The following is a 70,480-nucleotide window of genomic DNA, read 5'->3' on the forward strand; positions in this document are numbered from 1 at the left end:
TTATACAAATTTTAGCAGTCCAGGAAACACGCTTCTTAGATGAGAATGTAGTTGATACACAACATTATAGAATTTATAAAGGGAAACCAGCAGTGAGAAAAATGCAAAACATGCCGATGTTTGGAACAGCATTTTATGTAAACAAAAAATCGTACACAGTGCAACAGAATTTAGATCAAATTCGGAAAGAATATCCATGTCAACAATAACGTGCAAGAATAAAAGTTACATCCTCATAAACTGTCATGCACCTATAAATGAAGACAATAAAAGAAATGTGGAGAAAATAAATGAATTCTGGGATCTTTTAGAATCTGAAATTTTTATCATACCTAAAAAGAACGTTAAAATACTTCTTGGTGGCTTCAACGGGCAAATTTGGAGAGAAAATAAATTTAGGGCTATTGTAGGTGAATATCCAGCACACTCAAGAAGAAACAGAAATGATGAAAGATGGATCAATGTATGTAAAATGTTCCAGTAAAAACTCATGTCCACATATATCCGCAAACTACCAAGAAAAGCCAACACTTGGAGACATCAAAATCCAAACGTAGCAAAAATTTCAACTGGAGCACGTAGCCATATCTAAAACGAATATCACGGAAATTATGAATGTTAAAACAGTCAGAAATTAGGAATTCGACTCAAATCATTATCGCTCTAAGATCAAAATAAAATTTCCCCCATCTAAAACGAAAGAGGCCCCCAAGGAAGTGATAAAATACAACACCACCACAGCTAATACTACAAAAGAAAATATAGAAAAATTTATAGAAGAAACTGTGACAAGTAAAGTAGGTGATTGGCATGAACTCCAGATGCAAATAACTCAAGCAACATAGAAAAATTTAGAATTGGCCAAGAATAAAAAGAAAACATGGTGGAATGAGGAGCGTGAAGAAGCACTAATAGAAAGCGCTCAAAACTAGAGAAAATAGACAAATTCCAAGGAAGAGAAAGACCTTGAACAGTTCAAACAACAAAGAAAAGAAACATCAAAAATAATCCAGAAAATCAAAAGAAACTTTTAAAATTCTCACCTTATTGAAATAGAAGAAAATTCTATCAAAAATAATACTAGAAATTTTTACCAAAGTTTTAAACACATACTTCAAGGATATCAGGCACAAAGTATTTGTTTCAAAGATGAAAATTGCAAAATGGGATTAAATAACAAAGAAAATTGTGAAATTTCAGCAAAATGTTTTGAGAAGCTCTTACACTGTCCAGTTCCAACAGATGAATTAGAATTTCCAGCGATACCTCAAAATCTAGAGGAAGATTTCCCACCAACAGAGTTAGAAATTCATAAAGCAATCATAACACTCGAAAACAATAAAGCAATTGGTGAAGACTCCATTACAGCAGAATTATTGAAGTGGTCAGATCCAAAAACCATAAAGGATCTACAGCAGCTTTTGAGAACATTTGGAAAACTGAAAAGATTCCAATTGCACGGAAAAATCATTAATCCACTCGCTACATAAGAAAGGAGACAAACAAAATGTCATTAATGGCAGAGGAGTGTCATTTCTGCCAGTGGTATACAAAAAATTATCAAAAATTCTCCTGAACAGAGTGGTAGATACTTTAGACAAGCAACTGGGAGAATATCAGGGTTGTTTTCGAAAGGGAAGATCCTGTACAGAACAAATTTTTAACTTCAAGTCAATAATTCGCCATAAAATATTAACCAGCAAACCAATAATACTGTAACTTATTGATTTAAAGAAAGTATTTCATTGTATGGACAGAGAAAAAATAGATAAGGTCATTAGAGAATGTGGTATTAAATCAAAATTAGCAAATATAAATCAGTTTAACACTAACAGGTACAACATCTAAAGTCAAATTTACGGGAGAAGTACCTCAGCCATTTCAAATAAAAACTGGTGTGATAAAAGGTGGTGGTTTTGTACCTTTGCTGTTTAATTGTGTTCTAAAGAAAATTGTAAGGATCTGGAATCCAGAGCTAAAAAATCACAAAACTGAACCAATAATCCTAGGAAGGAAAACAAATGGAATTAAGGTAAACTGCTTGGTTTCTGCGGATGATTTTGCAATACTTTCAGAAATCCTGACAGAAGCAGTTATTCAGATAAACCTTTCGTGAAGAAAAGCAAACAGAACTGGTCTCAAAATTTCAGCTGAAAAGACAAAATTCATGACAAATGTAAAAAATTCGCAAAAATTCATAGAAACACAGATAGGAAAAACAGAACAACTAAATAAATTTAAATATTTTGGAGAGACTATGCAACAGAATGGAGTAGGAAACTATGTAATAGATGTAAGAATTACCAAAATGAGAAGAGCATATCGTTTGACAAAAATATTTACAACAAGAAATCTATATCTAGAAAAACAAAACTAAAACACTACATCACAGTGGTACAAGCAGAATGTTTATATGGATCTAAATGCGTAACGATGAACTGTAAGATGGACAGACTAAAGGTACTGGAAAGAAGGATTATTAGAAAAATAATGGGTGCAATAAATTCTGCAGACGGTTGGAAAATAAGAAGTAATGAGGAGATCTACAAAAATATAGAGAAAATATCTGAAGTAATGGCCAAACGAAGATGAACCCTATTCGGACACCTCTACCGAGTGGATGGAAATAGACTAACAAAACAAATGCTCCTTTATTTCTGGAAGAAGAAGTTGACAATAGCATGGATTACAGAAGTAAGAAAAGATCTAGAAAGGAACAATGTCAAAGAATCAAAAATAGCAGAAAGAAACCATTTTAAAAATAAAATACTAAATTTGGAAGGCTTTCAAAGCAGAAGAAATAAAAAATCGGGAACAACATGGACATGAGAAAGGAAGAGACGTCATGGGGAGAAAATGAGGAAATACTGGAAAAATAGGAAACAACAGCAAAGGAAGAAGAGGAAATGAAGTTGTTAAAGTGATCCTAGTTGGCCAATACGACTGCAAAAAAAAAAAAAAAAAAAAATTAAATGTGAACAAATAATGCTAGAGGTCGAAAAATACACGATCAGTTAAAATTGTAGTGTAAGCACGTGTTGTAACGATCATATGTTCTATGCAGATAGCATGTTTCACATATTTAGTTAGTGATATGAAAAAAATTGAAAAGAAATTCTGCCCCTCATTGTATACCTACGATATACACTAATGAGACAAAACATTGTGACCACCTGCTTAATAACTTGTTTCTCCGTCTTTGAATCGAAATACCTCACTTATTCTGCGTATCAGGAGTCAGACAGTTGGTAGGCTTGTGGATGTATGTGGCATTAGATGTCTACTTACAAGTCATGTAATTCACCTAAATAACAGGCCGCTGATTTGCTTAAGCGGTGATGCCTCCAGATAGTGATCCAGATGGGTTCCATAGAACTTTCATCAGGCGAATTTGGTCGCCGAAACATCAACGTCAGTTCACTATAGTGCTCCTCAAGCCACTGTTGCACGGTTCTTACTCCGAGTCATGGAAAATCACACTGCTGAAAAATGAATTCGCCGTCGAGGAAGGTATCAAGCATGTATCCCTCGGAAGGACATCCGACAGTTCTGTCAATCAATGACAAGTCGAATAACTGCTTACGTAAGGGCCAGATGTCGACCGATGTGCTATTGACTTGCTCAGTTCGTGAAGCTCTTTCTTTTGAACAAATCAAAATTTTAGAGATTTTTCTTTTTCGAATGTCTCAGATTTTGTTCGTATATTTTACGCATCCTTGCTAAGCGACTAAAGGAAGGTAAACAAATTTCTGGCGCCCAATGCCAATATTTTGTGAATATGAGCCTGTTAATTTGCTACAGTTTGATTTGCTACATTTCAGTGAGTAATTTTTGTAAAGGTGTAAAACTTGGCAAAATTGTTTAACAGTGAATAAAGTATTGAAAATTGTGGGCTAGAATTGCACGTATCTTCCACTGGTCGTTTGCCGAAGCTATACATAAAATATGAGCGCTCGATCATTTGACGTAGGGCGCCAATTTCTATTAAATCTTCTGACTAGCCCTGCGGGACAAGTTCACATTTCGTCTCCTATTGACTGGTGGTTTGGGAGTCGAGTTAAACTGTCGGACACGCTAAAACTACCTGGGTGAGACAGAGGAAGGTAACAGTATACCAATTCTAATAGGACCATACCTAATAAAAAGCACTGTGGTCTTCAAAACAACCCGTGGGTAGAGTTCAGCTTCTTTTTATTCTAATCTGCTCGCCTGAGAATATCGTACCCACTTCCTCAACAGATTAACCAAACAGATGTTTAAAGACCTTTAGCAGTGGATGTCAGTAAGAAGGCAGATACAACAGGCCAAGTGATATTTTGAAAAAATAAGATAAAAGTACAGACTAAGGTGGTTGTGAAATAAAAGTGTTACAGATGTTGACAACTCGAAGGATAAAAGAAAAGAAAATATGTTCAGTTTGGCCCAGGAGATAAAAAAGTAACTCAGAGAAAGGAGAAGGAAATAGTAAAGGTAAAATTAAGAAAACAACTGAATTGAAGAATTAAGACGGGACGTGGATCTGAGTATGTCTTAACGATGTAACACTAAAAATATCCATGACACGAAATTTTTTCGAGCTCATCTCGTCGACGGGATGCCGATGTTTTCCAACGTGATGTTCCAAGATACATGTACCAGTTTTTTTATCTGCGTTTAGTCTTCAAGCACTTGTCTTGCATCTGGAACTAGTCAATCAAATGGGAAAGCGGCACTGAGAATAAAAGGTCTGGAAAAATGTTAATTAAGCGACTCTTTACAGTTATCTGCCGCGATAAAAGCTACACGCTACATATCACAAACTAGATAACTGTTGTTTAGATCTGACGAGATATAAACGCATACCTCAAAATAATTTCCCACGTTATGTGACCTTGCAGCAGGAAAAGAAAAGATATGCTGATTTACGGCTGTCTGACCATTGCGTCGTAGATAACGACTGCAGTGAGGAAATCTCCGTCAGCGCTTTCTCTTGCGTATACTGTACTTAAGATAGGGAAGTTGAGATACAGTTTAAGGACAAGTGGCCTATCTCTTCATGTAGCCAGTCACTTGCGAGTACTGACGCTGAGTGTACCGGAGGTTCCGTCAGCATGAGCGCCACATCAGCACTCTCTCGAGACGAATGCCGCAAGATCGTCCAGAAGCAGTTGCAGCGTGACGATTTCGAACTGATGTCGTTTACAATGTCTCCACTGAGCTCTCAGATGAAGGGGCTCATGGGCGATCACCTGAAGCTGCGTGTATCGGTATTAGTAGGGGATAAGGAAAACCGAGACACCGAGAGCACCGAGCTACAGTTCTTCCTCAAGGCGGTGCCTGTAGGTGACGACTACAGGAGGAAATTCGCAGCGTCCGGTGTGACGTACCAGAAGGAGGTACTGTTCTACAGCGAACTCCAGCGCGACGTGCAGAAACACCTGCGCTGCTCCGACTACGAGTCGTCCACGTACTTTGGCACCGTCCCCCAGTGTTACTACTTGCGGCCAGATTTACTGGTGCTGGAGGACCTCGTGTTGGCGGGCTTTCGCGTGCTGGATTCCAAGGAACCGCTGGACTTGGAGCACTGCAAGTGTGTGCTGAAGGCGCTGGCTCGGTTCCACGCGGCCTCCCTCGTGTATGAGGAGCGCGAGGGACGGCGACTCGCTGACGCCCACCCCCTGCTTCTGGAGGAGTCCTTCTACAGGAAGGAGCGGGGCTTCAGCCATTACGAAGCACAGGCCGAAAGCCGCCGCGTTACACATGTTCTACTGGACCTCATACCTCACTTCGCTCCAGGCACGGCTCACAATGAGGAACTACACCGTTTCGTTAACCCAGTCATGGAAGATGTCTACGAACTACTCAAGCCGTCAGACAAGTAAGTTATGGTGAGAAAGGCAGCATTCTTTTCTGGCCTGTAACACTTTCTCCCATCTAGTTGTATTCAAAATAATCATTTAAAAAATGGTTCAAACGGCTCTGAGCACTATGGGACTTAACTTCTGAGGTCATCAGTCCCATAGAACTTAGAACTACTTAAGCCTAGCTAACCTAAGGACATCACACACGTCCATGCCCCAGGCAGGATTCGAACTTGCGACCGTAGCGGTTGCGCGTCTACAGAATGTAGCTCCTAGAACCGCTGGACCACCCCGGCCGGCCCAAAATATTCATTTAGTGGTTAGAAATTAATCATGGCGCCGGACGGTGTGGCCGAGCGGTTCTAGGCGCTTCAGTCTCGAATCGCGCGACCGCTACGGTCACAGGTTCGAATCCTGCCTCGCGCATGGGTGTGTGTGATGTCCTTAGGTTAGTTGGGTTCAGGTAGTTCTAAGTTCTAGGGGACTGATGACCTTAGATGTTAATTTGAAATGTATTTAGTTGGGTAGGAAGAAGTTACATACAGCTAAACAAATATACAGTTACGATTGTGTGTTTATTACGAAAAAAAAATGGTTCGAATGGCTCTGAGAACTATGGGACTTAACTTCTGAGGTCATCAGTCCCCTAGAACTTAGAACTACTTAAACCCAACTAACCTAAGGACATCACACACATCCATGCCCGAGGCAGGATTCGAACCTGCGACCGTAGCGGTCGCGCGGCTGCAGACTGTAGCGCCTAGAACCTATTACGAATCTCACCCTCATGTTTCGATCTTTTGATGTAGTTGGCAACATTTTACGTTCGCATGTCATAGATATTATAGGCAAAGAAAACGACGCACCAAGAAGAAATTATCAGAATGGGACGGAAATCACTAAATGTGATGTACCTTTGTAGACAGACAAATAATTACAATTTCGGAAAAATTGGATCATTTCTTCACCAGGAAGATCTTCACAAATAGAGCAAGTCAGTAACACGTTATTCCACTTCTGACTCCAGCTTAGGGATGCCGAGCCAAATCATGTCCAATTGGCGCGTTACATCATCAAAATCCCGATCTGCTTCAAACGTTCTCAACTGGGGAGAGATCCAGTGACCTTGCTGGCCAAGGTATAGTTTGACAAGCACGAAGACAACCAGGCGAAAGTTTCGCCGTGTGCAGTGGGCATTATCTTGCTGAAATGTTAACCTAGGATAGCTTGCCATGACGGGCAAGAAAACGTGGCGACGGTCAGGTTGCTATCCCACCGCTGTTTGAGGCATCTCTATACACTTCTTCGGCATGGAATGTCATTGACTGGAGTATAAATGTCTTTAGTGATGAGTCTCACTTCGAACTGAGCCCAAAGATCAGAGAATACGTGCCTGGAGGCCCCCGGACAGTGGTAGGATAGTAATCCTATTGTTGTCCGCAATGTGGCTCGAAAACCAGGGGTGACTGTCTGGTTACTTTCATATCAGGGCCCCTTTGGTTGTCATCTGTGGCACTCTTACAGCGCAGCGGTACGTCGACGATATTCACCACTGAAGACGTTTCTACTTCAGTCAATGATATGCCAGGCAGAAAACGTTTCTGGAGACGCTTCAGACAGTCTCGTATACCAAACCGACTGTCGTCCCATTTTCTTACCTTTCATGGTAAGCACTCCTGGGTTAACATGTCAGCAAGATAAAGCCCTGAAAGCCCACGGCGAGAGTTTCTACTGCTTGTCTTTATGTTTGCGAAATCCTACCTTAGCCAGCATGGTCGCTTGACCTCTCCCCAGTTGAGAACGTTGAGAGCATTATGGGAATGGCGCTCGAATCATCTCGGGATTTTGAAGATCTAACGCGTCAGTTGGACAGAGTTTCGCATGATATCCTTAGGAGAACATTCAACAACCCTATCAGTCAACGCCAATCCGAATAATTGCTGCTCAAGGGCCAGATATGGGCCAACGCATTATTGAGTTGCTCAGTTTGTGAAGTTCCTCCTCTTGAAGAAACCATCCAGTTTTTCTGAAATTGTTGTCAATTGTTTGTCTGTACATGTACACCAAATTTACCGATTTCCGTTCGATTCGGAGAATTCCTTCGTGGTATGTTGGCTTTTTTTCTTAGAGTGTATAATGTCCATGGCTTTAATAAGTTTTTACAAGCAAGTCACAATTTAGAAGCCAATTTCAACCTGATAATAGTTCAGTTTGTACTCACACTCGTCACTGACTTTACAACATCAGTTTCGTTCCAGTTGTTGTCATTCTTGTATAGTTTCCACGAAATTCATTGAATTTTTAATCAAATATCGTTTCAGGCAAATGTAATTTCTCAGCCTATGAGTATATCCTAGCCACTATACTATTACACTACTTCCCCTTAATCCTTTAATTGATATATTCCTTTTATCGTACTTCTACTTCTTACCTGATTTTATTACACTTTTGACAATCACACAATTCTGTATAGCTCCTCCTTTCTATCTCCACTTTCAACACATTTTCTTGCCCGACTGTCGCCACCTAGCGTCTGATTCGTATTGGTTACGTGAAAAGCACCGTTCACTCAGCTCGACAATATCGCATTGCTGAGACGCCAGTATTTGGGACTGCAGATTCGAAATGTCACGAGTTTTGATGATGTGTTTCCTGACAATGGATTGGTCGAAGCACGGCACCAACGGCTTGTAAATTATTTTGATGAACATCCAGAAAATAACCTGAAACTAGATACTAGCAATCTTCATTCCACTTGCTAATATTTCAGCTTTTAACGGTGCTATAAGCGCGCGATCTTAAGGTTTCTCAATACCAGTCAAAGACGTCCGTACACAACCATCGCAGGTTCGTATTTCCGGTTGGAGATAACATCGCAATGCACTCTACTCGCATAGCTCGACACACACTGTTGGCGAAAGATTTGTAGCTAATGATCGCTGAGGGAACTCTGCGATTTCTGATATAGCCTTATTTACATCCGGAGAGGACTGCGAAACGAACCAACGGCTGCTAGAACCCCAGCGCCCCTGCTCCTGTTCTCAAAACGGTCTCCTCTGTGCATAATAAATTACTAATACCTTCCCCATTTGGGATCGTAACGCCTCTATAATTACCCCTATCGTAAATTTAAACTTAAGAACTTTTCACATTAATTTTAGTTTTGTATCTTACTAATTATCGGTCTTCAGATTTTTGCGGTGGAACCTTGAGTGAGCTGTATCCTCGCAAACTCCATTAAGTGTACTGCAATCTGGTATCTCGTCATTATTTTCTATAACCAATATAGTACAGTATTTTCTACACGCTACCTTCCATCTGTCTACAGGAATCTACTAAGATTTTCTGTGTTACAGTTTAAAATTTACATTTCTTCTAAAATTTCTGAGAGTGTTAAAGATAACGTTACCAAATCTTCTACATTCAAATTTTACGTCAAAACACATATTTTCTAAAACTTTGTGCTTGGTTTTTTTCAACCTCCCTGACTGTCATATTATGGAAAATAGCGATTTTTGTCGAAGTTATTAGTTAGATTTTGATCAAACATAGTATTCCTTGCATAAACATCATTTTACGTTGTTCTATGAATTAATTAAAATATTTAATATTTTGGGTGGCGCAAGTACACGAAGAAGTTGGATTTGACTTGACACTGGGACTGGTAGAAACGTAACGCTGATCTCTCTCTCGCGTTAACTTGCCACTGTTACAAGGCAGCGAAAGCACTTTCTTTCCCACGAATGCACAGCATATTACATCCGTCTTCTCGGAGAACTTGTCATCGCAGTGGATATGGCAGCCTAAGATGGCCCCTGTAACACCGTCTTTATAACTTTTGAGAAGTAGAATATTTCTCAATTTTGGAATCGATAAATTAAACAGAAGGCTCAAATAATTCGTTGGTACAGCAAAACTTACAGAATGACAACAATGTGTCGCTCAGGCTGTCATAAATTGGATTAAAATATCGTTTTATTTTTAATTTTCCACTTTTGTACCATTTCTTCCGTGTAACCATTTTAAGCGTCTAAAATATGTGCCAGACGTAACATAGTTGCTGTTTTATATTTTTGTTTTATATATGTTACATCTGGTAGTTGCGTAAAACTATCTTTATATAGTTTGTGTTGTTTCGACGGGCGATGTACTTGACAACAATCTTATGGAAATGGAAGAGGATGTAGATGAAGATGAAATGGGAGATACGATACTGCGTGAAGAGTTTGACAGAGCACTGAAAGACCTGAGTCGAAACAAGGCTCCGTAAGTAGACAACATTCCATTAGAACTACTGACGGCCTTGGGAGAGCCAGTCCCGACAAAACTCTACCATATGGTGAGCAAGATGTATGAGACAGGCGAAATACCCTCAGACTTCAAGAAGAATATAGTGATTCCAATCCCAAAGAAAGCAGGTGTTGACAGATGTGAAAATTACCGAATTATCAGTTTAATAAGTCACAGTTGCAAAATACTAACGCGAGTTCAATACAGACGAATCGAAAAACTAGTAGAAGCCGACCTTGGGGAAGATCAGTTTGGATTCTGTAGAAATGTTGGAACACGTGAGGCAATACTGACCCTACGACTTATCTTAGAAGCTAGATTAAGGAAGGGCAAACCTACGTTTCTAGCATTTGTAGACTTAGAGAAAGCTTTTGACAGTGTTGACTGGAATATTCTCTTTCAAATTCTGAAGGTGGCAGGGGTAAAATACAGGGAGCGAAAGGCTATTTACAATTTGTACAGAAACCAGATGGCAGTTATAAGAGTCGAGGGGCATGAAAGGGAAGCAGTGGTTGGGAAGGGAGTGAGACAGGGTTGTAGCCTCTCCCCGATGTTATTCAATCTATATATTGAGCAAGCAGTAAAGGAAACAAAAGAAAAATTTGGAGTAGGTATTAAAATCCAGGGAGAAGAAATAAAAACTTTGAGGTTCGCCGATGACATTGTAATTCTGTCAGAGACAGCAAAGGACTTGGAAGAGCAGTTGAGTGGAATGGACAGTGTCTTGAAAGGAGGATATAAGATGGACATGAACAAAAGAAAAACGAGGATAATGGAATGTAGTCGAATTAAGTCAGGTGATGGTGAGGGAATTAGATTAGGAAATGAGACACTTAAAGGAGTTTTGCCATTTGGGGAGCAAAATAACTTATGATACTCGTAGTAGAGAGGATATAAAATGTAGACTGGCAATGGCAAGGAAAGCGTTTCTGAAGAAGAGAAATTTGTTAACATCAAGTATAGATTTAAGTGTCAGGAAGTCGTTTCTGAAAGTATTTGTATGGAGTGTAGCCATGTATGGAAGTGAAACATGGACAATAAATAGGATGGACAAGAAAGGAACAGAAGCTTTCGTAATGTGGTGCTACAGAAGAATGTTGACGATTAGGTGGGTAGAGCACGTAACTAATGAGGGGGTATTGAATAGGATTGGGGAGAAGAGAAGTTTGTGGCACAACTTGACTAGAAGAGAGGATCGCTTGGTAGGACATGCACTAAGGCATCAAGGGATCACAAATTTAGCATTGGAGGGCAGTGTGGAGGGTAAAAATCGTAGAGGGAGACTAAGAGATGAATACACTAAGCAGATTCAGAAGGATGTAGGTTGCAGTAGGTACTGGGAGATGAAGGAGCTTGCACATGATAGATTAGCATGGAGAGCTGCATCAAACCAGTCTCAGGACTGAAGAACACAACAACAACAACAACTAATGTTCTCCTCACATTTGTCTTTTAACTATGTCACATCTGTATAAATTTCAGAAAGTTGAAATTGGCTGCACGGCCGAACTGTGCATAGTGGAGAGTCATAAATAAACGGATATTTTAGACCAGATAGTGACTAAAGAAAAATTTTGCGCTGGGAATGTCACATTGCCACTCAGAAACTACGCCCCCCCCCCCCCCCCCCCCGATAGAAGTCCGTGCGTGAGAAGTGTGCATATGAGATAAGTAGGAAGTGACTATCGTATGCAAGAGTTGCCACTTCCCGATCTCTCGAACACCACTGCTGCAGCGGCTGAAACTGGCAACTGTGACACTCCTCCCCACCAACTGTGAGGTTAGGTCCGTGATAACATTTCTGAACGCACATAACGTAACTGCGATCGGAACTCATCTGTCTGTCTGAGACGCCTTGATCAAGTAAATGCTGTGTTACTATACTTGGAGTCACGAACGATGGCGGTCGAGTTTAGGTTTATTCTGCACATTTACGTCATGCATTCTCCGACAGCCAGTGAGCGTTCACAAGTGTTCTGAGCACTTTACTGTGAATGCCGTAGCTAATGCGAGCATTATACATAATCGTAGCGCGTTGTTTAACGAATTTCTATTCCACTTGTTACAAGTTTGCTTCGCTGATGGTGGTGGGTAAGTGATAAAATCTGCATAAACAAGCGAGGGACATAATTTGCAGAAAATACGCTTTCTTTACACGGAAAGCACGACCATGCGCGTACCGCTACTGTCGCCTGGAATCGCCAACAATGCAATCCCCCATGCGTGTCTCGACACGCGCGAAACGCCATCGTTAGTGGATCGGACTAAAGGGGTTCCGAAGTCAGTCGACCATCATTGACGACGAACGCCTTTAGCCTTCAATTGTCGTCATAAGGCTTTTTTTTAAGAGAAATTCACTACGGCACAATTAAATAGCTATCTGCGCAGATTAAGTTCCTTGTGAAGTAAGCAGATTTTAGTGACAGTCCTTATATTAACAAATTGTGTTTAATTTACAAATCAGTTTAAGGTGTAAGACAATTTTTACAAATGAAGATTGGATAACAAAGTTGTAATTTTCAGAAGTATCACCCACCCCCGACAATAAAATTAGCAAAACTGTCATTCTCGATATTATTTAGATTATTTTCATGATGTGGAGAAGACACTGGAAATGTATTTCAACGCGTCTCTTTGAAGGTAAGGTTCATTCAAATCTTCCAAAAGCAATACACAACTATTCGGGTATATCTTGTGTCAGCGACAAATTATTTCCATTGAGAGTGCCACATATTTCCCGATACACACATGTCGAGTTTAATTTTAAATGCGCTTTCACTCAATACTTTCTTGACTAACCAACGTTGTACGAGACAGCACTAATTTTGTCCACACTGAGACTGTGCCTCCCCTTAAAAAAAAGCTCCCATCGCGACATCACTTGCCTTCTGTCTCAATTCGTCCTGTGCGTCCACATATCGTAACGAAAATGGGTCCCTCTATTTTTTATCAGTGCAACTGTCTGTATTTCTAAAAATTTGAGGAAGTTAACTGCACAATTAAAGCTAAATTGAATAAATCATTGCTGCAGCAATCACTGAGGAAACCACTCACTTATGTCATCAGGAAAGCATAAAAATATAAAAACAATTAGAAAAACCTCTCACAATTTGTATATTTCACACCCGCCTTTTTCGAAACGGTAGCCTATGTTACATGAAACGTCGAACAAGTTAACTCGTCGACTGAGAAACGCCAACATTCGGTGTGTTAAGCATTACTACTACCGTAAAGTAATTGTTGGTTTTAAACACTCCGTGCTCTCACAGCGTTCCACCAATGGGAAAGGCGCTCTTCTACCCTGACTGCCTGGAACTATAATCCCCTCATCATAAGAATAAACCTGATGTAAACAAACACAAACGCGATGATTGGTCAGAAGCCGTAGCATACGTATGCTGCTGTTGTTACGCTCTTGGAAGTAGGTCGTACTCGTGCATTAGATATCTTATTACTAAGTTACGTTAAATGAAACTTTAAGATATTCAAATGCTTTTCTTAATCACGCTTTAGCTACGTAGTTTTTTTCAAAAATCGTGTACAGTCAGAGCCTCTGCATCGTTGTGCCCAGATTGTCGCGCAGTTGATGCGTAGTACGAAAATGGCTGAGGCTGCTTTCTGTTCCCTAGTGAAACACTCGCGTGGAACACGGTTAAAAAGTGCCGAAAAATAGGCTGTTCTTAAAGTTTTTCACATATTTACAGAGACAGTCGTCTTTGAAGTTTTCTCTGCGTTGTATGTAATGCAGTTGGAATACAAACACTATATTTAACATGTAGCGCAATAGGCTGCGTAATGGAATGTGAACTGTAGGCGGTTTTTCGAACATGGGTTCATATATCATCGGCACCATTTTGTCGTTCAATTTGAAATATCTACATCTCGTAACTATAAAACTCATCATCATCATTTTTATGAATAGTGCGCGTCTTCTTGTTTCTAATTTCTTGCTGGACGCGATATTCTTGTTTCTGAAGCAAATTCTTAATTATCGATGTTCTATGAAAGACTGTTCATAAAGTTGTTTAAATTAAGCAAACATGACAATTTATTTTTAAGGTAAAAATGAAAAACCGAATCTTCTTTATTTGGACTATGTCTATCATTTTATACCACAGTGGTAGAAAAGTATCGTAGAAACATGAAAAACAATCATTTTCACAGCATCGAGCACATCATACAAATGCAGCATTTTTACATTTGCTACTGCACCATTCCCGGTTCCCGGGTTCGATTCCCGGCGGGGTCAGGGATTTTCTCTGCCTCATGATGACTGGGTGTTGTGTGATGTACTTAGGTTAGTTAGGTTTAAGTAGTTCTAAGTTCTAGGGGACTGATGACCATAGATGTTAAGTCCCATAGTGCTCAGAGCCATCTTACTGCACCATTACAATATGAACCCAACAGAACTGATCTGGAAGCAAGCTGCGGGATTTGGTCCGAGAAGTAAAAACATCGTTAAGCTGCCAGACGTACTGAACTAACGCACGAAGCGTATTCACACGTCAGTGTTGGCGGAATATAAAACGGCTGGTCTTAAAAGAAGAGAAAATGCTGCTCCTGGTTGGCTTCGTGGATTCTGTCGTTGATAGGCTCGTTATCAACGTAGCTGGTGACACTTTCAGAATAGAAATAAATTTCTCGGATTCGGATAAGGAAGTAGCTGAGAGATTACCAGATGATTGTAAATAATACCTTCGGTGGCTTTAATATTTAGCTATACGGTTAAATCCTTCAATACTCTCTTACGTTACACGCAACTTATGCAGAAATAGTAGCCTGACGTTAAGGCAGGCATTTTTATTGTTCTTGTTTTTAATTACAATGGTACGTTATCTAAAAACGATAATGTGTTGCAGTGTTCGTCTGGTCGCTAAAAAGCGTATTGTGGGAGATTTGCAGTGTAGTATTTCATTCTGCTTAAAAACTAAATGACATTCGAAGCTGTATTGCTCCTCTGCTCGTCTCTTTTTACGTGTGAACTGCACCTGGTCACGCCACTGCAGGCTAGCTGTACCAGCTGACCGGCCACTGTCGTCCAAGTTGCGCGTGTAACGCACAGAACAAAACGTACCCTTATTATCGTACTAGTAGTCTAGACAGCATGGTTGCAGTCCCACGTGAAACGGAAATCGAATGAGGTTCGAGCAATCGCGGAAGAATACATAGTTCAATGTTTACATCAGGTTTATTCTTATGATGAACGGATTATAGCCATCGTAACGGCGGACACTGCAGTGAGCGAAGAATTCCCAAATAATCGGTATTATGTTTAACTATTTCTATGTTGACTCAACCAAAAATTCATAAAGATATTACATATTTAGAAGAAATGCTATAAGAAGTAGATATAAAATAGTATTAGGCAAAGGCGAGATGAAAATGGGATTTATGTAGTTATTTTCTACTGATGTACGACATCTGTAAATTCAATAAGAATATTTTCAGGTCTAAAAATGCAACACTGAGCGTGGAAAGCGATAAATACTAATTGCTTAGTCATTATGAGCAGAATGAATCATGACCAACATCAGTTATCAAAGCAAGTGATGCTGTAAATCTACGATTAAGTTACATGTGAGATTGATGGAAACATTGACATCTCCGACATCCAAGGAAAAGCACATTTGTTGAGGCAATTGTTTCACAGTACATTATGAAGTGAAAGCCTTCTAATCATCTGCATTTCAGAGTCACTTATCTGTACCAGATAAGACAAAGGGAAACATTCCCAACCATTTGTATTTCGGAGTCACTTATCTGTACCAGATAAGACGAAGTCTCCCAACGATGGCGGCTGTTAGATAATGAGAATGATTATGCAACATGCTCAGTACTTGGAACTGTAGCTCTGATCGTCCTCCTCAAGGGAGTACATTTAGGTTGCCTCAGCAATGCGTACACTGGTTAGCCACATTTCCTGGGTTCTCGACAAAGTAGTATCCTGACAAATCTCCCTAAAATCTTATATAATCCGTAAGAGGCTCATTTGTAATGGTTAGAAATTAGCCGAAAGAAGCTCTTTCATAGACCTTGTTTATCGTTGCCAACTTTCTTTCTGTTCGGAATAATACTGCAGTTTAGTCGAAGTCGCAATCAAATTTTGGCACGTGGAATAAAATATGTACGTCGTATTCATCCTTCACTGAACATTGAACACCTGACAATAAGACTATTTTGACAATGTGGTACTTATAAAACTACTGGGCATTGGAACTACCTATGTTTACAGTCTGTCATCTACAGATGCGTAATTCTCAACGAACATGTAAAATACAACACAAGAGACGGTTAACCCGCACACGAACAATGGGCATGCGGGCCGAATCACTTTCCGTCTCCTGGCTCATTTTTTTTTTTTTTTTTTTTTGGAAACAAACTTTTTCAACTTTGTACTCGATACTTAAATCTTGTCTATTTTTCCCTTTCAAAGAGCATAATGTTGGTTTTATTTGCTTGTTTTCATGCTTGCAACACTCCGTGGTCATTAAGTTTCTCATAAGAATTGCCCCTCCTTCAACGTGAATGAGGCTCAAATAATTTAATAAAACGCAATCTGTCTTCAGTTACGGTTCTTCAGATACGCATACTGATGTACCACTTTGGAACATATTCTCGTTTAATATCTTAAGTACGTCATTAATACCCATTGTTGAACTTTCTCCTTACTGAACTGCAGTTGAATCCCCTAAATAACATTTAGTTTCCGCCAGATTAGGCAGATACGGACTGAAACGCACACATTCATGTACAGTGTTGTTATACTAGGTTGTGGAGACCTAGTAATATCACGTATCACAAAACACGTAATCAAAATGCCGGAACAGCTCCCCTGGCGAAGATCTCCTGGCGTCTTACCTTCTCTGATATGAAAATAATTTACTAATGCAAAGTGTGGATCGCGTCTGAATACTTGCTATGAACAGAAGTGGTGCTGGTCGGATTAGGCACGAAAATATTAATTTGAGATACTTTTGCACGAAGTTTTGTGCAAGGCCTCATGGTTGCTCGCTTCTACTGTCTTGCAAAATTGGCACTAAGTTAAAGAAGTTTATGAAAGTAACCAATTTCAGATAAAGATATTAGATATCCATTGACTTCATACTTACTATTGCACCTCAAGAACAAATTTTTAAAAAGTTTTAAAAATTTTTAAATGTCAAACCGATATAGGGTATTTGAATACGCGCTACACTCAGTACAGTCACCCAAAATACAGTTTTTTAACGTTTGTTTGAAAAGCATGAAAGATGAAAAACCTATTTGGCGAATGAAATATGTACACGCTACACTCGATAGCGAATGAAATGTAGCTCATAAACAGAACGAAGCCTGTGCCACTGAATCGTGTCCGCGAATACCACTATGCCATGGCATTCAATATCTGGGCCTGAGAAATATCGACATGTCAACAAAGCTCGTCACACATTTCGTCATAGAAGTTCCATGAGAGGAGGTATACAATTAACTTAAGCACTACACAAATACAAACCAGTTGGTGATTTATATATTGCTCTCTCTCTCTCTCTCTCTCTCTCTCTCTCTCTCTCTCTCTCTGTCTCGACATGTTTAAAAGCAGCCACTTCCAGCAGCACATCTTTAGAACTATTAAGAAAAGTACGCGTTCTCACTAACACCGTAGCTCCCTATTAACTCAGACCATACTTGCCCTAAAAATCACCAGCAGGGAAACTACCGTAGTAGACGTCACAGAGAAAGTCGACCAGTTGGTTAAGAGATAACAGCAAAAGCTACTCCTGAGTAAAAGAAAAGCAAAAACCGAATCTACACAAGGTGGCAAGCGTGCAAACATAACAACTTTCAATGCTTCGTTAAAAATAATTCATTATCATTACCATTATTACAGACAATTCAAATAAAATCGATCTTTTTAACTAGGAGATAAACATACTATTAAATCTACATGCGTTCAGCAATATAAAGAATGCTATTCAGGTCCTAGTCATATATTTACCAATCAGGAAGTAAGCACAGACCTAAGATGCTCACTGTATTACTGTCTTACACTAAGAAAAAATAGAAATAAAAATACTGACAGTTACGAGTACAGTAGACATGTTCACAATATCAAAATCCACGTTATTGCTGACATTTTGCAAACTTTTCTTTCTGTGATCCAGTTCCTATTCCTAGAGACCAGACAGATTCCCCGGCTTCAGATCCCTGTGGGGCTAGACGTGGTGACGTCAGGAAAATATTTTTCTTTGGTGTCAGTCAGGGTAAGGAATTGTCCACAACTGCCCTACGCGTTGACAAGAATTGCACTCTGCAGCATAAACCAAGATAATAAACTGTAGGTCCTAAAGTGTTGTGCAGTTTATGAAGTGTTATTGTTGTTTCGTCTACTGCATTTTCGTAAACTATCTAAGAGGTCCACACATTTTAGTCACATGTTTTGCTAATTTAACTTAAGAAAATATCATACATAATAACATCACCAGTGTCAGCTGAAGTCCGTTATTGGATAAAATTCTCCTATAGACATTTGCATACAGCTTGATATTTAGGAGGAGAGCCTGTGTAAAATACAGTAGCACCTGTGCAAAACCACATTTTCGTCATGGGCATTGGGCGAGTACACCCCGTTGTCTCGGAGGAGTGGCCGACAAAGTTGCCTGTCGTCTGCCAACTTTCGCTCATCAAGAGTACTCGTTGCTGTCTGTTCCGTGGATGGTACGGCGCTGCAGTCTTCGTGTACCACAGGTGCAGCGAAGGTTGTTCACAATCATGCAAGAGTGATTATACGCAGTGCCAATGAATTTATGTTGGACGAGGCGAACGAGGAAACAAAACTTGCGTTAAAAACCGAGAGGATTGCAGGAATGACTACCTATTCCAATCGCACTATGAAAAGAATAAAGAAGGAAAGAAAAAATGTACCTGCAATTATTACTACCTAAACCCTTTTGGTGTATTGATTCATTATAATGTTTTCGGGTCCACAGAGCAGTCATACGGCCAGGATGATTGTGATCTGGCTGCGGATCTGACAAGGAAATAATAATTGCTGTAAAGGCGTCTCAAGCCTTCACTACTTGTCAAAGACAAGGAAAAAGATGAAAACTGTTTTTTTGTGAATGTCATGGAATTGAAATATAAGTTGCATGTGACCCCTGCATGTTCTTTATTTACACTAGCAACCTGTTCCAGCTCTGCATTGTTAGCTGGACGACTTGTACGGCTTTGTGGTAATTTTGTTTATGGGCCACTGAATAGAGTTATGATTAAAATTCTCAAAACTGGTACGAAGCACTGTTTGCTGTGCAGCATCAGAATAAAGCACCCGTTGCCTTGCAACCGGCATTGTCTGCAATACAACAGTGCTAGAAAGCACTCTCTGCCACACAGTGTTGGTGTGAAGCACGTTCCGGCTCATTATTCAAATTGTACTGCTTTTATAAAACACAATACTGACTTTCTATAGTTCTTTTCATGGACTACCAATGGGAATTTTGTTATTGTCGCTTAAAGCGTTTTGAAACTAATAATTTATATAGAAATAAGGTATATCTACATCTTCCATTGATTGTAGCTGAGGTGCTAACAGACTAAGTTTTAAAAGTGGTTACTTGTCACATTTTCTTCTTTCATATGCTGCCTTTTCCTGTTGCGTAGATGCATTAATACTGATTTTACTCAAGTGGTCACCGTGAAATAATTTGCGACCTTTGAGTTCACGCTATGGCGGCTTCCTCATACCACACACGGCTTTGCGACAGCTGCTTGCCCGCTGAAATCCACACACAGCAACCTTTAGTTTACTTGCCGTCTTTGTTAGAACCATAGAAGATCGTGTGTTGTCTCGCTCTTGGGTGACAGCCCTGACACGTTACGTTCCCCCGACGATGGCCGCCGTTAGCCGGGCTCGGATCGCACAGCGTAGTCCGTCAAATCTGCGGAATTTTATAGTTGTTTTTACCAATCGTTTGATAGATCCTTACTTGTTGGGCCGCACTGGTACTTGCTTTGGGCCGAACGTGGCCCTCGGCTCTCGGTTTGGACATCCCTGGTCTTCAACGAGTAAATGGTTACTCATAAAGCAGCGTCCTAAAGTAAAGATGACTGAATTTAGAACTTCAGGCTCTAGGAAGAGTAACCAATTGTTCTGCCATTGGTTGTAACTTCACACATAGTAACTCTTCATATGAAACGAAGTCTTCCTTTCCAAATGAAAAGCAAAACGCTACTAGGCGGAAAGCCTGGAACTTGACTTTGAAGAAGAAGAAACCAGCTCATGGTAAGCAATCGACTACTTCAAAAAATCCTCCCGTTTGTAGTCGTCATTTCATCATTTGTTATTCCCCACAAGAGAACCTGACAACCCAAGACATGACACCCAATTATCGATCTGGAGGTTGCTGCAAATGATATTACTGTGGGATGCAAAAAAAAGTTAAAGGAGATGCAGTAGTAAAGAAGCACGTACAGAGAACTACACCCATGTACTTCTTTATGAACCTCAAACATCCACAGCAATTACCCACAAGGAGTACAGTAATTGAAATCCTTTTAATAGTTGTAACTGTTTTGTAATTTAAAAGGTAACCGTGAGGCTAAGGATCAAACAAATTTATAGTGGCTACGGGTGGATGAACAGTGCATGACAGTGTGTTGTGTAACAACTGGTTTTAGTGTTCGAACTGAGTTAATAAGTCCTAGCACATTTCAAGGTTACATGTCTATAACAGAATAATAAAAAAACTTCACTGCCACAGCTGGTGTAAAATTAACGCTGTTTCATATTTTACTTTCATTGTTACCTTGTGTTCACCCAAACTGCAATCAAGCAAAGAGTGTATGCTTCTCCTCTTTTTAATCAAAGTGAATTCAGGAATAAGTTTTGCTACTCTTGTTGCGTTTTTTAACCGTCATAGGACAACAATTTCCACTAGTTTCAAATTTATACGACTTGTATTTTAAAACTAAGTAGAGGATATACAGCAGTATGTCAGATTCATTTAAAAACATTTTGAAAATAGTACTTGTATAACAGACTACAGCGAAATTAACTGTGAGTGGCACACAGCTGTAATCTCTCTACAGGTAAGAAAACTTTCCCAGTAAAGTTAGTCGTTGCTATCACATCAGGATTTTTTTTCTCCATTTCAAAATTTTACTGTGGTAGGGTCAATTTTACTTATATAATCGTTAATTGTGAAGCTCTGAAGTATGTGGAACCACGTGATGTTATGTGCGATAATGGTTTCCCTTACATTAAAAGCTGCCTACATGAAAATAAGGCTATAATGATGGTACCACCATTTGCATATAACGCGTATGTTTCTGAAGAAGAAGTTGAAATGACTTATACCATAGCTTCTGTCCATATTCATGTGGTAAGAGCTAAAAAAACAAGCTTAAAAACATGGTTATTCTTTTGATTATCTACACCTTTCTTCATAGTGGAGCACCTGAAGTTTAACGAGTCTAATTCTACATTCTGGAAGCCAACACAAATTAGGCTAGTAGCGTCATGTGGCATACCCAAGACACGAAATGGAGTACAGCTGAGCTACAGTCTGGAACCGCGCGACCGCTACGGTCGCTGGTTCGAATCCAGCCTCGGGCATGGATGTGTGTGATGTCCTTAGGTAAGTTAGGTTTAAGTAGTTCTACGTTCTAGGGGACTGATGACCTTAGAAGTTAAGTCCCATAGTGCTCAGAGCCATTTGAATAGAGCTGATCCCTCGGTATATCATCCATGAAGTTTTCCGCTCGTGCTCCTAGAGGCGCTCACAGTCACAAATATAGCTTCTTTTTCTTTTTCGTTATTTCATTCCCCTGCCCCATCCGCCGCTCTTCAGCCGAGGGATATTACAAGAATTAAAAACAATGACACTACACGAAACATATAATATGGCGATAAAAGGGTAATATAACTACATGGTAATGGGGGAGACAATGGAGGCTAAAAATATGCTGACATGGAAATGTTCATTGTGGGACACAGTTAAAAAGGGTCCACATAAAGATAAAAACATCTTTTATTAAGTGTGTAGCACTTAAAACACATTGGAGTCACAAGCACAAGATAAAAGTAGGTCTCCGTATTAAAATCCACATCAAAATATTGCACTAGGCGTAGCACACATCACAAAGATTATAACTGTAAAAGAAAACAGAAGGCAGCTGCTGAGGGAAGGGAGGCCTGGGAGGAGGGAAGAGAATTGAGAGGAGGGAGCAGTGGGAAGGTGTGGCTGGAGAGGGTGGGATGAAAAAATGGGGTTGGGTGGCGCACCAAGGGGCAGGAGTTGGGTGGGGTGGGAGAGGCAAAGCAAGCTAGGAGGGAGTAAAAACACATGAAAGGGGTTCGCCGGTAAGGTAGTATGTGTAGGAATAGGAAAAACGGCGCACAGGGAGGGAAGGGAGGGAACAGGAAACCCTGTGGAGGGGGGGGGGGGGAAGGTGGGGTTACAGTTGCATATACATATTAAGATCCATAGTAGATTCCTCGTCCTACATGTAAGTAAATACAAATAAAAAATATAGATGCTCCATTTGCGTGTAAAGTTAGAATGATTCAACTCAGCTCTTAAATCACTGTTCATCTTTGATGATATGTTCTTCATGTAATTACCTTACCTTCTGATGAAGTCTGATGACGAAACCTTGTCAGGGTATATGGAAGACCTATGCAACCGGTTGGCTGATTTTTACATATTTTTCAGATTCAACCGTTATTTACGTCCCGGCAGATATGTATTGAGGGGTAGATACGGCAGTGCAGTTCTAGGCGCTTCAGTCTGGAACACATGACCACTATGGTCGCAGGTTCGAATCCTGCCTCGGGCATGGATGTGTGTGATGTCCTTAGGTTAGTTAGGTTTAAGTAGTTCTAAGCTCTAGGGGACTGATGACCACAGATGTTAAGTCCCATAGTGCTCAGAGCCATTTGAACCACTTTTTTGGGTAGATACCATGGCAATGGTCATCATCTGAGAGGGGTAGGTGTTGGAAGATTTGATATAAAGGAGGTGAGGATGTGGAGATGGAGAGAGATGGGGACACAGCAGTAAATTCGTGGCAACAGGTGGGGAATAGAAAGGTTAGGAGACACCAGGAAGTGAGGGGGAACAAGTCTGCAGATGACATATAGGGTTCGGATGCATTCTAGGAAAAGGAGAATATGTGGGAGGGGTGATCCTTCAGATCAACCCTACCAAAACCCAACCAATCACCATAGCCTGTACAACACCTCCTTCTGGGTCCATGATTTCTACATCGCAATCGCCATCTATTACTGTCCTATCCAATTTACTTCTACCTTGAAATATATTAGATTTCCCATCTCCTTGCCAGCCAATGCAGAGCCCACAATAGATCTGCCTCCTGAAACTCTTGTCTGGCCGAACATGGGGATTGGATCCTTCCACCATACTTCATACCTACATATCCTCGGTCCATCCCATCCTTTGTTATGTCAGTGTCACCTGGATCTCCGCCCTTCCTAAAGTCTATAAAGCCCTCCAAATTCTTGACTGTCATGCACTCCTCCTCGTTTTCTGTACCCGCATCCCATCCCCCACGAGGATCCTCTATGACCTCATCTCATTCCCACCTCCTTTACACTCTCTGCTGACGCTATTCCCTTCACTCCCTAGTGTCTTCTTCCCTCTCCACCTCTACCAATATGTCTCACCCTCTCTGATCTCCACACCCTCTTCCCCTCCCCCACAGAAAATTTCAGCATCTCCCCATCCCAGATGATGAGCTTCAGCCTATATCTCTGACATCTATTTGTTCTAAAATTTTAAAACATGTTTTTTGCTCGCGTATCATGCAACTTCTGGAAACCCAGAATATACTCTGTAGGAATCAATATGGATTCCAGAAACAACGATCGTGAGAGACCCAACTCGCTTTATTTGTTCATGAGACCTGGAGAATATTAGACACAGGCTCCCAGGTAGATGCCATTTTCCTTGACTTCTGGAAGGCGTTCGATACAGTTCACCACTGTCGCCTGATAAACAAAGTACGAGCCTACAGAATATCAGATCAGCTGTGTGGCTTGATTGAAGAGTTTTTAGCAAACAGAACAAAGCGTGTTGTTCTCAATGGAGAGACGCCTAAAGACGTTAAAGTAACCTCTGGCGATCCATAGGGGAGTGTTATGGGACCGTTGCTTTTCACACTATATATAAATGACCTAGTAGATAATGTCGGAAGTTTCATGTGGCTTTTTGCGGATGATGCTGAAGTATACAGAGAAGTTGCAGCATTAGAAAATTGCAGCGAAATGCAGAAAGATCTGTAGCGGATAGGCTCTTGGCGGAGGGATTGGCAACTGACCCTTAACATAGACAAATGTAATGTATTGCGAATACATAGAAAGAAGGATACTTTATTGTATGATTATATTATAGTGGAACAAACACTGGAAGCAGTTACTTTTGAAAAATATCTGGGAGTATGCATATGGGTACGATTTGAAGTGGAATGATCATATAAAATTTATTGTTTGTAAGGTGAGTGCCAGGTTGAGAGTCATTGGGAGGGTCCTTAGAAAATGGAGTCCATCAACAAAGGAGGTGGCTTACAAAACACTCGTTCAACCTATACTTGAGTATTGCTCATCTGTGTGGGATCCATACCAGGTCGAGTTGACAGAGGAGATAGAGAAGATCCAAAGAAGAGCTGCGCGTTTCGTCACAGGGTTATTTGGTAAGCGTTACGGAGATGTCTAGCAAACTCAAGTGGCAGACTTTGCAAGACAGGCGCTCTGCATCGTTTTGTAACTTGCTGTCCAGCTTTCGAGAGGGTGCGTTTCTGGATGAGGTATCGCATATATTGCTTCCCCCTGCTTATACCTCCCTAGGAGATTACGAATGTAAATTTAGAGACATTCGAGCGCGCACGGAGGCTTTCCAGCAGTCATTCTTCCCGCAAACCATACACGAGTGGAACAGGAAAAGGGGGTAATGACAGTGGCAGGTAAAGTGCCCTCCGCCACACACCGTTGGGTTGCTTGCGGAGTACAAATGTAAATGTAGATGCATATATTTATCCGTCTTCCAACTCTGACTCTCCTCTTCTTCTCCCTTCCTTCCTAGGGCTCCCTGTCCTTTCCCTTCCCATCTGTTGTTTCCTGCCTCCTCCCCCCTGTCTGTCTCACTCCTCCTTTCCCAGCGTTTTCGCTCCTTCCTGAATGACCATCTTCCCCACCTCCCCATGTCCCATCCCTTGGTGTGTTACTGTCTCCCCCCTTCTGCCCCTACCTTCGCCCCCTCCCCTCCCTTCTCTTTCCCACATCTCTGGTCTCCCATCCCTTAGCATTTGCTTCCAGTGTTACACCAGTTTCTATCCGTCGTGGAATGGTGCTCACCATATGTATTACGTAAGTGCAGTATGTTTCAAGTGTCGTCGTCACATGTGGCTTTCACACTGCGAATGATGTTTTCTACCATGCTCTTAGTGCTGCCAGTGTTTTTGTACTACGTCTTGTCGACTGTGATTTTCCTTATATGTGGATTCCATGCCAATGTGCCTTGTTAAACTACTCCTTTTTGTGTATTTCAACCCCAATTGTTTCCCCTTATCATTTGTCCACGTCAGCTTTTATCCCCATATTATTTGTTTTTAACGTTTCCCCTTGGCTAGTTTATACACTCTTGGCTGAAGAGCAGCGAATTGTGCCGCTGCCAGCCTATCGCTGCCCACATTGGGCAGTGGTATGAAATAACAATAAAGAAAAACTAATTTGACGATGCCTTCTATTCTACTGAAGTCTAATGATTTTTAACACTTTTGTCACTTGATAATGGCGTAAGGCCGAAACCTAGATTGGGGGATTAAAACCTGCTGTAAGTCAAATGTCGGTTATATCTTTCACAAAGTCTAATCAAATTGCGTGGCTATGGGGTATCGTCTCGGTTGTGCGACTGTATTCGTGATTTTCTATCAGAAAAGTCAATGTTCGTAGTAACTGTCGGAAACCCGCAGATTAAAACGGAAATAATATCTGGTGTTCCCCAAGTAAGTGTTGTGGGTCCTCTGCTGTTCCTCATCTGTATAAACGATTTAGGAGACAATCATAGATTGTTTACCGTCTTGTATAGTCGTCAGATGATCAAAAGCAATTGCAAAATGGTTTAGCCAGGATATCTGTATGGTGCGCAAAGTGGAAATTGACTCCAAATAATGAAAAGTGTTAAGTGATCAATATGAGTACTAAAAGCAACCCCTACATTTCGGATATACGTTAAATCACACAAACCCAATGGCTGTCAATTCAGCTAACTACTTAGGGATTACAATTACGAATAACTTAAACTGGAATGATCATTTAGGTAATGTTGCGGGGAAAGCAAACCAAAGACTGTGATTTATTGGCAGCACACTTCGAAAATGCAACATGTCTACTAAGGAGACCGCTTGCACTGCTCTTCTCCGTCCTCTTCTAGAGTACTGCTGTGCGGTATGGGGTCCACATCACTTAGGATTGACAGATATACAGAGGGCATCGGAAAAGTCCAAAGAAGGGCAGCTCGTTTTGTATTATCGCGAAATAGGGGAGAGAGTCCACAGATATGATATGTGACGGCAATAATTATAACAAAAGTGTTTTTCATTGCTGTAGGACCTTTTCATAAAATATTAGTCATTAACTTTGTGACTTACATAAGTTGAAATCATGATCATACTAAAATAAGAGAAATCAGAGCTCGAACGGAAAGATTTTCCTGTTCGTTATTCCCGAGCGCTTTACGAGAGTGGAACGATAGAGAAATAACTTAAAAGTGATGCGATGAACCCTCTGGCACTTAACTGTGAATTCCAGAGTAATCACGTAGATGTAGATGTAGATTAGCGAAGGATAAGTTCTTTCTCCTTCTTCCGCGTCTTCCCGAAGTGGTAAAGCGTTGGGAAGAGTATGGAGCTATGTTTTCTCCCTACTTCTTTATCCTCTTTATCGAGCGACTGGAATAGTCAGCGGTTCCTGCATCTATCTCAAGCTCAGTTTTTAATGAGATCTTTGCTTATTTGTTTGTTTCTTCGGACACAAATTCTGTGGAACTGCATACAATCACGCGCGCCTAGTTACGAAGTGCTTTCCCTGCACTTATGGTTCACAGATGCTCTGTTTCCCTGCCACGTAGTAACGAGACAGCATGGAGAACGCTCGAAGTGTGCAAGTTGCCGGGCTACATTCAACTGAGGCAGCCATCCTTTTGGGCAACTGGATGGAATAATCGAGCGCTCATGACATAAATGCGTTTATGCCCTTATTTTGCAAAATCTCTGCGCATAAAAAGACACTATTTCTGTCGCTAAAATGGTTCTCTTAATGATTGCGTATTTTAATAACCTACTTGAAGAAAAAAAGTGATTCAAATTCTGAATAAACATACGAATGTTAGTAGTATGGCGACTACATGTCCTAAAAAGAATTCAGGCTCCTTGTTAAGGCATTTGTGGTTTTGCTATGCAGGTACCGGAACGTACTGTGCCACAGAGACCTGTGGTTAAACAACATGCTGTTCGCGGAAGACGCCAAGGGAGAGCTGTCGGTGCGGTTCGTGGACTTCCAGACGCTGCACCTGGAGCCTCCAGCACACGACGTCTTGCTCTTCCTCCATCTGAACACGACGCGTGAACTGCGGCAGACCCACGGGCGGAAGCTGCTGGAGCTGTACCACCAGTCACTGGCCGACGTACTTCGTCAGCACGACCTCAACGTAGACTCCGTCCTTCCCCTGCACATCTTCCTGCAGTCCTGCGACGACTCCAAGCCTGTGGCAATTATTATCACCATCTACATTTTGCAAGCTCTCTTGCTGCCTCTACAACAGGTACAGATTATTCTTACTACTGAGCTACTGCACATACTTAAATCATGGGTATTCAACAAGAAAACGGAGTTAAGAAAACTCCGTCCACAGGCCCTGTAGGGCTCATCCGTTCCGACAGGTTGCCCTGTCATCCTCTGATAATTGCGTCATTGCATCCAGTTAACATGGGTGTAGGATCAGCACACAGCTCTCTTGGCCGTTGTCACTTTTCGTGACCTGGACCCGCCACTACACGATCAGGTAGTTCGTCAATTAACATCACGAGACTGACTGCACCCCAGTGCAGTTCTCGCACTCAGGAAAATCCCTGGTAGTACCGGAAACAGAGCCTGGTAGTCAGTCGCTTTCACCACTCAGCTGTCAATGGGGATACTCCTAAATCTTTCATGTCGTCATCACTGTGCGTGAGGCACTCAGCGTTCTGGCCCTTTAAGTTGCGTGCCTTAGGCTAGGATTACCACCATCCTCATCGTCATGAGTAAAACTGCCTACCACGTTCGCTGTGTGTGCCTCTGTAGCTACACACTGGGCCAGAGTTTATTAACCATTGGTAGCATCCCATCATATAGAGGATAGGGTCTTCAATTGGGAAAAAAGAATATGATAAAAGAGTTCACTCAGCTGGAGGAGTTCGAAGTAGAGCACAAATTTTCCCGGGTGTCTAGTAGTAGATGTTGCAACACCTCCACTCGACATTACTCCCAAAACCATAGTGATGTGAAGTGGTTGCAACAGTCTGACATTTCGTGTGGGCGTTGCAGTTAGACTTGCACACATCGCTAAAGTTCTGTCCACTTTTCTTACGTCTTCTATACCTGTGTCCCTCTCACAGAAGATCCCACATGGTCATAGCCTTCCTCAATTCACACTGTTGCTTAGAGCGACGCTCAACCGCAGAACTGGTGCTACCCCTCTGTGCCACGCCGTTCTCGAATCCTAGCCGGGAAACACAACTCTTCCTTTTAAGGGTGTGCTGTAGGCAGCCAACTGGAGACGAGAAAATGTATTTCTCTGTCGTTTCATGTGATCACCCACGCACACAGCACTTGATCCCGACACAATATGCATTTCTAAGTTCGGTTTCAGCCATGTTGCACCAAATTACTTTTTCTGCAACGGTCAGTTAGCCATACATATCACTATCTACGGTTAAATTTTATTATTTTCAAATTGAATATTGTGCCCTTTCACCAAGTTACCTTCCATAAAATTGCTCTCCAAGGTTCAAAATGGTTCAAATGGCTCTGTGCACTATGGGACTTAACTTCTGAGGTCAACAGTCCCCTAGAACATAGAACTCCTTAAACCTAACTAACCTAAGGACATCACACATATCCATGCCCGAGGCAGGATTCGAAGCTGCGACCGTAGCGATCGCGCGGTTCCAGACTGCAGCGCCTAGAACCGCCACCCCGGCCGGCTGCTCTTCAAGAGCTATGAGCTCTTTGTGACACTAATATCATGAACACTAGTCACAGATCTTATGCATGGCAAACGTGACAGTTGGTGGCATTTGCGTCTCCAGAACAATGGTTGTAATTAAACGTGTAGTTATCTACATCTACATCCATACTCCGCAAGCCACCTGACGGTGTGTGGAGGAGGGTACCCTGAGTACCTCTATCGGTTCTCCCTTCTATTCCATTCTCTTATTGTTCGTGGAAAGAAGGATTGTCGATATTCCTCTGTGTGGGCTCTAATATCTCTGATTTTATCCTCATGGTCTCTTCGCGAGATATACGTAGGAGGGAGCGATATACTGCTTGACTCCTCGGTGAAGGTATGTTCTCGAAACTTCAACATAAGCTCGTACCGAGCTACTGAGCGTCTCTCCTGCAAAGTCTTCCACTGGAGTTTATCTATCATCTCCGTAACGCTTTCGAGATTACTAAATGATCCTGTAACGAAGAGCGCTGTTCTCCGTTGGATCTTCTCTATCTCTTCTATCAACCCTATCTGGTACGGATCCCACACTGCTGAGCAGTATTCAAGCAGTGGACGAAGACCTGTAACCTACTTCCTTTGTTTTCGTAATGCATTTCCTTAGGATTCTTCCACGGAATCGCAGTCTGGCACCTGCTTTACCGACGATCAACTTTATATGATCATTCCATTTTAAATCACTCCTAATGCGTACTCCCAGATAATTTATGGAATTAACTGCTTCCAGTTGCGGACCTGCTATTTTGTAGCTAAATTATAAGGGATCTATCTTTCTATGTATTCGCAGCACATTACACTTGTCTACATTGAGATTCAATTGCCATTCCCTGCACCATGCGTCAATTCGCTGCAGATCCTCCTGCATTTCAGTACAATTTTCCATTGTTACAACCTTTTGATGAACCACAGCATCATCCGCAAAAAACCTCAGTGAACTTCCGATGTCATCCACAAGGTCATTTGTGTATATTGTGAATAGTAACGGTCCTACGACACTCCCCTGCGGCACATCTGAAATCACTCTTACTTCGGAAGACTCCTCTCCATTGAGAATGACATGCTGCGTTCTGTTATCTAGGAACTCTTCAATCCAGTCACACAATTGGTCTGATAGTCCATATGCTCTTATTTTGTTCATTAAACGACAGTGGGGAACTGTGTCAAATGCCTTGCGGAAGTCAAGAAACACGGCATCTACCTGTGAACCCGTGTCTATGGCACTCTGAGTCCCGTGGACGAATAGCGCGAGCTGGGTTTTACACGACCGTCTTTTTCGAAACCCATGCTGATTCCTACAGAGTAGATTTCTAGTCTCCAGACCAGTCATTATACTCGAACATAATACGTGTTCCAAAATTCTACAACTGATCGACGTTAGAGATATAGGTCTATAGTTCTGCACATCTGTTCGACGTCTCTTCTTGAAAACGGGGATGGCCTGTGCCTTTTTCCAATCCTTTGGAACGCTTCGCTCTTTTAGCGACCTATGGTACACCGCTGCAAGAAGGGCGGCAAGTTCCTTCGCGTACTCTGTGTAAAATCGAACTGGTATCCCATCATGTCCAGCGGCCTTTCCTCTTTTGAGCGATTTTAATTGTTTCTCTATCCCTCTGTCATCTATTTCGATATCTACCACTTTGTCATCTGAGCGACAATCTAGAGAAGGAACTACAGTGCAGGCTTCCTCTGTGAAACAGCTTTGGAAAAAGACATTTAGTATTTCACTCTTTAGTCTGTCATCCTCTGTTTTAGTACCATTTTGGTCACAGAGTGTCTGGACATTTTGTTTTAATCCACCTACCGCTTTGACATAAGACCAAAATTTCATAGGATTTTCTGCCAAGTCAGTACATAGAACTTTACTTTCGAATTCATTGAACGCCTCTCGCATAGCCCTCCTCACACAACATTTCGCTTCGCGTAATTTTTATTTGTCTGCAAGGCTTTGGCTATGTTTATGTTTGCTGTGAAGTTCCCTTTGCTTCCGCAGCAGTTTTCTAACTTGGTTGTCGTAGCACGGTGGCTCTTTTCCATCTCTTACGATCTAGCTTGGCACATACTCATCTAACGCATATTGTACGATGGTTTTGAACTTTGTCCACTGATCCTCAACACTATCTGTAGTTGAGAAAAAACTTTTGTGTTGAGCCGTCAGGTACTCCGAAATCTGATTTTTGTCATTTTTACTAAACAGAAAAATCTTCCTACCTTTTTTAGTATTTCTATTTACGGCTGAAATCATCGATGCAGTAACCGCTTTATGATCGCCGATTCCCTGTTCTGCCTTAACTGTTTCGAATAGTTCGGGTATGTTTGTCACCAGAAGGTCTAATATGTTATCGCCACGAGTCGGCTATCTGTTTAACTGCTCAAGGTAGTTTTCAGATAAAGCACTTAAAAAAAACTTTCACTGGATTCTTTGCCCCTGCCACCCGTTATGTACGTTTGAGTCTCCCAGTCTACATCCGCCAAATTAAAATCTCCACCCAGAACTATTACATGGTTGGGAAATAGACTCGAAATATTTTCTAAATTATCCTTCAGGTGCTCAGCCACAACAACTGCTGAACCAGGGGGCCTATAGAGACATCCAATTACCATGTCTGAGCCTGCTTTAACCGTGACCTTCACCCAAATTATTTCACAATTCCGATCTCCGTCAATTTCCTTCGATACTATTGCACTTCTTATCGCTATAAACACACCTCCCCCTTCTCTGTCCAGCCTGTCTCTGCGGTATATATTCCAATCTGAGTTTAGGATTTCATTACTGTTTACATCTGGTTTCAGCCAACTTTCTGTCCCTAGTACCATGTGGGCATTATGACCGTTTATTAATGAGAGCAGTTCTGGGACCTTTCTATAGACGCTCCTACAGTTTACTATTAGCACATTAATATTGTTACTCCCTGTTGCGATTTGCCTACTCCTACCTTGCCGCGTCTCAGGAGGCATCTTGTCGGGCCTAGGGAGGGAATTCTCTAATCTAAAAAACCCACACGTGCACTCCATGCGTACTCCGCTACCCTTGTAGCCGCTTCCTGCGTGTAGTGCACGCCTGACCTATTCAGGGGGACCCTACATGTCTCCACCCAATAGCGGAGGTCGAGAAATTTGCACACCAGATCTCCGCAGAATCGTCTGGGCCTCTGGTTTAAGCCTTCTACTCGGCTCCAAACCAGAGGACCGTGATCGGTTCTAGGAACGATACTACAAATAGTTAGCTCAGATTCCACCCCGCGAGCGAGGCTTTCCGCCTTCATCAACTCCGGCAACCGCCTGTACAAACGGAGGATGACCTCTGAACCCAGACGGCAGGAGTCATTGGTGCCGACATGAGCAACAATTTGCAGTCGGGTGCACCCAGTGCTCTCTATCGCCGCCAGCAGGGCCTCCTCCACATCTCGAATGAGACCCCCTGACAAGCAGACAGAGTGAACACTGGCCTTCTTCCCCGACCTTTCCGCTATTTCCCTAAGGGGCTCCATCACCCGCCTAACGTTGGAGCTCCCAATAACTAATAAACCCCTCCCCCAGTGTGCCTCCTCGGACCTTGCTGAAGGAGCAGCCACATGTCCACTCACAGGCAGAGCGGGAGACGCCACACGGCCAGCCTCCACATTGAGCCTCCGCCTCGTGCGCCGCGAACGATGCTGAACCTTCCACTCCCCTTGGGTCGAGAGGGAGACCCAACCGCGCCCGGTACCCGCGAAGATGTCTCGACAGCAGGGACAGTGGGTGAAGCATGTCACACCTGGGGTGTACCTTGCGACGCACCAGACTCCCCACTGCCGCTACACTCCGAGGCAGCAGCCTGAAGACGGCTGATCACGGCCATCAACACGCTCAGCTGTTCGCGAACAGTGGCCAGCTCCTCCTGCGTCCGTACACAGCAGCCACACATCCTATCCATCCTAAGAAATCAATTCACTGTAGAGAGTTAATCAACTTTTAACTAGACTGCTAATTCACTAAAGGCGGCTGATAGTTGACTAAACTGTGGTTACTAGACACTTCGTGTAGAAAACAATGAAAATAGCACTACCTGTCTCTGGACTGTATTCAAAACAAACACTAGCGCTACTGGCAGTATGGCTGACTAAGGGGACTTTCTCTGACTGTATTCAAAACAAACACGAAATCTATGGAACACAATTACTAGAACTCGACAATTAAAGCTTCCAATAGCAAAAACACACGGAAGAAGAAGTGACAAATAAGAAAAATATAGTTAATACTTAAATTAGCGTAGCTCGCTGCACAGCAGGCGTGAAGCAGACGGCAGTTACGACGATGTATATTTGATGTATCGCACAGTTTATCTAAGCTAGTAGTTGTACAGCACATTTTTAGTGGATAATTCGTTTCGTTGGAGTCGTGAACCAAACATTAACAATTTTGTTCTTTGGAAACGACCTGAGACGCTCTGTAGATGCACTATTTTAAAGTCTTTGGCCCCACAAAATATTTCGCACTCACGTTTCACTATCTTTGTATCTCAAGTGGTGAAGCAAAAGGAAAGACCTTGAAGCTAGTAGGACGGAATGGATAGTATCTTGTAAAGACATTAGAAGATGAACGTTAACGAAAGTAGAACAAGAATAATGGAAAATACTCAGATTAAATTAGGCGATATTGAGGGAATTGGATTAGGAAATAAGACACTGAAAGCAGTAGATGATTTACTGCTTCTCCAGCAAAATAACTGACTATGCTCCAAATGGAGAGGATATAAAATGCAGACGGAAAACTAGCAAGAAAAACATTTCCGAAAAAGAGGAATTTGAAAACATCTCATATCAATCTAAGTATTAGCAAAACTTTTCTGCAACTGTTACTATGGAGTAGGGCCTTGCATACAAGTGAATATGGGCAATAAGGGATTCAACCAGGAAGGAAACAGAGGCTTTTCAGATGTGATGCTGAATACTAGATGGGTAGATCGAATAACTAATTGGGAGGTACTGAATCGAACTGAGAAGAACACAAATATATTTCAGAACTTCACTAAAAGGAAGGACCCGTTCATAGTACCGGGAGATAGGACATATCTTAAGGCATCAAGGAATCGCCAGTCTGGCAACGGAAGGAAGTCTGTGTGTGTGTCTAGGAGGGGAGTGGCAGGACTAGTAATTGTAGAGAGCGACTAAGGCTTGAATACAGTAAGCAGGTCTAAACGGATGTGGGTTGAAGAAGCTATGGAGAAGTGAAGAGGCTTGTACAGGATAGACCAGACCAGTCTCCAGACTGAAGGCCACGACACCAACAAGGTGCCCTATACAGGTACAGTCATAGAATCTGTCCGGTTTCTGAACGAAACGGGCTCGCGATCTATGATAAGTACTTTATTCGCCCTAATTTATTTTTAATATCTTTCTATGGAACCATATTGCAAAAGATCCTTATTCCTGTAAATTTCCTCGCTACCCACTTTAATTGGAAACTATACCTACTGTTTGAGGAATTTCTTCCTCGGTTTTAAGTCACTATTTAATGCAATTTTTGTTGATAAAAGATTTTTCGCTTGTGTCGGTCTACATGTGATATGTCAGCTGCGTCGTCCGTTCAGTGTAACCTTGATTGCAGCACAGAGGTATCTTCCTGTTCTACCATTGGTAAAGGAAAAGCGAGGCTGTGATCTACCTAAAAACTTGTTTAATCACGGTAATTCTGTGCTGGTGTACCTGTTGAAAGTGGTGTGCACTTGCCTTCCTCCAAACTTTGTGAACTGACTGATCAAGTGAGCTGCAGGAAAACCCCTGGTGTAATGTGGAATCCGAAGTCATGCCACTAATGACATTCCACATTAAGCGTTTTCGGAGAAGTGAACTATATCAACAACAAAAAAAGACTGGATATTAAAATCCAACCTTTTCCAGTCTGATGCACACTCTTTGAACGGCCAAGTAGTTTTAAAGCCTATTAAGAAGTTAGTCACTTTCTTTCTTCTCTCAATTACGTTAGCCATATCATTGTGTGTATTAGTAACTAAATCTGAGGATAATTATCTTTCGGTGTTGTCATCTTCAGTCATCTTAATGACTGCCTTGCTGCGGCTCTGCACGCTAGTATGCCGCCCTCTTCACATGTGCATAAGAACTACTTACTACGTTCAAGCTTCTATGCTATCCATCTACAAATTTCTCCTCCCACACTTCCGTCCATTATCAAACTGACATTTGTTATGCCTCAGGACATTTACTATCGATCAGCCCCTTCTTTTAGCATCACATTCCAAAAGCTTCCATTTTTGCTTGCCTCAACCATTTATTGCCCCCGTTTAAACTCCATATACGGATAGACTTCGGAAGAACACCTAAAAAACAGCCTTCTTAACTCTTAAACTTATATTGAGAGTTAATAAATTTTTCCTTTTCGGAAATGCTTTTCTTGCAATCACCATTTCCCTTTTAAATCCTCTCAGCTTCAGCTACCGGCGGCTGTTTCGTCGCCCGATAACAAAACTCTTCTTCTCCTCTCAGTGCCTCGTTGCGAAATCTAATGTTTTTATCAGTTTCTGATTCATTTCGACTGCATTCAATTACCCTTGTTTTAATTGTGTTGATGTTCATCTAATAATCTCTTTTCAGGATACTACACATTCCGTTTAACTGGTCTTCCAAGTCCTTCGCCGTCTCTGACAGAATTACAGTGTCATTGGGTTACCTCAAAGCTTTCGTTTCTTCTCCGTGAACTGTAATTCCCTTTTGAATTATCTGTCTACCGTGTTCAGTAACTGGTATTTTCCTGTACACTATTTTCCTAAATAGCAATATTAGTAGCAACCTTCATTACTGAGTCTATTTGATTTTAATTCTGAGAGGCTATTTTGTTACTTGCTTCATTGCTTTTGAGTGTGCTTTAAAGATAACGCCATAATGTACAATGTTAATTCACTCTGTTTTACTAATTTCCAACATTCTAGAAAGGATGAGGTCAGCAACTGTATGGTTTACCAATTATGCAATACTTTGCAGAGAACTGTCCATGTTGCAAGTATTAATTTTCTTTATTACTTAATAACTAGCTCCGAGCCTAAGCTTATTACCGAATAATCCAATAAGGTATGCAGTAACGTACATTCCGACAGCCACAAGAAGGTTCATTGCACTTAAACACATCTTTAGTACATAGCAGCATATGGCTGAACTTCATTCACCTAACTTTAGGTGAATGAAGTTCAGTCCTGTTCTATTTTGTGTTTACCTACAATGCACAATCATGTGGTATCATAATTTAGTTTATTTCATAGCCTATTGTATGCTTCGATAATGAGTTTAGGCTCGAAACCAGTCGTCAAGTAATACACAGGATCAATTTTGCAACTTCGACGTCACTCTGTCTTATAGGACGAGCTTTCTTTTCAATAGATTCCGCTTTTTGGATCCATTATTAGTCTCTCAGATATAACAAATTTCTAATCTGCCTTTTCCCTTCCTCGCTATTCATATGTCTAAGAAACATAGTTTGTTACTAATGTTATTGTAGTCTTCTTTGTCCAGGGCGTATGGAGACGGTTATGAGTAATGTGGATGTATCATGCTTGTTCCGCAGGATGCTGACTTGGAGAGTTTCTTGTTGGACCGTACGACTCTGACGAAGGCCGCGTACGAGCGCGACGAACGCTACCGCTCGAGGATGACAGAGGCCATGGAGGAGCTGGTGGAGACCTGCCTCCTGCCCCGTCTACGGGAACACCATCGATGACCACCCAGCCGTAGTTTTCTCTAACGCACTACAGAAGATATATCTCAGACTCTACTTGCATGAATGCAAACATTTCTTCCTTTCCCATGTTTTTCAAATATTGCTTCTTGTATTTGACTAAGATTTCACCCATGGCTTCGCCCATGTACGCTCATGTCACATATATATTCGACACATATATATTTTACACCATACGCTCCCGGAGAGGATGTTAACTTTTTTGTAGTATTCAGCCGAAAGCCATGATCTTAGGTCCCGAAGTATACAGCCGAAAACGTTGGCACGCTGCCATCCTCACTCTCGCGACCTGGTTGACGCGCTAGACAGCACGAGTAAGAGACAAAAGGTATACTTTTAAAGTATTTCCAGAAGCTTAATACAGGGATAAAATAACAATTAATTGTCTTAGAACATTTTTACGATCACCTCCTTCTCATCCCCATCTCTACGGGAAGTAGAGGTGACTCACTCCCACTTACACCAAAAATAAGACATGTATATAACAAATCTGGTCACATTGCTCTATGTGTCTATGCGCTGAGCTTTTGTGTCACCCTTTTTTGTCCCTAACCTCAACTCTTGTGATGCTATAGGGATCTTACCATCGGTTTTTTTTTCTTTTTGCAAGAGCTACATGAGCCAAGGCTTGTTTCAAATTTCTACAAGCATTACTGGTTGGTATGTCGCTGTCTTTGCATCCCACCCCCATCTATACTCACACACACAGAGCAGAAGAACCACAGTGGGTGCCCACATGACGGAACATGCTAGTTATGGTTTCACCAAAGTAATTAGGAAAAATTTTAAATTCTGCCCTTATCTTCCTTACCCATTCTTTTTCTCTCTCCCCTCTTTCACTTCCTTGATAGCGCCTTGTCCCTATTCCATCTGCTTACTCACACCCTGTCCTCATCCCATCTTGCCTCCTCACAGACTGTACCTATTCGCTCTGCTTCCTCACAACCTGCCCCTCTTCCGCCTTTCCTCCTGAAAACCTGCCTCTATTACGTCCGTCTTCCCACACCCCCTCTCACTTCCACCTGCCTTCTCACACTCTCTCTATCATCTGCCTCATCACTCCCTCTTCCTTCCCATCTGCCCAATACTTCTCCATTTTCTACGTGCCTCCTACAACACCCCCTCTTCTCCCTCCTCCAATCCTCCCCCTGCATCCACCTTGCCCACCTCCTCCTCCCTCTATCTCTCTCTCTCTCTCTCTCTCTCTCTCTCTCTCTCTGTTCATCTCCTCTTTCAAACTTTCTCGGCCTGTCTCCTCCTTCCCTTTCTAGCTGTCCATCTCCTCATCCCCCTCTGATCATCTCCTCCTTCCACATGTCTCAGTCCATATCCTGCCTCACACTAACTCTCTGTAAATTTTCTCCTCCTACCTGTCTGTGACCATCCTATATGTCACCCTATTCCCAACACCTACTCTCACCCCAATGAGAGGTACATGGTTTTTTCCCCAAAGTTCTCCTTTCCAGATAGTGACTATTATGTGTTCCAAATCCTCGCATTCATGCGTTAGGGGGGGGGTTTCTTTGACTAGTAAACAAAGCGTCCTCAGTCTCAGATTCGAACCCTGTCACCGTTTAAATTTTGAAAAAAGAAAATCATTAGCAATGGTGATCGAAGACACCTCCTCATTCTGCCACTGGCCGTGTCAAAGAGGGGGTAGGAGCAGACGGAAATCGTCAGTCTGCCTTTAGCAGTGGAGCAGCTGGAACCTGTTTAAGTTCCGGTTGCGAAGCGCTCGAGGAAGAGGCGTTGTTTACACCAGTGGTGTAAACTTCTCTAATGAGTACGTAAAACCGAAAGCATTCGAAACTGAACGCTTGCTGAGAGATGCTGTGCATATTAGATTCAGGGATCTCATTGAAATTCACTTATCAATCGTGAGCAGCACTGTTCATGTCAAGATGGTCGACGACGCAACATGTCATCCTACTATAGAAGCCACCTAACGAGGATTCCGGTTTCGACACACTAATGGTCATATTAGCGACGTTCATGTACGGCTAGCAGCTTGGATTTTTCAATTGATTATTAATCAATTCCTCTTAAATCATTTAGTCACAATTAATTACTTATTAATTACAACTTCTTTAATGTCCTCTTGGTCAGGCAAAAGCATGGAAATCTAGCAAATCGTTAAATCTTACACTCTATATTTACATACTGTACAGCTTACCCATTGTGTGGTATTAATCGATCCTAGGTTGGTACAATTTCAAGTCTACAATGTTCCGTATACCTAATAGTTTTCCAGAGCTTGGATACTCTAAGCAATAAGCATTTGTGTGAGGTATACCAATGACTTTATATGGTCCATTATAAACAAATTTAAATTTAGAGATTTCATTGTCTATCTCGCTCGATTTCTCATGATCTTTTACAAGTATTAAGTCTCCGATTGAAAACATAGCAAAACGCGCTTTAGCTTCATGACGACGTATGCGAGCATTGGCTTTTAGCTTCATTACTTCTCGCAAACGATCTTTTTTCACACCAATACTAATGTCAATCCGTGGAGGGAATTTGATTATCTCTTCCACTAAACTTTTACTTCTGTCATCCAACAGGATTTCCTCTGGAGGAAATCCCGTAGATTCATGTCTCAAGGTGTTCATAATTCTCTCAAATACTGCTACATATTTGTCCCAAGCCCTATAGTTGTGATGGCAATAGGTACGGCAAAGTCAGCCTCGTCTTTGTTCGTGTGTTACGTTTCACACACCGTCTACAATACTTTCCAATTCACTTTCTACACTATTGTCAATGTCGAGATTCCTCACGTTATAGTAGTTCAAATTCATACCTACGTCAATGGCTTCCGGCCAGTTAACAATGTGGATAGGCTGGTATTGCCTATGCACACCATCTCCTACCTCGTCAAAACTAACTACTATTGTTTTATCTTGTGACGTACATATCAAAGTTTTGGTTTCGCAATTAATCACTGCACAGTACTTTAATAGCCAATCTAACCTGATAATTACTTCCGTAATTAAGTCTGGCACGATGACAAACTCTTGTTCAAATCGTGCCCCACATATCTCGAAGTTGACAAAAATCTGTTTTGTGACCGGTTTACTGGCCTTCCCAGTAGCACCGATAATTTTCACTCCTGTTACTGGCATAACTACGATACCAGGTCTGTCTTTCAGTAACTGAAATATTTTCCCAGATACAGCACTCAATTCTGCACCGGTGTCAATCAACACGTTTAGTTGTAGGCAGTGCATATTAACAGACACTTCTATCTGTCTACACTTGTCCTCGACTGTTTCTTTATTTTCCCACAGTAAATCCTCGTCTATATCCAGGTCATTTCAGAAAAAAACCATCCGCCTTTGATCCTAAATCCGGCTTATCTGGCGGCTTTTTCAGCCTCTGATCACATACAGTTTTTTTCCACACGTTTGTCCTGAGGCTTAGTCTGTAGCTTCGCCTCCAATACCGAAACGTTTTCCTGTAACTCGTCAACTAGTGAGTGTTGCTTTGCTATCAATGCACTAATTGTCAACTTCGTTGATTCCTCTTTGGTCAGATTGATCTCATCTGCGTATCTACCTGGAGGAATGTACCCAGTAGTATCTGCAATTACTTCCTCTGGATCTGCTCAACCCACACTGCTACCGTCTGACCGTATAACGTCAGCTCTAAATTCATACACGCTGTAACCTACGTGCTTTTCTACCAATCGTGTCCGTCTATCACTAAAATTTTCGTAATCTTTCTCCTTAATACTCTCACAGTGTTTAAACTGGAGGTTTGCGTCGGATGGGTTGGCTACTTCTACCACTATAACTTTCGGCGGTTAGGGCCAGAACTTTCCGTTACTACTTTAACATTCAACTCCTGCGGGACGAAACACGACGAATCTTGCTCGTGCTCCCCATTAACATCAACTATTTCTGATAAAGTCTGCCGGTTAGGGCCAGAACTTTCTATCACTTCACAAATACTATCTCCCTGTGGGACGAGACGCGGCAAATCCTGCCCGCGCTCCCCATAAACACTTCTCCCGTTCAGGCCCCTATAATCTCTTAGTTCGTCGTATAAGCGACCGAACTGCCTTAACCAGACCTCATCCCTCTCTGCATCCCCTCGCTCGATGACGGACGTGTTATCCGACATCTGATTTTCTCTCAACAATTGCGAATCATTCTTAAACTCAATCTCCACTTCCGCTGTGGGTGTTACAACTGCCAGTTTATAATCGATTTCCAGAACACCACTTACACTGTTCTCACTGACAGTGAATGTATTTTCTGCTGCCGTGTCTACAGCTGATCTACCAGTTGTGGGCGCACTCCTTTCTCCTAACACTGGCACACTCTCCCGCCGTTGATTATTCCATACGGAATTTTCATAATGACGACACCTGGGTTTTCTCCTGTTATTGGGCCGCCAAAATTTCTCCACGCCCGGTCGGCCCCTCACCGCCGCGGCTAATGGTTTCCCTGTCTCATCCCAGCAGATATGCTCCCCAGATGTTGCTGAGGCGGCTTATCACACCCTCTGGCATTATTACTATTCTGCGAAGCCCGTACCACGTCAGTATGATTCTGGTTTCCGTCATTCCTGTTATTATTTGCATTGTACCGATTGTTATTACGGTCCGAACCATTATTGTTATTGCTGCCATGGTTGCGGTATGCATTATTCCCATGGTTATCGTTGTTGTGGTTGTTGTGGTACCCGTTGTTGTTACCACGGACTCTACCACTGTCGCGATGATTGCGCCAATTGTCCTCGTCCTCAACTCTTTCCAGGAAATCATTGATTGTCTAATAATGGCTTTCTACGTAGCGTTTTGTATCATCTGGAAGCTTCCCGTACAGTTCCCAGACTATTTCGGATACCGTGCGGCGATCACGCAAATATTCCAACTTGCGGATCCAGCCCTCACAAAACTCCTTCATCGAGGCACGCGAAAGGCTTCGATACGACAAATTCGCGCCAGACAGTTTGTTGTTTTTGCTCTGACCAGTATTCAGCCAGAAACAAATTTTTAAACTTGTCAAAAGTCAGGATCGTGATGTTGAGTTTAAAGCCCCAACGCTTTGCATCACTAGCCAACACGTCAATAACCGCATTAATTTTTCTCTCATTAGTCCATGAGCTGGGTAGAACTCTTTCACAATTTTTAATAAAATCCGTCGCGTGCAGACCGCCTTTTTTCAAGGGGTCGAACCGCTCCTCTTTCGTCAACAATTCCGAACTGTGTGCACAGATTCGCACATGGCTCTGTTTTTCGTCAAGTTTGTTTTATAATTCCAAAACTCTCGTAATTACTTGGCAAGTGGTTGTCACAAGCGTTTCCACTTCCCTCTTTTTCTCTTCGCAGGTATTAGCCTGCTTCCTTACTTTAGTATCTACTTCGGACACTAAAGCCTTTAAAGTTTCCACCTCCTTTTGATCCTCTTTTTTCACTAATTGAATTTGTTCCGTCACCTTATTCTCGATGATCGGAGCATCTGCTTCTCCTACATTTTTCTCGATTCTGCTAATTTCGGAAAAAAGACGAGTATTTATGCTCGCAATTTCCGCCTGAACGCCTATCATTTCCTGTTTAAGATTACCGATTTCGGTATTAATTACAACGATATCTTCTTTGATTTTGTCAACTTTTGTGTTAACAACTTCATCATTGTTGTGAACAACATTAATAGCTTTGTTCTGATTGTCTAGCTTCCTGTCAATTTTTTCAGACTGAGCTTCTTGCTTGGCAGACTGAGCTTCTTGCTTGGCAGACTGAGCTTCAATTTCTGCCGATTGACTCTTGATTTCATTAATCAAAACATTCAATAAATTAGTAAATTCCCGGAAACTACCGGTTTTACTCCCGTAGCAGGTTCCGCTATATATGTTCCCCCGTATTCGTCATCAAGGGGTACAGATTTGACTTTCGCTTCCGATTCCGAAACATTTTCTAAAGTTTGGAATTCCATTTCCGCTCTTTGTTGCGTTTCGGCGGTCGCGTCTTTCATGCTAGCCGCCTGTCCCTGAACACTGGGTACCGCGATGCGCGTTTCCCACTGTTCGACCGATTGTTCCGTATCCAAGACTTCCAAATTCTGGTAATTATTGCCTTCCCTCATTTTACAAATTTTCAATGTGTTGTTGTTATTGTGATCTTCAGTCCTGAGACTGGTTTGATGCAGCTCTCCATGCTACACTATCCTGTGCAAGCTTCTTCATCTCCCAGAACCCACTGCAACCCACATCCTTCTGAATCTGCTTATAAATGACAAATCTCAAATCTAATTAGTATTCCTCAGACTAATACTCTCGCTGACGTATCGACCATTTCGTAACCAGTACTTTGTTACGAGATTTGCACAATGCAAAATTCGGGTCCAGAACAACCTCAAATCCGAAGATTGTCCTGTCACCAGGTTGCCACGTGTAACTGCCCCCTCACTTATCGACCTTAATGACAGTGAAAAATTAAACTACGTGTACCTAATGGAAATTTGGGAAAAGTAATCGTCACCGAAGTTAATCTGTCGGTAAAGAGTGAGGAAAGGGTTACATCTAAATGAAAGGAAAAATGCAAATGAAACTGGTGGAAATTAATTTTGAAAAGGGCTAAAATTAATAAAGAAAGTAAGATATTTGAGATTTGGGGAAAATTACGGTCGCCAGTCCTATGGACAATTACTATAGTAACTGAAAAAGATAGGTTATTACACATATAATTAGCACTAGAAGCGTGGCAACTTTGGTTCTCCACGCGACCTATCGAAAGTGTGAAAACTGAAAGTTTGTCAGAGGTAATAAATTTCACTACACTCTGACTTAATTTAGCAAAGGATCTAATAAAACAGGAAAATTGAAAGTTAATTCAGTGACTGAAATTAATAGTGAGCTTTGTTTCTGAAGAACATCGAAATTCAGTCAAATACAGTTAGTCTTGGGCTACCTCAACAATCATTTCAAAGCTACTTGAATCTACTCAATTTAGAAATAAGACATTTAACTTTGAACTTGAATTAAATGATTCTGAACAATTGACAATAGTAAAATTTAGCACGTACCAAGCTGAGCTGTAGTCACAGGTAAATTACATGCTGCCAAACCCCGAAAGCGCGGCAACTCGCGGGAGCGTCACACAACACAACTGCTCCCCTGCACTCCTCCAGCCAGACTCCCTTCTGGCCGCGCTCCACGCCATCGAGTTCACACTACCAAAGATCCTAAACACTTTGGTTCTCCACGCGACCTATTGATGTATTCGTTCGATAACATAGTTTTCCCTAGGCCAGACCCAGCGAATAAATACAAATAATATTCACAAAACAAACCAGTTATAAATCGACATAAATGCATATATATACAAATAGTAAAACAATTACAATATACAAAGACACAGAAATGTTATATCTTCAGGTAACAAAACAAGGAAAAAAATTTGCAGTGCAGTAGACGGAAATAGGAAGATATGCATTTCCGGCGTTACAAACGTTTACGCCCCATCCGGTACAGAAAACAGAAGCGCACGTGCGAAATATTATTCAGAAGAGATCGTGCCCTTATTTACCGGCGTATTCGACCGTTTATTGGTGGCTGGAGAGTTCAGCTGTGTATAAGTCCCGAAGAATCAAACTCCACATCACAATACCTAATAGTGAAGTACAAGCGATATGCCAGGAAACGGACTTATCCGACACATGGGACAGAAACTACGGCAATAGCGACGGATATACGTTTTTCACCAATCACTCGGCAAACCGACTTCATCGGATAGATGTTTCTCTTGGCCTACAAGGTAAGGTTGCCGATGCTGAACGATGGCCCACTGTCCTTACCGACCAGCTAGCTTATCTGTGTACCATATTCCTTCCTCAAAAAAACAAAAAAAGTGCGTGGGGAAGCCGCGGCATATGAAGCTCAATTCGTCACTGTTAGTGGACCCCGAATGTCGCCAGCGAGTCGAGGGTGTACTGGCGCCGTGTCAACGCGGCATTGCAGCTTACGTCTCGCTACTTCACTGGTGTTCATTATGTGCTAAGCAGATCATAGAAACAGCTCTTACACAACACGATCTGGATAAGACGAGATTGATAAGGGCCATTCTTGGTTATTATTACACGATACTATGTGAGTTGTCATTGCGGGATCCGTCTCTAGGGCATCAGGCAGAAGTTCATCGTGTCAAGACACGTATCATATCGATCATGCGACGTCAAATCGAAACTTCTTTATTACAAGTTTTACTTAAACTGCTGAGTGAAATTGAATGCAAGGGAACCTACTTTCTCTTTGCTTATCATATCAACACTGACCTACAATATTCTAGGGGAACGCAATCTGACCGCTCAAAAAAGGGATAACCTGACTTCAAATAATTAATTCAAAAGAATGGCCCTGACTAAAAAGAAATCATAACAATAACCTATACATTTCATTAAGCACTTACCTCACAAAAATCTTCATTACTCGAACTACTGCAGTACAGAGAGTGACAATACTGCCAGCTAAATAAAAGATTCTAACTACTAAAGGCACTAACTACTAATGGGCATGTGGTTAGCAAAGGAAAGATTTTGTTGCAAGCCAAATAATGTATTTCTTTACCTTAATAATGTGACATCCAGGTCAGACAAAAACATAAATCGTCATTGACATCTAGTACAAATATCGTTAGCCTACGCTAACACTTCAAACCTCTAGCCTCCATCAATGGTAACTTCTCACATCTAACAACCATCACTGCTGGCCGTTCACCTCCAATTGCCAAACAGAACTTCCATTACTGCTGCCGACTAAGTTCCAACTGCGCAACACTACGGGCGATTAACTTCCAGCGAGTCCAACCAGCCACAGAGTCTCTTACAAAGTAAGCGCAGTCTGGGATCCAACGCAATGCGCCACACAGCGCTGCCAACACAGAAGCAGACCACTTACATAGCCCCCTGCTCCCAAAAAACAAAATTTTACTCATTATCTTGGGCAGTGACCAGGATCAATTTGTTAAATTTTTATGTTAACAATATCAAATAGTTCAAATGCACACAATTATTAATGTGCTGTTGGTCGAAAGCAAATATTGGCCTCAGTCCCTAAAGACAATCCTAATCATATATCAGAGTAATAGTCTATGACAGTTTTATGCACCAAGACTGAGCAGTAAAAGAAAATGCACACGCAAGTAGTGAGTCTCCACGCAGTCTTGAAGAAGTGTTGTCCTGCCAATGGAAACAAAGTGTTTACTCTTGACATGAAGATTGGTAAGGGTGCACCTCCACTGTCCTTGTAGAGATGGCCAGCAGCCATCCATTGCGACTATGTGGGTGCACAATCACAACTGAAGAGCCTTGCAGATAATAAAGCAAGTCCATAAACCACCACTTGTGCACTGACTAATTTTTTTGCCATGTCCTTAGAACCAGCAATGCAGTTAACCAGTCCCTTGCTCAATTATCAACACACGTCCAAACACTAACACAGTCATTTAGCCTCTGATATTTTAAACATACAGTATGACCAACAGAAATGTGAGCAGTAAAGTGAATACCTAGTATTTACTTAATTTGTAGAACTAGTGTCTATACAATTGACAATTTTACAGCATAAGAATACAATTACAAAGGTACAGAAAACATCATTGAAGAACATGATAATACAGATAACATTTGTAGTAATACAGGCTTTACAAAGGAACAGAAATAAGCATATACATGAGTATTCCAGGAATTGTGGCATAAGTAAGTAAATGAAACATTAGAATATTCTCTGAAATTTTAACTTGACACATGAGCATTAAAAGAAAACATAACAGAATAAATAATGTCTAGACATCTTTCCAAAGTAAAGAATATATTAGATTTGAGGATAGCAGTATTCCTCATCATAGTCAATGCAGCATAGTACGAGAAGAGAAACTTCAATAAATCTTATCAGGTAAATACACAGAGACAGGAAGAACACAAATACACAAGGGTACACATAGCATAATAACACAAAAGGAAAGGACAGGGTTTGTTTTCAGTGTAAAATTTGGTACTGCAGTCCAACCAAAACTTCATTCCACACATCTTCTCTCTTATTTCAACATTTGTTCCCGAAAAAAAAAATCCTGTCTAAGCATGTTTTCTATATTTTCCTTTATCTTACCTCATCATTTATTTTCCCTTACCTTACCTCATCATTTCTTTCCAAGAAAATCCTACCTAAACCTGTTGTCCCTCAACCCTACTTCCATCTGTTCGTCTCCTCTTTCAAAATTAATTGTTCCTCAATATACAATACTGTTTTGGTCAAACTTTTTTTTTATAGCTTCTCAATACATTTCTTCCCAATTCATCACAACTCACTCTCTTATATCGCCTACACTCTCTTAAACTAACTGAGCCCAGATCCATAAACTAGAGGACGAGGCAATGCAGCAGCACAAAACAATTAACGCAAACATCAATGACAAAGAAATGCAAATTGGCAAAACAAGCAGCAGTATACCTAAATTAGCAAAGCAAATATAACATTACAGCTAATATAAGGAAATATGCAGCAAAGAAGAAAGAGTAGTACAAAGTAACATTCAGTAGGACAATGCCTGGCAAATAGTAGCAGCAAATGCAGTAACTTAAATCTAAACATGACAAAGCACGAGAAGAAAAATATTATGGTAAAGAAAGTAATGAGATAATGGAATATATGTTTACATCTTAATACCAGTGTCACATCTCAACACTAAAGCGATGCACCAAAACAATCTATTCTATCAAAAAAACTACCAAGTCCTTGAAAAGGAAATTATGTATACAGTTCCTGTTATCAATCACTTCTTCGTATGCTTCTTTCGTTTCCTAGTGGTTCTTTTTTTAATAATGTAGATCATACAATTAATATTTAATAGATCTGTAGACTTAGTGTGTACATTAGTATATGTATTAAACTTTATTTTATAAAATCAATGCTACAGCGCAACTAGAAACTAGATGTCAAATAAAACAACCAAACATATGCAAGGCAAAGCAAAATAAACTAACAAAATCATCCACTAGCCATATAGCATTTCATAAGTCAGTAAAAATTCTCTCAACTCTAGTAGAAAGACACTTGTCATAATGAGGTGTGCATACGTCAAAATATTTGTAATCACTTCATAATCATTTCAGCAAATGGCAGAAAGTAAGAGCTCACAGTGTAATCATATGTTTCCACGTAATAGCGTGTAATGTTTGTGATGCATTCTGCAAAGAAATGTTAATAACGAGGTCAACAGCCTCTCTTTTCTACAAGCATGCGAGAGCTTGTGAAAGTGCGGGTAGCTTTAAAGTAGCTAAAGCGGCACAAAGAAAGTTAAAAGTCCACACAACAATAAGTATATTTCAAAGCAAGTAGCGCACAGCCCAGCACAGCGTTACGTCAAGGTCACATACACACTTTACCGAAATATTTACGACAGCCGTCTCCGCTACAATGACAGCTTGATACCAGTAAAAAAATTTCACAGTTTGAAAATGTACGTTAGAAGTGTATAGAAACGAAATCTCATGAATAACAGTGTCCAATATTATCCGTTCGCATTGTGGTACTATACATCATAACTTTTCACATACGATTCTACAATAACATCTCAGACCAATCACAGCTCAAAATCGATGTAGCTTCCTTCAATAATCTCAAAATCTCTAAAAATTTCTCTCTACTCGCTTCAATAGAGTCATCTACCTCAAATATACTTAAAAAATCATGTTACCATGCAAAATACATCACTCAAATATCTCGTAGTGTCACAGTGGTTCGTAAAGTAAATGTGAAAAGTTCCCAAAATGCAGACAAAGTACAATTTTATAAGAGTGAAGTATCTAACTGTGTAATTGCGTAAATATGTGTCACTGTGTAGTGTAACGACGTAAGTTTTGTATAAATGATTTTCCTTTGACATATGACCATGTGCAGACTTCGTCACGAACGTCAGTTACAAAACACTTCGGAATTATTTAAATTCTTTTTATAAGTGGTCGCTGAATGGTTCTTGAACGAAACTATAATTAAAACATCATCATTTGAGTCGTATGCGCAGAATTACGTCACTCAGTCCAATTGGTTTTCGCAAACGTTTTTCCATTTAGATGTCGTTTGTTTCTTCTCAGAAATTATATTAATGCAAGTTATCTGCTTTAATAAATATTAGAACCACATTGAATAAACTTTCAAGATTCAAACTCGCGATGAACGTTGTCAAAAATCAATAATCTTGTCAAATAAATTAGTAATACCTCTTCCTTAACATAATTCTTCATAAAGAAATTCTCGGAACACGTATTTAAACTTTTGTAGTATACACTAGTTTATTATCTTCCTATATACTACACATAGACGTGAACCTGAGCCTTGACAAGATAGGACTGAACATTTACAATATGATTAAACTTTCTATGAAGTCATTGTTGTAGAAATATTACAAATTCTTATTTTTTCAGGTTTTAGAAGCACGACGCAACAAGTCGGTTTCAGGATCTTCTGTTGCTGTTTGGCTGTCGACCCGCGACGTATAGTGGCCAGCAATTTTCTCTCTGGTCCGGCAGCGAAGATGCTGTCTCCATTCGTTGCGCCGCACTCTCCGTAGATGAAACATAAAAATAAATACAAAAACTTTATATAATTCACGACAATTATAAATATTACAAAATACCTAAACAAAACACTAAATCAAACTTACATTCACCTGCAAACTGGGCTGACACTGGTGGATGGGTGACGCTTCAATTTCACGTCCCACCACATACCTCACCCACAAGCTCAGTTTGTCAGGTTTTAACCGAAAATAAAACTTCTTCTATATACAATATTTAACCATTAATATTATACATTTTTCTCATATTTTCCGTAATCTAAAGTCCTTGCTCTTAGATAGATTCAATCCTTTTATGACTATATCGTTGTGACTATTTGTCATTTACTTTTTATTGTGCTATTACTGTAACTCATAACCGAATATATGGAGATTACTCCTTTTCACTTAATAGTTGCTAGTAAATAATAATTTAGTATGTTCTTTAACGATGTTACATTAGGACAGAGCGTTCAAATTGTGATAGGTTAGTTCCAGTTTTATTCATTTACTAGGGTTATTCTTTCCAAACTATACATTACTAATAAGTGTCTTACAATAACTAATAGTACTATTTACTTTACGTTGTTCTTTTCCATAATGCTTTATTTATGTCTGAGGACAAGAAGAAATCAAGCAAAACTTTCTTTAGAATCTCGGCACGGCTTTCTTTACCTTCGGACACTTTGTTGGTTAATGGCAAATTATTTAGGAGAAACAAGCGAGAGAGCCCCGTTTGGTGTGTTCTATATTAACACTATTAAAAATCTCTATTAAAGGCAATCTGGTATGTTCTCGTGAGCCATATAGCTCTGGACGCCCATGGTCCCTAAAATTATTAACCACCCCCTTTGCTTCCTACTATCCGAGTAAATATAAAATATACAAAATTCTTTCTGACCTAATAACAAAATTTCTTCCATATAAATCCTCTTTTAGTTATCTTTCCCTTTTTGAAGTACCGGTAGATTATTGTAGAGCACTTGTTTAAACTTCCTGTCACTTCTTTAAAATAACACATAACTATCACAAAGAACTTCACAACAATAAACTATGAACGCTCGTCCGTATGTAACATATACTAAGTATTAACTCATTTAGGGATGAAGGGTTTAATTTGATCAACACTATATAATCCTTTAATTACACCTGATGAAGGTTCCATAAGAAGTAACGCTTTGGGATATACAATCTTATGAACAACATATGTACTTTCAAAGATAAAGAAGAATTTTCTACATTCCTTATTGATCTTCGAACTTTTAGGATGAGATCGTACTAATACAAGGTCTTCCTTTTCTCGTTCGGATAGACAATTCGTAGAATAACATTTTTCTTTCCTTTACATAATATGCTAACTTACTAATTAGGACTCGTATTAGATGACTTTCAATAATTGGTTCTTCAATTAATTTAGCACGGTTTAAAGGCCATTCGAAATAATTCCTATAACCTCCCACCGTTTAGAGTAAGGAGGAGGGTCTAATAACTCTAAAGTTAAGTGTTGTTGTTTTCCTCTTGACCAATAATTTTGTTTAAAATGCCTAACAAATCATCCCAGTCCCTAAATTCAGTTCTATGCAGTACTGCCCATTCCGCAGCTTCTGCTTCTAAATGTCCTATTACAAATTGAATCCGTTTTTCATTACTCCATTTAGGAGATAATGAAGTTTCAAAAGCTTTTATAAAGATTATAGGGTGAAGTTCGCCTCCTGGTTTGAATACAGGAAATCGAGTTGCTTCATTTGAATTTGTTGTTAGATCATCCCAACATTCTGCGAGAGACATATTTGGATTTTGTTTAGATTGCAGAGACGGAGTTGCGTCGTATTTGCTTGCCGTGATTTCTTGATTTGTGTTGTTGTCGTCCGAGCTAGCAAACACAATGCGACTGTTGTCTCTGATTACGTTAATACTTCTACTACTTGAAATGTTTTCATTATTATCTAATTCCGATAACCGTTTAGTAATTTCCTGTATTCGCATTTCTGTATTGGATACACGGTTAGCTAATATCGATTCTTCACTGTGTTCACGATGTGAACGCTCTGTACCTTCGTCAATGTTATTATCTTTGGAAGTCTCAAGGTTACTACATATTTCGGTAATTGAGAATTTCATGTTTTCTATTTCGGCATGACCCTTTTCTACTCGATGAGTTAATGTCTCTAATTCTACATTATCTATTGTAGAAACCTCTACAGGTTTGGTAGAAACCTCTTTAATAGATTCTAATAACTCTCTACGAACAGTTTCTGTTTGCATAGAAAATTCATCTCGTAACTTATCGTTATTTTTCTCTATTTCATTTACAACTAAGACATTGACATTATCTAGTCTCTTGGTTAAGTCAGTAATATCATTTCACATGCGAGCTTTTTCCTCACGCGATTCCTGGATATCTTCTTCTAACCTTTTACAATTATCAGCAATCTTATTCCTAAGTCTTACTAGGTTTTCCTGCATTTCAAGTTTAGAAGCCTCTATTTTATTACTTAATTCTCGACTGGTTTCATTAAGATGTTCCTGTAACCTGTCTGTAGATTTTATTATCTCCCCTTTAAGTTCCTCTTTTAATCTAGCCGTAGATTCTTCGTTAGATTGTTTTAATTCCTCTCTTAATCTAGCAGTAGATTCTTTGTTAGATTGTTTTAATTCAGATAAAAATTCCCCGTTAGATTGTTTTAATTTAGCGATCGCCCTAAAAAGGGATCTCATGCTCCTATCGGACACAGATTGCTCTTCGTCTGACATTTCACTTCCCGACATTATTGTAAAATATTAACTAGTTGCACATGCAGACTTTTAATCAACAATCCTATTAAAAGCACACTCCCTATGTACAACACTCCACTTCCAACTTAAAACAGACTCACCGGACACTAATATTGCAGCTTGTCGTTCTCGGTGATCAGTGTGCCGCTGTGGGCTGCAGAAGTAACAGCCGTCGATGTCGTAGTTATTACGTACATTACTGTGCTCTAACGTATTGTTGTGTTACAAAAAATATCTATCTCATTGTAGCTATGACACAAAAGTCATTACTAAAATATGTTTCACTTTCCAGAAGAACGCAAAAAACTTTGCAGACATGAAACAAATACAGCGCAAAGATAATAATGAAAACTGTGTCTTTTATTAGTGGCGTCGCACTATAATAGTGTAGCTGTCAAACAAACCGACTACTATGTCATCTGTTATCTCTCAGGAAGTACTTTAAACAAAATACGTCTTTTCAAGTAAACCAATATATTGCAGTAAACCCTCATAATGAATTTACGTTCCTAGAATGTGGACTTCATAGTCATGATGCAATCGTGCAACTAACAAGCAAAATGTACGCACACTGAGACTATCGTCTGTTCCTTATAAAAATGCACTCGTAAAATTACTGTCTTAATAAATTCGATAGGTTCTTGACTAGATATTTGAGTTCAAAACATTGTTGCATGTTAACAGTTTCTAAGTGTGACAAAGCGTAATAGTAACGTGAAGTAAAAATTTTATAGAAAGCAAATTATCTCTCGATAAAAGGTTTTACTTGAGAAATGTTGTGTCCTTTACTTTTCTTAATACACAGAGTTTCAACTTCAACACAATTATCATGTGGTATACGTTGTATCCTATAAGGTCCATTGTGAATCAGAAGGAATTTGTGACTCAAATGTTTCTTCTTATGTGACAATGAATGCGCTTTAATGAGAACTTTCTGACCAATATGTAGTTTCTTTATATTGTCTTACCATTTAATTTTCTCCTTTTTCAGCACCAGAATTTTTATTTTTAATAGCCAAATCAATTATGTCTTTATGTTTTAAGGGGACCACACAATGCCTACCTAACCCGTGTTAATTTAGGCAAGTATTTGACCCATTTCTGAAAAAACTATTTGATGCATGACTTTAATATTTTTACTGTGTGTTGCATGGGGCTAATAGAATCAACTGTACTAAAATCTACTTCATACATTTTATAGCTTTTAAGACATGCTTTTATAAATTTATTAACAAAAAATATTAAGTTTTTCGGTTGAAAATATTTTTGTTGTACTTCCTAATGGGGGAATATTAATGAATGTAGTACCAGAGGTGGATTTTTATGTCATGCAGAGTCTCTGAAAACTTCATTCATTTATCTATGGTAGTTTCTGATATAATGGGGCATATGTACTGAAAATTTTAGTTTGCGGGAAGTTGACTTTAAAGTAAAAGCTTTTGAAATTTGTTACTTACAGTTAATCAAAACTGTCCTGCTGCATATGATGGCCCTTCTTTGGCCTCTAGCAGGTCTTCCAGCTTGTTTTTCATCTTTTTGGATGTTATTCTTGCTGTCTTGGCCATATTAAATGCAGACCTGTCTGCATTGCCTATCCTCATTTTATCGCAATGCTGCAGCCCAGTGATCATATTTTCACCAGGCCTCTACGAGGGAGAGAACTCGTCTGATGACGAGATAGAAAAATACAGCAGTCAACAAGGAAGGGATAGCGGACCCAGTATTACAATCGGAATTTAAGAGTGCTTTGGAAGACTTAACATCAAATAAGACAGAAGGAAACGATAACATTTCATCGAAATTTCTGCAATCATTGGGAAAGTGGCAACAAAACGACTATTTACATAGGAATGTATAATGTATGAGACTGGTGATATACCACCATATTACTGGAAAAACATCATCCATGCAATTCAGAAGATAGCAAGAGCCGTCAAGTGAGAGAATAATGGCACAGTCAACTTAATAGTTCATGCATCCAAGTTGCTCACAAGAATAACATATGAAAGAATGGAAAAGAAAACTGAGGAACTATTAGATGACGATCAGTTTGGCTTTAGGAAAGGTAAAGGCATTAGAGAAGCAGTGCAGTCAGCTGCTGTTGGTAATGGAACCAAAACTGAAGAAAAATCAGAGTCACGTTCATACGATGTATCGAAATGGAAAAAGCTTTCGACGATGTAAAATGCTGCAAGATGTTCTAAAGAATGAGAAAAATAGGGATAAGACTTAGGGGAAGCCGGGTAATACACAATATGTACAAGAACTAAGAGAGAACATGAAGAGTGAAGGACCAAGAACAAAGTGATCTGATTCAGTAGGGTATAGGACAGGGATGTAATGTTTTACCCCTAATGTTCAGTCTATGTATCGAAAAAAAAAAAGTTCAAGAGTGGGATTAAAATTCAGGATGAAAGGCTATCAGTTATAACAATTGCTTATGACATTGCTATCATCAGTGAAAGTGAAGAAGAATTACATAATGTAATGAACAGTCTAATGACTAAAGAATATGAATGGAGAGTAAATTGAAGAAAGGCGAAAATAATGAGAAGTGGAAGAAATGAGAACAATGAGGAACTTTGCATTAGGACTGGTGATCACGAAGTACATAAAGTTAAGAAATTCTGCAACATAGGCAGCAAAACAGCCAATGGCGGACGAAGCAGGGAGGACACGAGAAGCAGAAAAGCACTGGAAAAAGTGGCAGTCCTGAACAAGAGAAGTCTTCTAGTATCAAACATAGGTGTTAATGCGAGGGAGAAACTCCTGAGAATGTACTTTGGAGTACATTATTGTATGATAATGAGACGTATACTGTGGGAGAACCAGAACAGAAGAGAATCGAGCATTTGAGAAGTGATGCTACAGAAGAATGTTGGTAAATCTGTGGACTGCTAAGCTAAGGAACGAGACGTTTATCAGCAGAAACAGTGAGGAAAGGAATATATGGAAAACACTGACGAGAAGAATGGACAGGATGATAAGATATCTATTAAGACATCAAGGAATAACTTCCATGGTACTAGAGGGAGCTGCAGAAGGTAGAGGAAGACACAGACGGGAATACATCTAGCAAATAATTGAGGATGTAGGCTGTAAATGACGCTCTGAGATGAAAAGGTTAGCACGAGAGAGAAACTTGTGGCGTGTCGCATCAAAACAGTCTGAAGACTGCTGGCTCAAAAAAAAATTTTTGTTGCTTGATAACATTCAAGAAAGTCATGAAAACGAACATTCAAAAAAAAATTAAAACTTTTTATATTTCATACTCAAATATATTCTAGAATGCTGAAAAATACTCTGATATATTACTGAATTCTTTTATGTATTCAATAATATACTAAAATGAAATAAAGTACTATGTCACTCACTCGCTCATTACTTTATAAAACACCAAACACATTTCAAAATATTCGACAACATTCCAAAACGTTTACAGATATTTGAGAACTTTCAAGAAAACTCGAGAACATTCTACAACATTCTAAAACGCTAAAGAACACTCTAGGATAACGTAGAAGACTCTAAAGTATTGTAGAATATTCGAGAACATTTTAAAACATAAGAAAATATACGTTAACATTGAAGAATGTTGTTGAAATCTCGAGAAATTTTAGATAAAAGATCCCTCGAAATATTCATTAATGGAAAAGGGACGGAAGATGTTCCGGTGATGATCCCAATATGATAGTGACCACATATTTCCGCGCGCTAGACGAGATTGAAATAATGGAACATTGTGAAGGTGGTTCGATGAACCCTCTGCCAGGCACTAAAATTTCATTTCCAGAATACCCATGTAGATGTAGATTTGGTGATAATGTGGGCGTGGGAGGGGGGCAACAAATGACAGGGGAGGGGGGAGGGGCAGGTGTACTAGTAAATATTTAATTGCTCTCAAGGGTAATGTTTTAAGTCCGTGCAGTGTTTGTGCTATGGTGCCGGCCGAAGTGGCCGAGCGGTTCTAGGCGCTTCAGTCTGGAACCGCGCGACCGCTACGGTCGCAGGTTCGAATCCTGACTCGGGCACGTATGTGTGTGATGTCCTTAGGTTAGTTAGGTTTAAGTAGTTCAAAGTTGTAGGGGACTGATGACCTAAGATGTTAAGTCCCATAGTGCTCAGAGCCATTTGAACCATTTGTTAGTGCTCTGGTATTTACGGAAGCTGGACAGGGCTGACTGGCAGCGGATAAAACCGCTCTTCAGGTAAGCGCTACACAAATTTATAAAATGAAATTAGAATTATATATTAATACCTGCAGCTGCTGACGCGCGTTGATATAAATCAACGTGGACAGGTGAAAACGTGTGCTCCGATCGGGACTCAAACCCGGAATCTCCTGCTTACATGGCAGACGCTGTATCCATCTGAGCCACCGAGGGCACAGAGAATAGTGCGACTGCAGGGAGTATCGCACGCACGTCTACCGCGAGACCCACACTCTCACCTTATATGTCCACACACTATATTCGTAGTGCCCCTAACCAATACACTCATTACTCGTGGAAAACATTCTTACCAAGTCCGGTAAGAATTAGAGTAATACGTGTGTATCCGCATAGAAGAAGTAGGTCATGGCCGGTATTGTCAGAAAGAATAGACATCATATCCATATAAGTGTATAAAAATTTATAAGATGGTTCAAAATGCATAGAAATTTAGCTAAAATAGACAATGATTTTAAAAACATATTTTTGTTGTTGTTGTTGTGGTCTTCAGTCCTGAGACTGGTTTGATGCAGCTCTCCACGCTACTCTATCCCGTGCAAGCTTCTTCGTCTCCCAGTACCTACCGCAACCTGCATCCTTCTGAATCTGCTTAGTGTATTCATCTCTTGGTCTCCCTCTCCGATTTTTAACCTCCACGTCGCCCTTCAATACTAAATTGGTGATCCCTTGATAACTCAGAACATGTCCTACCAACCGATCCCTTCCTCTGGTCAAGTTGTGCCACAAACTTCTCTTCTCCCCAAGCCTATTCAATATCTCCTCATTAGTTACGTGATCTACCCATCTAATCTTCAGCATTCTTCTGTAGCACCACGTTTCGAAAGCTTCTATTCTCTTCTTGCCCAAACTATTTATCGTCCATGTTTCACTTCCATACATGGCTACACTCCATACAAATACTTTCAGAAAAGACTTCCTTACACTTAAATCTATACTCGATGTTAACAAATTTCTCTTCTTCAGAAACGCTTTCCTTGCCATTGCCAGTCTACATTTTATATACTCTCTACTTCGACCATCATCAGTTATTTTGCTCCCCAAATAGCAAAACTCCTTTACTACTTTAAGTGTCTCATTTCCTAATCTAATTCCCTCAGCATCACCCGCCTTAATTCGACAACATCCCATTATCCTCGTTTTGCTTTTGTTGATATTCATCTTATATCCTCCTTTCAAGATACTGTCCATTCCATTCAACTGCTCCTCCAAGTCCTTTCCCGTCTCTGACAGAATTACAATGTCATCGGCGAACCTCAAAATTTTTATTTCTTCTACATGGATTTTAATACCTACTCCGAATTTATTTTGTTTCCTTTACTGCTTGTTCAATATACAGATTGAATAACATCGGGGGTAGGCTATAACCCTGTCTTACTCCCTTCCCAACCACTGCTTCCCTTTCATGTCCCTCGACTCTTACAGGTGCCTTTAGCTCCCTGTATTTTACCCCTGCCACCTTTAGAATTTGAAAGAGAGTATTCCAGTCAACATTGTCAAAAGCTTTCTCTAAGTCTACAAATGCTAGAAACGTAGGTTTGTGTTTCTTAATCTTTCTTCTAAGATAATTCATAGGGTCAGTATTGCCTCATGTGTTCCAGTATTTCTACGGGATCCAAACTGATCTTCCCCGAGGTCAGCTTCTACTAGTTTTTCCATTCGTCTGTAAATAATTCGTGTTAGTATTTTGCCGCTGAGGCTTATTAAACTGATTGTTCGGTAATTTTCGCATCTGTCAACACCTGCTTTCTTTGGGATTGGAATTATTATATTCTTCTTGAAGTCTGAGGGTATTTCACCTTTTTCATACATCTTGCTCACCATATGGTAGAGTTTTGTCAGGACTGGGTCTCCCAAGGCAATCAGTAGTTCCAATGGAATGTTGTCTACTCCGGGGCCCTTGTTTCGACTCAGGTCTTTCAGTGCTCTGTCAAACTCTTCACGCAGTATCGTATCTCCCATTTCATCTTCATCTACATCCTCTTCCATTTCCATAATATTGTCCTCAAGTACATCGCCCTTGTAGACCCTCTACATACTCCTTCCACCTTTCTGCTTTTCCTCCTTTGCTTAGGACTGGATTTCCATCTGAGCTCTTGATGTTCATACAAGTGGTTCCCTTATCTCCAAAGGTCTTTTTAATTTTCCTGCAGGCAGTATCTATCTTACCCCTAGTGAGATAAGCCTCTACATCCTTACATTTATCGTCTAGCCATCCCTGGGTTAGCCATTTTGCACTTCCTGTCGATCTCATTTTTGAGACGTTTGTATTCCTTTTTGCCTGCTTCATTTACTGCATTTTTATATTTTCTCCTTTCATCAATTAAATTCAATATTTCTTCTGTTACCCAAGGATTTCTACTAGCCCTCGTCTTTTTACCTACTTGATCCTGTGATGGCTTCACTACTTCATCCCTCAAAGCGACCCATTCTTGTTCCACTGTATTTTTCCCCCCATTCCTGTCAATTGCTCCCTTATGCTGTCCCTGAAACTCTGTACAACCTCTGGTTCTTTCAGTTTATCCAGGTCCCATGTCCTTAAATTCCCACCTTTTTGCAGTTTCTTCAGTTTTAATCTACAGTTCATAACCAACAGATTGTGGTCAGAGTCCACATCTGCCCCTGGAATTGTCTTACAATTTAAAACCTGGTTCCTAAATCTCTGTCTTACCATTATATAATCTATCTGATACCTTTTAGTATCTCCAGATTTCTTCCATGTATACAACACGTGATTTATATTATAGTTAAAATATGATCACGGATGATAATGGGAGTGATAGTAAGGTGCAATGGTAATGCTGATGGTATTTGAAACGATCATCGTCATGGAAAAGATGGAATAATGAGTATGGGAGCGGAATCTTGTGGAGCAGCAGGTAGCGACTAAAAGCAAGGTCGGGAAAGGAGGAGGGAAAGAAATGGAAGGATGGTATCAGGTGGAGCGTTGTGACCAGTGTTGGAAAGACGGATTTCATCGTTCGAGAACGGGAGTTTTTGAAATTCTGGCGCAACCGGGTTCCTGGACAGGTGATTAGTGAGTGGGCTATTTGTTGCTGCGCCTAAATTTTCTGACTAATTGAGAAGGCGCTCTAGGAAGAGTGGGACGTGGATGAGTTAGTATAAGATGCGAGCTGGGGATGGTAGACGGATGTGGAAGTCGATGTGGAGTCAAGTCTTCCCAGGATTTAAAAGGGAATTTAGAGTAGGCTGAGATCCCGGAACTTTTGCGTGGGTGAGGATGTGACAAATGACGCTATAGGTGAGGATACTTGGCGACAGATATAAAACCTAGGTGCGGCCTGTTAGTGCTTATAGTAGGATTCGGTCTTCGTCTTGGTTGGTAAGAAGATGTGCATTCCATGTTAGTTTTCTACAGAGCATTAGCTCTAAATACCTCACTGTGATTGTAGTGGCGAAGTAGGTGGTGTCCTCAGAATGCTGCAGGAGGGGATGGGCTGAAAGTCTCCTACCGAGCTTTGTTTTTTCTTTGTTCAGTAGGCTAGTTTGTGTGTGTAATTATAGTAATGATGAGTGATAAATATATATAGTGCTACCTGCTCCATATTTAATTGGTGCATGGAGTGACATCTCGTGGCAATGATGGGAGCTACGAGCTAGTCACCTACGGAGGAGGTAGTATCTGGCGGGAAAAACAGTACAACAAACAGCCGCAGAAACTCCAGGGAGCAGCTGAGCTTGACCAGAATCTATAGTGTATCAGAAAGTACATATAACAACTTTTCTGTCTGCATGTGAAGGTTAATCTCAGAAGCTACTCTACAGATTTTAATATAGTTTTCACTAATACACAGTCCGCCCCCGGTAGCTGAGTGGTCAGCGCGACAGAACGTCAATCCTAAGGGCTCGGGTTCGATTCCCGGCTGGGTCGGAGATTTTCTCCGCTCAGGGACTCGGTGTTGTGTTGTCCTAATCATCATCATTTCATCCCTATCGACGCGCAAGTCGCCGTAGTGGCGTCAAATCGGAAGACTTGCACCAGGCGAACGGTCTACCCGACCGGAGCCCCTCGTCACACGACGTTATTACTAATGCACAGACTGCTTCACTAAGCAGATTTGTGTAGGGAATTTACAATTTCTATGCCAAACAAGTCGATAGTTTGTACTATTAGCTGAATTTTCGTAAGTATTCAGTAATTTAGTGGTGAATAATATACAATAGGGTTTCGAATCCAGCGAGTACTATGCTGACCAGTCAATATAATCACAAGGTAGGTGATATATTTCTTTTCCATGGAATGTGTGGTACTGACGAGAGAAAAGTTATATACGTGGTGAAGAAAAAAATGCCACACTTGGTGGTCGGCATGTAATTCATCACCCGAATTCAACACAAACGTGTATCTAGCAAAACCTGATCCCGCCAATAGCTTCAATAGAAATGTAATTTAAGAAACATGGCTCTGGGGAACGCTGTAACCACATGCAATGTGGCCAAAGGAAAGGTAGCATGAAGTCTGCACTCAGCCTTATTGTTCTGTGAGTTAGGCGGCACGGTAGCGGAAGGGACAAGTACCGATATTGAACGGGTGTCATGTGGCATCCGCCACGATCAAATGCAACGAACAATAACGAAAAAGCGCACTAACACGAGGCAAAGTCGTGGGGAACAAACGATGTGCGGGTCACGTTCACACCTTTTTTTTTTCTTTCAGTTAAAGTATTGTTTCCTATTTACACCTCCACGATTCGGTAGCCTACGCATTTCTTTCTTCTACTGTTGCCTTTTTTCGAACATTATGACATAACACGAACTTCTTACATACTAATTGACTACATTTATTCATCCATAACATAAATAAAATCATTAGAAAATAATAGTGGATACAGTAATATCGCCTATATCCAGTGAGGTACAAAATCACAATAGGTAGCCTACACTAAACTGCACATGAGCTATGCTCAATAATTGCATTCTGTACGTTTGACTTCAATGCTTGTCTTCACCGAAACGGTACGTACATGTACGAGTAACGTTCACTTTAGAGGAGATGTTCAAAATGGCCATCCTGCATCTGCAAACACTTCGCCGCTCGCTGGGTCATACTTCACTAGACGCTACGTAACACAATGGCATCTACCACTGCCGAAGCGCCATGCACACGAGCTAGTGAATCGTGTACATTCATGGGTGGAATACTGTAAACTGTTTCCTTTAAGTGTTCCCACAAATAAAAATCTTGTGGATTAAGGTCGTGTGAACGTGGAGGCCAGAACATTGGACCTACACAACCAATTCTTTTTCCTGGAAACACATCACTTAAATAGTTGTGCACATTCATTCCGAAGTGGGGCGGTGCACCAGCATGCTGAAACCATAGCTGTCGCTGGACACAAAGAAGAACTTTCCCTAATACACCAGGCAACGTATTGCAAAGAAAGGTGCGATACAGTTGTACATTCAGTTTGTCCGGCAATAGATAAGGGCCCAAGATTACCAAGATTCTAGTCCACAAGTGTATGCCAAAGCGTGTCTGAAGTGACGTCCATGGGTGACATGTGAGTTGTGTTCCGACCAGTTATGGTTGTCGCGAGCTTGAAAATACCTTCACGAGTGAAGCTAGATACGTCAGTTTATATCACGATATTTATAAAATGTTCGTCATCCTCCACTTCCTAAAAATCCATTGACACAACAGTACTCGTCGAATATGTTTTTCTCGCTGGTGTTAACGTGTAGTGTTATTGATGCAGGCTTCATAGAGCAACACTTCAACATCCAGTCCTTGACGTATCTAGAACTGCCTTGAAAGATCACGGATACTTCGCCGAGGTGATTAGTGAACGGTCACAAAAATCACGTCCTTTGTTGGTTACATCTAGTCCTCGGACGACATCTGTCCATTAGTTGTGGGCGAACATCGCCTGTTTGTTGAAGGCGTTGCTTCAGGCGACGAAAAACGTTCTTATCGGGATGGCGCGCATGAGAAAAATGTGCGACATACGCACGAGCAGCAGCGGCAGCAGCAGGTACACCCAGCACCAAATGCGTATCATAGTATTCATCGTTTACGTACTCCATCCAGTAGCCCCCCTACATGAACTTGACATGAAATATGCCGTATATTACGGACTATAAGATCCACTTTTTTCTTCCAAATTCAGGTGCGACTTATACTCGAAATTAATATAAAAATGTCCAGTGTTTGGTTAAAAATTCCCACCAGTCTTAAAAATAGCCACATATTCGATGCTGCGAGAAATCTATATCTGGGAACATTGGATTCGACTGGCTGCAGCAGTGCACCGATGTGACGAACATGAGTCGCGGAGAATCACAAGGTTGCTAACACTGTCTGCCTCCCGTCCCGCCATCACAGATACAGAACACTGCCTAGCCTGTGATGCATCATTGCAGTCTACGGTGCTACTGCACATGAACTGAAAGTTATTTGTTTTATAGGTCGCAGTACAATATTTTTGTTAGTAGCTAGTTTCGTAATGGAAAACATAAAAGGTATTCATAAGATTCGGGCTAAAAATTGAAAGTAACGGCATATGCAGAAGAACATGGAAACAGAGCAGCTGACTGACCCTCCGCCAACAGAAAAAACAATTTACGATTCACGGGCTAGTAAGAAAGAAATGAAAAAAATGAGGAAGACTAAATGTGCAAATAGAGCATTGAATGCAAAATGACAAAAAGTAGAAAATGATTTATTGAAAGGAATCCGAAGACACCGTCAAAATGGCAAAGGAATTAATACAAAAATGACTCAAACACACGCTCGTAAGCTAGCGCTAAAATTCAACTTAACAGACTTTAAGGGTGGAGTTTGTTGATGCCACAGATTTATTAAGTTCAAATGGCTCTGAGCACTATGGGACTCAATTTCTGAGGTCATCAGTCCCCTAGAACTTACAACTACTTAAACCTAACTAATCTAAGGACATCACTCACATCCATGCCCGAGGCAGGATTCCAACCTGCGACCGGAGCGGTCGCGCGGTTCCAGACTGTAGCGCCTAGAACCGCTCGGCCACCCCGGCTGGCATTTATGAAGTGTCATGGACCTAGCATGCTAACCAAAACCAAAATACCCCAGAAAAAGCCACAAGAGTATGAAGAGACAATATTATCTTCCCATCGATTTATTATTCAACATCGAAAGAACACCAATATGGAACTAAACCAAATAGCGAATGTGGACGGAACGTCTCTGACATTTGATATTCCGAGTAACAGAACTGTTGCCATGAAAGGTGCTAAAACTCTGTAAAACCAAAAAAATTGTTCAAATGGCCCTGAGCACTATGCGACTTAACATTTGATGTTATCAGTCGCCTAAAACTTAGAACTAATGAAACCTAACTAACCTAAGGACGTCACATATCCATGCCCGAGGCAAGATTCGAACCTCCGACCGTAGCGGCCGCTCGGCTCCAGACTGTAGCGCCTAGAACCGCACGGCCACTCCGGCCAGCTATAAAACCATGTGCACATGAAAAATGCACTATAATGTTGTCCTTTCATGTGACGCTGACGCTAATAAACTTAATCCAATGACAATTTTTAAGAGCAAAACAACGCGAAAACCTTCTGAAATACCGTCATGTGGTGTTGTAAGTAGGCTGTTTAGGTTTTTATATTGGTAACGCCACGTAGCGCTCTGTATGAAAATCACTGGCTGTGCTGTGTGCAGTCTGTGGCTAGTTTGCCTTCTTGTCTGCCATTGTAATGTTGGGCAGATGGATGTTAACAGCGCGTAGCGTTGCGCAGTTGGAGGTGAGCCGCCAAAGGTGGTGGATGTGGGGAGAGAAATGGCGGAGTTTTGAAATTTGTAAGACTGGATGTCATGAACTGATATATATTATGACTTTTGAACACTATTAAGGTAAATACATTGTTTGTTCTTTGTCAAAATGTTTCATTTGCTAAGTGTGCTTATCAGTAGTTAGTGCCTTCAGTAGTTGAAATCTTTTATTTAGCTGGCAGTGGTGGCGCTCGTTGTATTGCAGTAGTTCGAGTAACGAAGATTTATGTGAGGTAAGTGATTTCTGAAAGGTATAGGTTAAGGTTACTCAGGACCATTCTTTTGTAGGGATTTTTGATAGTCAGATTGCGTTGCGCCCAAAATATTGTGTGTCAGTTTAAGCACAGTCATGTGTAATTTATCTAAGAGGGCATTTCAGTGTTGTTCACATACATGATAAAGATTGGATGTATGAGGCTGGTATGAAATTATGGATTAACAGAGGGTGGTACAGAAGGGAAGGCGCTTTATTGAAGAGGGGTTCTCTTCTTGTGCTAGATCAGTTTAGCTGTCATTTGAAAAATTCTGTAAGAGAGAAGCCGAGACAGGGAAATACAGAGCCAGTTGTTTTTCTGGGAGGACATACTTCACAATTGCAACCTCTTCATGCCTCAATCAACAATTTAATGTGTATGTGAGAGAGGAATGGAACAAATGGATGATGGATGAAACACAAAATGAATTCACACCGAAGGGGGCTTTAAAAAGGACCTACAATCAAAAAAGTGGGTCAACGGATAAAACAACCGTGGCCTAGAATGAGAGAAGACATTATTGCTAAATCTGTCACGAAGAGTGGCGTAAATAACGCTGTCGATGACAGTAAAAACCATCTTATATATAAAGAGGACAACGACGACGAAGAAGAAGAAGAAAGTTCAGATGACTTTTAAGGGATTTTAAAAGTCAGTTCGGTTCTATAAATTAAGAACTTTTTTAGTCTGTACTTGCAGTCTAATAATAAAAATGGCAAAATCGTTAATTAAAAAAATAGCTTACAAATTAAGGTGCGTCTAGTAAACTGTAGCGCCGTATAGTCCGTAAAATTCGGTAGCAGTTGTGCACTGCATGGTTAGTAGACACAAGCATGTCGATGGACCTCAATGTCACGTGATAGGCTATTGTGATGCGATAAAATGATACACTACTTATAAACGACGAGAACTATTGAACGGGCGTCTAAATAATAAGGAAAACGAACCTCATGGCGATTCTCGTCTGATCGCCGTGGTACGCGTCGAATTCCATGTCCAAGTGATCTAAGACGGCTGGGACGGCAGTGAAGGGCAAAACATGTTTCTGTGTACATTCCAACGTGACAATGTCACACGTTCCTCGTTTTCATACACATGTTTTCTCAATGAGCCTGATATCATTTTTTTACATGGACTTTGGTCACGAGTATGGATGAGGAATCGCATGCTGACCTCCAAGTGAGGCATTGTTTCTTCATTCTGTATGCCCGTTGGGACAGATACCAATGTTTCTGTAAGATAATTGATCATATGCTGATAGCGTCGTTGCCTATCGCTTCAAAATAGATTCTCATTATTTATTTTCTTGGTTATGTTTATTGTAACGTTCTTCGGTGAAAAGTGTAGCGTGTAGTACGTGGTTTAGGGATTGTTACCGGAGAAGATTCTTCACAGCATAGGGGTTGACCGGCGATGGAAAAAACTAATTCATTTCGCCTGAGACCTGAAAAACAGTTTTCTGATTCTTTCTTTCCTACACCAAGTTCTGTCTTTTAACAATTATTTATACCGGAAATATTAGCATGGCAGTCTGTCACGCCAAGGAGTCTGCGTTCGGTTCCTGACTGGACAGGAGATCTGTACTTGAGTATTTATTTACTTTACGGTAGTTTACAAGGTTTTATGACATACGCGTTAATATTTGCGAGAAAATAATAATTGTGTTATTTAGCTGCTTTTACCAACTGTTCGTAGAAATCAAGTTATTTTCGTGTACAGTTATTAGACTGATCAATGGAAATTTTCGAATTTTTTAATCTGTATTTAAAAAGTGTTAATTAACAAGTCAGTACTTTATAAAATAGTTGTTAAAGAGCCCAGCACGTGCACCAACCAACCGACCGACCGACAAATTGGACTGTGTTGGCTTTTTGACTGACCGACCAATGAACTTTCCCTTTCCGGATGTCGGACGGGTAAGAGCCGGCCGCGATGACCGTGCGGTTCTACGCGCTTCGGTCCGGAACCCCACGACTGCTACGGTCGCAGGTTCGAATCCTGCCTCGGGCATGAATGTGTGTGATGTCCTCAGGTTAGTTAGGTTTAAGTAGTTCTAAGTTCTAGGAGACTGATGACCTCAGTTGTTAAGTCCCATAGTGTTCATAACAAATTGTGCTGTGTGCGCTGTTGCAACAACTGCCCGAGGTGGTCGAAACTTTAAGGATAGTGTTTCTGAAGAAATTTAAAGATGGTGGATATTTGTGGGGTACACCGTGCGATGATTATAGCAATAAAGATGCAAGAAATGAAGCACTTTTTTATTTTTTTAACGGATACACAATGGTTTCGTGTGGCACATAGAATTAAAATCCGTCCACGTTCTGTATTTCTGTTTTTAGTTCTTATTTCTGACTTATATCGGAAAATAAACCTGAAAACCAAAATATTGACACTCAATGGACGTTAGTTCACAAAATATACTTGCGCCATTTATAACTGTTAAGGAAATTTAGCCTATATCTAAGCTCTCTCGTATGAAGAGCAAGTGTGAGGATTTTTTTTTTTGCGGTTATGACGGTTGCTAAATGCTCCATTTCTTATGTATTTGTTGTTGTATTTATTAAATCATGTGCGCCACCACCTTATGTAGTCTTTCTTCCTCAAATCTGAAACGAGTTTCCTAGACTTACAGGTCAAATTTTTGTGCTACGTACATAAATAAATTAAAAACATTTACATAAACGTCTTCTGTGTTATTTATTTTCAGACACCATGATGTATTTCCTCAGTCAACTATCAATCACATTGCTGGTTTCATGAGTCACTTTAGTTAATAATTGTGGAACTGCAACAGTACTGAATTTGAGGTTCTCTCAACTTCTGCCAGTGGCTAGGAATCGTAATGTACAGCCTCTCCCCGTGGCTTACAACAGAACTAGATGGCGCAGTGGTTAGCACCCTGGACGACGGGGAAGAACAACGGTTTGAACCCGCTTCCTGTCATCCAGATTTAGTTTACCCGTGATTTCTCTAAAACGCTAGAGGAAAATGTCCAGACGTTTCCTTCAAAATATGCACGGCCGATCTCTTTCCCTCTCCTGGACATAATCTGTGTTTTTTTTTCCTTTATTGTTATTTTAATAACTATACAAACAGGTAGGCTGTCAGCGGCATGCTACGCCGCTCTTCAGCCATGGTGTTGACAATGACAGAACACTGGTTGGAGAAACAGAATGAACATGGTGACGGGCTAAAAAATAGTGGTCACAGATACACAAAAAAAAACTCGGAGCCGTTCACACTCGACGATAACGAGACTGAAAACACATTGACACGGCACACAGAACACTGATGATCTGACGGCACAAGTGAACGTAGAAGCGTGACGGCGGACACTAAAAACACAAAACGACGTCACACACACGAGACACAGATGGCGATGATCTCAGGCGCGCGAAAGTCCACGTAGCGTGTGCGAGTCTGGGGACCTGCCAAGAGGGGAAGAAAGGTGAGGGGGGAGAGGGTGGGGAGGGGAGAAACAAAGATGCCAATGGCTGAGGAGATGGGAGGAGGGGGAGAGGGAAAGGGGAGGGGAAGCCCAGGGGAGGAGTGAGGAGAAAGGGAGGAGGGAGTGTGCCCAAAGGAACAGACACAGGAAGAGGGAAGGAGGATCAAAGTTGGTGGGAGCGGTATATGGAGGGGAGGAGAACATCATCAGGGAGGGGGAATTGGCGGAAGCCAACTTGGGAGAGGGTTAGGAGGGTGGAGAGATGGAGACCGGGTGGGACATGGGAAAACAGGCGCGGAAGCGGGCGGGGATGGGAGAGGATGGGCGAGACAAGCGGGTGGGGAGGGTTGAGGGTGCGGGAGGTGTACAGGATCAGTATCCTTTCAAGGAAAAGGAGGATGTGGGGGAAAGGAATGAGATCGTACAGGATCCACATGTGGGAGGGGAGACGGATGCGATAGGCGAGTCTGAGAGCATGGCGTTCAAGGATTTGAAGGGATTTATAAAAGGCAGGGGGGGTCGGAGATCAAGGCCGGATGGGTGTAGCAAAGGATAGGGCGGATAAGGGATTTATAGGTGTGGAGGATGGTAGAGGGGTCCAGACCCCAAGTACGGCCAGAAAGGAGCTTGAGGAGACGGAGTCAGGAGTGTGCCTTGGCTTGGATTGTCCGGAGATGGGGGGTCCAGGAGAGGCGACGGTAGAGGGTGACGCCAAGGTACTTGAGGGTGGGAGTGAGGGCGATAGGACGGCCATAGATGGTGAGATAGAAATCAAGGAGGCGGAAGGAAGGGGTGGTTTGGCCTACAATGATCGCCTGGGTTCTGGAGGGATTGATCTTGAGCAACCACTGGTTGCACCAAGCGGTGAACCAGTCAAGATGGGATTGGAGAAGGTGTTAGGAGCGCTGCAGGGTTGGGGGCAAGGGCAAGAAAGGCGGTGTCATCGGCAAACTGGAGAAGATGGACAGGGGGTGACGGCGGCGCCATGTCCGCCGTATACAAAAGGTACAGAAGGGGGGAGAGGACGGAGCCTTGGGGCACACCGGCGGAGGGAAAAAAGGTGTAGGAATCCGTGTTATGGATGGTGACGTAGGAAGAACGGTGGGAGAGAAAGAAGCCGATCAGACGGATGTAGTTAATGGGTGGGGCGAAGGTTTGGAGCTTGAAGAGGAGACCAGAATGCCATATGCGGTCATAAGCTCGTTCGAGGTCCAGGGAGAGGAAGATAGCGGAGCGATGGGAATTAAGCTGGTCTGAAAGGAGATGAGGGAGGTGAAGGAGAAGGTCGTCGGAAAAGAAGAATGGCCGAAAGCCGGAAGGAGGTGGTGCTGGCGGAGATGCTGGTGGATGCGGCGGGTGAGAATAGATTCCAGGACCTTGCTGAAGACCGAGGTAAGGCTAATGGGACGGTAGGAAGAGACGGCGGACGGCGGTTTGCCAGGTTTAATGAACATCAGGATATGGGAGGTTTACCACAGGTCGGGGTAGTAACCGGTGGACAGGACTACATTGTAGAGCCTAGCCAAGGTGGAGAGTAAAGAGGCAGGAGCTTCACGAAGGTGACGATAGGTGACACGATCATGACCAGGAGCAGTAGCAATGAGATCCTGTGTAGTGATTGGGCCATTGAGTTCCGTGTGTGTAATGTTGTCCAAGTACTAGAAACCAGTTGCGAGGGGAGGGACAGAGTTGTCAGTTCGATCGCAGACATCTGGGAACAGGGAGTAATCGAACTGGGGATCATCGGGGATGGAAAATACATCGGACAGGTAGGAGGCAAAGTGATTGGCCTTTCTAAGGGTGTCAGGGAAGGGGTGATCATCATGGAGAAGAGGATAGTAGGGGGAAGGCTTAGTTCCAGTAAGGCGATGGAAGGCAGACCAGAACTTGGATGAGTTGATAGGCAGGGTAGCATTTAAACGGGTGCATGTCTGTCGCCAGTCCCGGCGTTTCTTGGCCGCGAGCAAATTACGAATGTGTCATTGGAGTTGCCGGTGGCGTCGTAGTGTATCTGGGTCACACGTGTGGAGGAAGGCACGGTAGAGACGGCGGGATTCCCGTAGCAGGAGGACGACCTGTGGGGGTAAGGTACGATGGTGGGGGTGGATGGCGACAGTAGGGACGTGGGCCTCCACGGCCTGAGACAAGGTCTGCTGGAGAAAGTTGGCAGCATGGTTTACATCGTCAGGGTGACAGTAGGTGAAGGGGTGGCTATCGCCCTGGGTGCAGAGGGTATCCAGTTGGCACGGGAATAGTCATGTACATACTTAGGGGGAGGGTCATTACGAGGGTCGGGGCGGGGCGACGACCGTCTGAAACGGTGAGGAGGACAG

The 70,480-nt window shown here is 41.3% G+C and overlaps 1 protein-coding gene across 1 annotated transcript; it reads left to right on the forward strand.

The window, feature by feature from the left end:
• The first annotated feature begins 5,045 nt into the window (after positions 1-5,045).
• LOC126334752 (uncharacterized) lies at positions 5,046-37,695 on the forward strand. Its single transcript, XM_049997320.1, has 3 exons — positions 5,046-5,857; positions 27,583-27,943; positions 36,941-37,695. The coding sequence occupies exons 1-3, from the start codon at positions 5,091-5,093 to the stop codon at positions 37,091-37,093; spliced, it is 1,281 nt and encodes a 426-aa protein (XP_049853277.1). The 5' UTR covers positions 5,046-5,090; the 3' UTR covers positions 37,094-37,695.
• Positions 37,696-70,480: the final 32,785 nt, after the last annotated feature.

The sequence above is a fragment of the Schistocerca gregaria genome, chromosome 2 (assembly GCF_023897955.1).
Source record: "Schistocerca gregaria isolate iqSchGreg1 chromosome 2, iqSchGreg1.2, whole genome shotgun sequence".
Lineage (NCBI taxonomy): Eukaryota > Metazoa > Arthropoda > Insecta > Orthoptera > Acrididae > Schistocerca > Schistocerca gregaria.

What these genes read in the sequence shown, in the direction of transcription:
- LOC126334752 (XM_049997320.1), top strand. Translation starts at nt 5,091, where the DNA reads ATGAGCGCCACATCAGCACTCTCTCGAGACGAATGCCGCAAGATCGTC. An exon ending in CTACTCAAGCCGTCAGACAA is followed by an intron (nt 5,858 to 27,582) that starts GTAAGTTATGGT and finishes TTTGCTATGCAG; the next exon opens with GTACCGGAACGTACTGTGCC. An exon ending in TCTTGCTGCCTCTACAACAG is followed by an intron (nt 27,944 to 36,940) that starts GTACAGATTATT and finishes CTTGTTCCGCAG; the next exon opens with GATGCTGACTTGGAGAGTTT.